We start from the raw sequence: 72,089 nt of genomic DNA, 5'->3' as shown, positions 1-72,089 counted from the left end.
TCTACATCTTTTGTATATTATAGGTTTTATAGTAGCTTCTCTCACACTTAAAGTACCACATTGGACTTTAAGTGGGAGGTTGTTGGGGTATAAAGCCCAATGTGGTCGCCCAGGTAAGTGGACGGGCCGCCAGGTATGTACACATATTCTTTTGTAAAAACCTAATAAGAACTCACTATGCACTACACATTACAGTAGAGTGAGTTCACCATATCGTCGTGCTCTTCTTCTCGCACTCTCTCTCGCGTCGCACTTCCGCTCGTACTCCTTCACCCTTTTACCACAAGCCTAGACTTGTATCTTTTCTTCCCACATTCTTCTTCCTTCAGCTTGTACACCCATTTGTTTTGAAGTGCCCGCTTACCTTTAGGCAACTCAACCAACTCCCATGTTTGGTTGCGATGTAGTGAGTCCATCTCACTTGCATGCTCTTCATCCATTCTTCTTTGGATTCATGATGCAATAGCTTCTTTGTATGATTTTGGCTCTCCAGATCTGAGATCAAGAGATGTTTGAAGGATGGAGTGAACCTTTCTGGAGGTCTACTTGCTCTTGTAGATCTTTGGGGAATAGGTTGAGGCTCCTCTTTTGGTTGACGTTGTTGCACATTGTCACCGTTTGCTGTCCTTGAGTCTTCACCGTCCTCAAGCTTGCTGTCCTTGAGTCTTCATCGTCCTCAAGCTCCATGTACTCATCACCTGTTTTTTTTGTTTGTTTTCTTTCCAAGTAGTACCAGTTGTTAGGAAATATGACGTAGCTAAGTAGATATTTTAGTAGATTACTTAATGGAGAGAATAATTTTCACACACAAGAGATTATAGAGTAGAGAGAAAGAGAGAGAGAGAGTACACACGATATACTTGGTTCACCCAATGTGGGCTACGTCCACGAGAAAGCAGCCACTCAATGGCTTTAGTACTTTAAAACAAGAAGTAGGTTACAAAGGGATTATACCCTTTTGGAGCTCTCGCCTTGCTTCACTCTCACCACCTCACACCCACCTTGTTGTATCAACTTCACACTGTGTAATGTGTGTAGAAATGGTCTCCTTTTATAGGCCAAAAGTGTTGCTCTCTCTCATGAGAGGCAGCCATGTGTAGCTGCCCTTGTGTAGATAAGTCCAAATCGGACCCTCCAATCTGTCCATGTGTGGCCGCCCTTGAGAAGACAAGTCCGCTTTTGAATTTGGCCACCGACCGCCAGGCATTGACTTTCAACCACCGGCCACTGGCCGTTGACTACTGGCCAACCGACCGGTCGTTTTCCGACCACTTTTCAGCTGTCGTCCGATCATAATATTCCGGTGAAAAAGAAATATTCCGGGGGAAATTTTGGTTTCCGGCGAGTGATTTTATTTTCTAGTGAGTTATTTTTCTTCACGCACAATGGCTTCTCCTCATAATGGGGCCTTACAAATGTACCTTTTTAACACAAAAAATTACAAGGAGTAAATCAGGCTCCATACTTAACATATAAGAAATTCTTCTCTCTCCACTCCCTATTATTCTACCACTCCTAGATTATTCTAACTCATTCGATGTGCGCATATTTATTATACTCTGGAGGGTGAGTCTTGATTGATTATGAACCATACAAACTTATATACACAACTCATTTCAATCGCTAGGTAAAATATATACATCTTTGTAAGTACAAAATTACAATTTCAAAGAACAATTTGGGGTTTGTTTGGAAGACAAAGATTAGCTGGTATAAATGCATCAATAAATCCTTTCATCCTACGCTTGATTATATATGATCAAAGATTGGATGTTTTCATCTTTGTTTTATTTTAAGAATTCTATACATACATGAGAGGGTGAGAGAGTCTTCTATGGTTACACTTTAAGTATTCACCACCAAAGACCACACTTCATGGAGTGAATCCTTTCCTACTTCCTCAAAAGCTCTCAAAGCCAAATGTCTGGTACCTTCTTGGCAAGCACGCCAACTTCTTGATAACGTATAAAAGCCTTTTGCTCTAGCTACATGATCATGCTCATTCCATTGTCTTGATGTTAGACCGTGTGTTTTTCATGTCGAAGCTTGAATGGATAAGATCCAGACTGGATATTAAGTTGTGCATTTTGTGATACATGGATAGATCCATTCCAAAATTTGTGAATCTAAACATGGGATGCTTTTGAGCTTTTTGGCAAGAGATGGCATTTGCTTCATTCGCCATTGCATGCTACATATGTCACAGGATTGGTCATTATGTTAGGAATTGCTCTATGGGTGAGGTTATAAGTCAATCAGTGGTCAAAACCACGTGGAAGCTGGTTGATAGAGATCTCGAGCTATCTTTAGTTAAACGTACAAGTACACCAATGGAGAAAGTGAGTGACAAGTATGTGGTTGAGGATACAATCCGTGAGGGTGCTAGTCCAAGTTAAGCGGAAAAAGAAAAGGAAAATAGCAATGTCTATCAGTCCTCTCATGAGACCTTATCAGCCAATCCAACCCAAGAGCCATTAGAAACAAGCAATGATCCACTTGGGCAAAGGATTTTGACCTTCTTGGCCACCTAGAGGAAAATAGCAATTGCATGGGGCCACGCTGGCCTATACAACCCAAGTGCTTACTAATATAGTTGATGATTCTCTTGGCAACAACTTAATCTCGTAGGCCACTTGGTGAGTATCTCGGGCTCATCTAGAAACACCAACATGATAAAAAATAAGAAGAAAAGGAAAAAGTGAGGGTTCCAATGAAGGTTTATGTATCATCTCTTGTGTCGAGGTGGATCACTTTTTGTCCCTCATGGCGAGTCTAGCATGAGGTTACGATGTAATTTTTCAACTTTAGTAATATAATACTCTCACATAATGCGAGAGTTGCAAAAAAAACGTTGTATATTCTACTTCCTTTCATTTCATTTTGATTTAGAATGACAATGTGAGCCTTTCACCTTGTTCTTTAAGTGGAGCCCTTTGTAACATATAAGGAATTTGTGATTATGTGTATATAATGGAAAATATAATTTTACATTAAAACACAACAAAAAATGACATGTAATTTTAAGCGCTTATTCTAACCTACTCCCCATAACTCTCATCCCCTCTTAACTAAGGAGGCCTTAGTGACTACTCACCTTGTTTTCCCCGAAAGAAAGCTTGGAGAGGACTATACACACACACACACACACACACACACACATATATATATATATATATATATATATATATATATATATATATATATTACGAAACCAAAAAAAGTTACATTGTTAGCCATGCTCCTTTTGAGCCATGGCATCAATCGACAACTAAGAGACAAGGAAAATGTTAATTGACTGAGCCGCCCTGAAACCAAACAACACCAAGAGGACTTAGGTTGGCTAAGGGTTGACACCAAGGAGAGAGCACTATCACAACACACCCTTTGACTGCCAAGCCAAAACTTGTTGCTGCAGATATCACTTTTTTCTAGCCATTCTTTTTAGCAGACTCACAATGGTGGTCAAAGGACCTGTAACCTTCACCAAATGGCTAATGAGGTCCAGTTTTTGTTTCTGCCATCCCACATACTTATAATGGCCAGCTTTGTCTTGTCCTGCACCTCCACATAAGGGCACTCTGTCTCTTTGATATTCCCTCCAAGGTTATCAGTCTCTATGCTTATCGACTCTGGCTTATCTTGGACCTCTATGCATTCTGTCTCTTTGCTTATCTCACCTTGGTGCATCTCATTGTCCCCATCCTCCTTTGTAGGTAGGTTAGAGTCTACTGAAGGTGGCCCTATTTCCTTGGACACCCATCTCCAGGTCATTTTGATCCCCCGGTTGCGAACAACTTCTACCTCGAGGCAATTTCTAGCATAATATCCAATTCTTTGACACTTGTAATAGGCGTTGGAATACAAGGCAAAGTCTAGCTCTTGCCCTAGCCCTTTGTAGAGCTATACATTCTTACATTTGTCCAAGAAATGAGTATACATGTAGAGTTAACACTATAGAAAATTAATTTCCTTCTTGAATTGATAGATACAAAAGCATCCCAAGTACATGCTAGTGCCAAGGCAACGCTATTCTAGGACGATCAACCTACCTCCTTCTCACAAGCAAAGAATCATAGGAGAGGCGGTGGGAACATATGATGCCATGCAATGCTTGTGGGAATGTGGTGGGTTGTGGGTGTCATTGACGTGTGTGTGCAAAGGCGACCTCGAGTGGGAGCGCTTGGTTGCCCCAACAGAGTTTTTCCTTGCTCCCCTTCACTTGGCCTACCAATTTAGGCTTGTGGAGGAGGCCATTCCTCCTTTCTCTTCTTAAAGAGGAGAAATTGTGGTCGATAGTCTCTAAACTGGTGGCTCGATAAACTGATATGCTCATGGTAGGGACTGCTCAACCTGTGGCAATGCAGTTTGGGATTAGTCTTGCCTCCCATGATAGCCTTCTACTCCTTTTGTTTGTGGTCCCATGTGCGACGCTCATCTAATCGACTTGTTGTTGAATCTATTCATTTCTCCTGGTTAGTGGTCCCTTCTCCCTAGCTTCGATTTTTTTGCTTTTGTTTGTCGGTATGGTATATTTGGACTTCTTTTGTATGGACACAAGCCTAACTATCAAAGGGGGTGACTCGATGGTGGCACCCTTGCTTTAGTGTAATTATGTTTTGATTATGGCTTTTTGTGCTTAAAGCTAGACTCTTGTCTATTTCTTATGTATCCATTAGTATGGCCAGCGGCCTTCGACCGCCTCTCTCTCTCTCTCTCTCTCTCTCTCTCTCTCTCTCTCTCTCTCTCTCTCTCTCTGGTGCTCAGTCCCCTATGTCACCGGAGCTTGTAAGCTACACTGCAGCTTCAAGGAGTTGCCACCACGTGTTGGGCGGGGGGGGGGTCCGGGATCCCTCCATGTTTCATAATAGTATAGATAGATGCACTCATGGCACTCTAAGTTCGTATGTGCATGGGGAAGATGTAATCCTTTTTTTATTAATGTAAGTAACTCAAAATGCGCGAGTATTGCCCAAAAACAAAAAAAGGACTTCACATTGTTCATGAAGGTTTGAGCATGCCTACACGCTCTTTCAAGATTTTAATTTCTTGTTACATAAAAGATTGAAGCTACATACATTGTCCAAGGTTGATAGAGCATTCAATGGTGTGACCTGAGTCATGGGTTCGAATGCGACCAAGCGAAGTAGTGCTCATCACAAACGTGTTTGTAGGCATGGGAATGTGTGATCTCCTACTACGTTGAGTTATCAATAATGTCGTGCAAACTATGAAAATAAAGGTACGTGTTGTGCTAGGGGAGTTTCCCATGCACTTTTGGTGTTCTTTGATGTTTTATGTGTCGTTTGAATAACCTTGGAAACCGGTTAGGATCCAAAAGGCCTTGAGTAAAGGCTCTCTTTCCTTTTCCTTTTCCTAAGTTTCAAGAAGGGTTGAAAGCGAAGGTCTTGTTCCCTTTTTCAAACTTCAAGAACTCAATGATCCTATGCATATCCCTTTACCTTAACTTTTGGTATGCCCGTCAGATTTATAAGGGGGGTAACCTCTAAAAGTAGGATTGATTGGTCCCAGGCATATCCCTTTACCTTAACTTTTGGTATGCCCCTCAGATTTATAATATAACAACTTATAAGGGGGGTAACATCTCAAATAAGTAGGTTTGATTGATCACTTGCCCCCATACTCAGGGGGTTTGCTTGATTCCAAGGCTTTTAGCCTTTTCTTGTATTTTAGCTTCTTTCTTTAGTACAACTTTTTGCACTTTCATGGAAAAAAATAAATCTGGTCTACAGTGTGTGGAAATAGAGAAACTCTCTCTTCGAAATGCATTCTCTTTCCATCCACAAATTTGTGCTAGTTATTATTTATAAATACATAGATATATGATTTGTATGCAATCTATGTCTTCTTCTTTTTTTTTTCCAGAATTCACAATTGTGAGTAAATTATATTAGTATAACCAGAAAATAACATGTTCAAGTCATGCTAGAGCCGAGAGCCATGACGTCTCCTTAGTAACCATAGGTACATTGGCTGACAAGGAAGCCACCTCGTGACACATAGCATAAGACATCTACTTTAGCAATGACCAACCATTGTGGCATCAATAGAAAAACATCTCACCCAGGACAAGGTCGTTCTTGAAGAAACCAATCTTCTAGGTCTTTTTCACCCATTTGCAAACCTTTCCTGCCATGCCACTAATCGTCGAGCACTCCTTGAATAAGTGGGGAGGGTCCTCTCTGACCGTTCTGCATTGTGAGCATCTATTAGGACCAATACCTCTGGCTTGAATCTTCACACCCATTGGTAAGGCCCCCCAAAGCATTTTCCATAGAAACACCTTCATCTTAGGTGGCAGAAGAGGTACTAGATGTTCTTAGTGATTGACACCCATCTTGATTCCTACCATTGCTTGCCCCATTGCTTATTCAAGGGAGAAAGTCAATCCGTCAATATCATAAGGGTATTGTCACAAGCTTAGTTTGCAATTTATAGAAATGTCTGTCCTTGGGCAATCCCCATGCCTTCCACTCGAAACTATATTCACAAGAGGGCGGTCCACCTCTGTCTAGCCATTCCAAAGCTCTACTGGCAAGCAAACTTTCGGTCCAATATAGGTGGAATTGGGAGTCTAGTTGATCCGTTCCTATCCAACTTTTGTTTTTGCTATACCAAAATTGGCCCTGTCATTGAAGTCCTTTGTTATTGACCTTTCTGGAGATTTTCCTCTAGAATGGATTCAAAATCATGCTTCTTGTCTAAGATAGACAAGGGACTTGTGAGTAATAGAGTTGTGAAAGTACCTGGTTAATCCCCCCATTCCAAGGGCTCTGTTACTCTATTGCATTTACAAACTAGTTCACCCGCTGTGACACCAAGTTTAAGCGTAGCCCACTGAGGGGCAAAGTATGCATCCTATGTCTTAAGCTATAAAACATTTTGCATCTTCAATATTGGACTTTGAATTAGGGCTTGCCAAAATATGTTTCCTAACCTAAGAAAAGGGCACACGCAAAACTGTTTTTGTTTATAGGCGAGCATTTGAAGCATTTGTCAGTATTTACACTAAATTTTGATGGTATTTTTTGAGGAAAGCTCAAAATTTACACAAGATATTGCAATTTTAAATTGTTAAATATACACTCAACATTTAAATTTTGATGGTATTTTTTGAGGAAAGCTCAAAATTTACACAGGATATTGCAATTTTAAATTGTTAAATATACACTCAACCTTTTGTTTTTGCAAGCACTGCTCTAAACAATCTCAAAAACAGACTTTTGCCAAAAGAAAGCTCACTCCTAGTTAGAATCTATACTATATATAATGGAGCTTAAAGATTTCAAGAAAGATGAAGCCCTTCAAGTGTCATTTGAAGAGTGAAGTTACTTCTCCTGGGAAGGCCGTCGAGTTTTTGCATTCAAATGTTGTTAAAGTTTCCCTTTCTTATAAAAGAGATCCCAAAGATGTACCGGATGTCTTGAACTTAAAATTTTGTGTGTATGTGTGTGTGCATGCATGCACAAGAGAAGGAGGGAGGGAGGGAGGGAGGGAGGAAAAAGAAGAGAATTTTTATTGTCATAAGCACAATCGAAACAGAAATCAAAGATCTAATAAAAGAAAGAGAGAGAGAATTGCCATCTCTTGGAGTGATTACAGGGACTAAACTACATCCTCTTCGCTTATGCACACACACACACACACCCCTACAAATATGTATATGTGTGCGACCTAATGGCCATGCTTTTTTTGATCGCAGTAACACACGGGTCCCTCTTAAGAATATTGTCGAATCAACAAAGATTATTGGTATGCAAAGTTGACTAACCTTGTTACTCACGTCAATTCTTTTGGTAGCAACTCACGCTCGTTTTTGGTATAGAATTTTTTTCCCTTGCTTCTTTAGGGAGCTTTTTGGCTTTCTAAAATAAGCCTTAAAGGAGCACGAGTTAAGTGAACATTTGCAATTTTATTCTTGTATGAACATTGGGTTGGTTTCAAGGTCATTCCATTGAACTTTGGAACCTTCTTTTCCTAGTGATAAAGTCGAGCCTAGAATGGGATAAATCTAAAATGAAGACTCCATAGGAAGGTACAAAGAAGGCATAGGAAGATAGGCATCCTAACTCCGATCACGTAACCAAAGAGAATATGGAGAAACCCACCAAATCCCATCCTAGCAACAGTAAGGTCACCCCCCATTATCTTTTTACATCCACTGCCCAGAAAAAACGGTCAACCCCCCTAGTTCAAAAGATTGTTTTGTCTCCCACGTTTAGAAAAAAATAAGAATGATGGCACCAAGTATCCAACATTTCATGCAATCGTTTCAAATCCCAAGCGCGAGTAGTGAGGGTAGCTAAAAGAAGCCCCACCATATATTCCCAAAGACCCCTTGCTTTATGATAATATCTTTGAGGTTCTTTGAGATGCTAGCCCTAAAAGTCTCAAGGTCATTGAGGGGTATGGGATTGAACTAATGGAAGAGAATAGCAGGAAAGAGGTCACGGAAGGAGAATTCCTTGAAGTGGAAGATTTTGTAGCCCTCTCTCAATAATGGAAGAGCTGGTTTGGCAATCTTGGAACGTGAAGGGGATCAAAACCCAGAATAAGAGCTGACTCTTTTGGAGGAAGTCAAAAAAGGCAAGGAAATCAACTTTTGGGCTATCCAAGAGCAAGCAAAGAAAGCAAACAGATGGTAAGAAAATGCCTTTTATGGAGAGGGAGTTGATAGATTCAGTGGTGTCCTCTCTATTGTGGATAGGGATCTTGAGCCAAAGGTGCTCTTGGGATAAAGTTCAACACCTAAAAGATATCCACATTGAAGGAGAATGGCTCTTGGTGGGTGATTTTAATATGGTGGAGATAAGAAGGGACAAATCCAGCACATCAGACATGTTAGCTGGATCTGAAAGATCCAGATGGCTAACCCTTTTCTATAAATGGGCATTAGTGGAGGAGCAACATGCCAAGGTTCACGTACACCAGCCTGCAGTATGCCAGTATGGCATCAGGCATCTCGACTAGATCGTTGCTACTACTCTCATCAAGTCAATTGGTTGTCGTCATGGCTGGGAATGAAGGTGATAACTACACAGTGTCTATCAGATCATATATCGTTAAGCATAAAATTTTAAAAAAACAAAGGAGAAGATCATTGCCCTCAAGGGCCTAATAAGTTACTCTCCATAGGGGCCACCTATATTCAAAGACCCGCTCTTCAAAAGCCTGGCCCTCAAAGCTTTGAGAAAGCTTCAGAAAGATGTGGACTTGGGAAGCCCTAGGACCTCGGATATTTTTGCCAAGAACATATAAAAAGCAATTAAAATTGCAATCCCCGAAAGAAAGAAAAACCAAGAGGAATGGCTTAACCAACTCGTTTGACGAAGTTGAGATTTTAAATCACCAAAAAACAAGAAGGGTTTGCTTCAGAGGCAGAGCACAAAAGGTGGCTAGAAGCTAAAGCGGAATTAATTGCTCACCATTTAGAGGAGGTGAGGAGGCCATAATCCTAGCCTTTCTCCAACCAGAGGAGGCCAACTGTACACGCTTCTTTAGGACCCTCAAAGTCAAAAGAAGTCGGGGCCTGGTCCACTCACTCATAGATGTGGATGGAAACGATATTGAAAATCTTGATGAAATGGCTCATTTAGTGCTCGGCCACCTGCCACAAATCATAGGGCAGCTTGAGGCCCGCTCCCCTACGATAGACGATGCTAGATCTAGTCTCCTTGGGAGCGTCAAAAGAATGATATCCCTCTTTGAAGCAAACCTCTTCGAGAAAGCATTCATCGAGGATGAATGTTGCCTTGCGCTGCATGCTTTGGGCAAAGAGAGGTCCCCTGGTTAGGATGGGTTGACTATTGAGTTCTTCAAGGAATTTTGCAATGCTCCCTCGCACTGCATGCTTTTGGGCAAAGAGACGTCCCCTGGTTGGGATGGGTTGACTATTGAGCGTTTTGGGATTATATTAAGTCTCCAATCACGAGAATGGCTAACCAAGCCCTGATTGATGGAGTCATGGACTTAAGCATTAAAAGAGGCCTCATTAAGCCTATCCCCAAACAAGTTTGCTGATCTCAACTCCATAACAATGATGTCTGTAGCCTATAAAATTATTGCCAAAATTGTAGCCCTCAGGCTCTTATTGATGGCTCCGTTGGATTTTATAGAGGGATAAAATACCATGACACCTGGTCAATACGCTTTCAAAGTGCTCGTCTTCCAAATAAAGAGTCAAGAATTGAGTATGTTGCACGCGAAGACACGATTCTGGGATTCTCTTTTTCTCTTGATGCATGCATCCAAAAATCGAAGTGGTTGATTTATCTCATGGAGCATGAATTACAATAAGATAGATATATGAAAGATAAGAAAGCATGAACTATGCAATCAAGAGAGTGTATTAAAGAGAGAAAGAGGGCAAAAGTGTATCTTCTGAAGCTTTGTATGGATGGAAACTCTGATCGCTCCGTTGGATTCAAAAGAGGGATAAAATACCACATCACCTCTTTTTCATGAAGAGTCAAGAAGCTAGTTCGTGCTGAAAAAGTATGGTGCGTGCGAAGCTGTGATTTCGGGATTCTCATTCTCTCTTGATGTATGCACACAAAGATAGAAGTGGTTGCTTTTCACTTAAACTCTAATAATATCAGGTAAATGAGAGCTCTATTACATTGCTTTGTTTGAATGGATTTTGAGAATAAAACATAACCAAAATTGATAAGATATCTAAAAATAGTATCAGTGAGAACAATGGGATACATCAACACGCTCCTCTGGGGCACCCATGCTATTCATGCTCTCCTTTATATTTATAACACACCCAATCCTAGCATCATCAAGCCCTTCCCCACCAACTGGCCCATCAAGGTCAATCCAACACCTCTGCCTTGTTGACTTCATCTGCCTGCTCTTCAAGCACATGCTCTTCCACTTCATTCTCAATCAAAGAAGAGGGAAACTCACCCCGTACCGCACTATCCATCTGCTCCATAGTCGAGACTGATATATCTTTCATGGAAAAACTCCGTACCTGTTGCATCACTATAGCACATTCTGCTGCAACTTTCACCAACATGGACATCAACATGGCACCACATAGCATCTTCATCTGCATGTCTTCTCCTATAGGCCCTAACTCCTCTACTTCGATTTTATCCAACACATCAACTTACATTCCTTCCTGCTCCTCACATACATCTTTCACAACTTTATCCACATGCAAGAGATCGAATTCCTCATACCTTGAGCAGGATGAATCGGTTTCCCAGGTTGTATCTGCATCCATAGAACTGCTATCATCTGCTTCATCAGAAAACTATCTGATAGCGGGAAAAAGAGCAGTGCAATCGGGTGGCCTCTGTACTCGTGCACACTCCACAAACCACGCCTCATGCAAACAAGCAAAGAACAAAACAAAGGGGGCACCACCCTAAATTAAGAGGTTTAGGGACCTCACACATAGTGCACATAGGCAAGTGAGACTTCTGGCATTATGATGGCATCAAAACATATGGCAAAACACATAGAAACGAAGCTTAGGGACCTTATGTAGCATATATATACACAAGACATCAGCTTAACAATACAACGGCATCTAATCATACATAACAAGGATATAGAGAAGCAAGCCAAGGATGGAATAATCCCTTGTCAAAAACAATCAACCCAGCAAGTAGGTATGATCCTACTAGCAACACATCAATACCTTAGAGAATGATGGCGAGGATGGTGGCCATGGAGCATGAGAGAAGACTCCTTATTTAGGTTTTATGGCTAGTAATGTAGCATACTAGAGGGAGAGAGAGAGAGGGAGAGAGAGTAGAGATCCATCCATAGCTCCTCGTTGTGAGCAATGTCGTCATAGCTTCATTGCTTGGTGAAGTGGGTGAAGTGTTGTGTTTTGAGTGAGAGAAGGCCTCCTTATATAGGTTTCTGAGAGGGTTTAGGATTAGGGATAAACATGCTTAAATCCGCTGATTGGGGTTACTTTTTGCTTAGGGTGGTCAACAGATTGAGGTCACCTGATATGTCACCATCAAGATATTCTCTAGAGTGATGTGAGAGGGGAGGGTAAATGCTGATTTTTCTGATTATGACACATGGGGATAAGGCCTTGACCAGCATTTAAGAGCAGGTAGGTGGCTGTTGAAACTGGAGGTTCTGCACATGTCAGGGGGGGACCTGCTGGGTCCTCCTGAATATCAAATTCTCAAAAAATCCTCAACCATGGCTTCTTTTGACATGTGTTCTTTGAAAAAATCAGCATGTCTCTTTTCAACTCAAAAGTCTTTATCCCTGTTGACTCACCTTTACCATAAGATTTTCCCCTTTTCTCCTCCTGTAACTGCATTGTTGATGCCCAATCACTGCTTCTAGTAACAGTGAACTGTTACCTACCAAATACTTATGGGGCAGTAAAAAATATTTACCATGGGTAAAAAAAAGTTAATGTAGGTAAAAAGTGATTTGTATTTACCATGTAGGTGAAAAATATTTACTGTCGGTAAAAAAGTGAAAACGGAGTATGCTGTGCTGTGAGTCCACACGAACATCCTCATGTAAATTTCACTAGAAATTCACACCTAGAATGGGCTATTCTGTAAGATATAGGTTGTAAGCATGCATAAGAGCTCGTTCCCACGTATCTTCTGTCCATGGCACTTTTTACTCTTTGGTGCTTGTGAAGTAGATTTTTCTTCTCTTTTGAGATCCCTTGGACTAGAGTATCCTCATCTCCCCAACAACTGACTGTGCCTTTATTGCATCTTTAGAAGGGGTCCTAAAAACCATGCATCATATAGCCCTCCCCCTTAAGCTAGAGGTATTTGATGCCTCTAGCTGTAGGTTGTGCTACAATAGGGTTCTCTTGAATACTTACCCACCTGGTACCAATTGAATTTGCCATGTTACTGCTTTCTTGGGTGATGCACCCTGTTTAGTCCTTTCTGATGAATAATTGTATCCATCCATGACTAACAACTGGTCTCCTAGACCCTTGAAAGCCATACCCCATCCATTGTCAATATCCGCTTTCACTGGTAGCATTCTCTTTTTTTCTTTTTTTCTTCTCTTTTTTTCCTTTTTTTTTTTTCGCCCAACCCCTCGTTGAGCATTCATGCTCAACCATAGTATTATTTAGGTAAAAGATGACTGTATAGAGAGAATTATATAACATAGAGCTATAGACTGCATAAGAAAAATGATAGTATAGTGGCTATATAGATAGGATAGAGATAGAGAAAAAGCATCTGCTACTGCATCACCCTCCAGGGTCAAATGGAAAGCTCAAAGCTCTCCCACGCATGGTGTAGAATCCACCTGGATCAAAAGTAAAGCATTGCTCATTGCCATCAACCTGTAAAACATGTATATCCAAGCCTTCCTTTGCACTTGTAGGCCAATAGACAAGCCACCCTTCCAGCTCTTTATAGCACGGAGCTTCGTCACCCTGCATCCATAATCCTTCGTGTCCACTATAAGCATACTTGCCATCACTTGAGAAACCTGAATCATAAGCAGCTATCCTACCATCTGCTACAGAACCCTCCATGGTATAGCCCACTTCAAAAAAACCTCGCCATTGACACAAAAATATATGTAAAGCAACCTCCAATAACACATGTATCCATAGCATCACATAACATAGCAAGACCCTGCCATTTGCCTCCACTTGCTGCATAGCCAAGCAAACCTGATCACTTTTCAAACCTGTATCCAAACCCTCTGTAAACGTCTCCACAACCATCTCTTTATACTCAGAAACATGACCTACTAGAGCTTCAACCTGTGCAAATACCTCATCACCAACAAGGTTGACGGCACCTTCCTTTAATTGGATATGGTGTTGGGTTACCGTCACTCCTTTAATGTGCTCGTAATCAGTTATAAAGAGGCCAACATGCTTCTTTAGTACCTGCAAATAGGGTTCTCTCTCTTCTTCTAGTAGGTCCTTAGCTAGCATCTCCTCTAAGCCTGTGGCTTCTTCCTTGTTTAGAGAGTCTTGACCACCTTCTCCTTCTAGGTTTCGCAGTATTATACCCATGACTTCCAAAGAGCTAGCATCCTCCTCAGATGACTCATCCTCAGATGAAGAGCAGCTGCTTGTGCTCCATTCATCCATAGAAGTCTCCATCTCTAGGTCTTGTTGTCTACCCTGCTTCATGTCATACACAATTTTTTGTTGCTTGCCACCTACCTTATGATCTGGTCGCAACTCAAGGGAACCTGTCTCCCAATCTTGCCTAGCTTTCATAGCCATAAGCCAAGGTCTTCCAAGGATTAGCGGATAGCCCTCCCCCTTAGTTGGGATCACATAAGCATCAATTGAGATTGCCACACCAAAAGCTGAAACCTTCACTCCATTAACCTTTCCCACACAAGCCACCCTTACATTATTTGCCATCTTAGCTTGTAAGGAAGTTTGCTCGTTTACTTCCAAACCCAACCTGTGCATTAATTTCTCTGTCATAACACAAATCTCGGCTCCACCATCTACGTACACGTTGGAGACTCGCTGACTCTTAATCTCTGCATCAATGACTGGCACGATATCCTTCATGCCTCTTACACTAATAGACCCAACTGACTTTGCCTTAGCCCTCCTGGTGCTGACCATCTTAGACCAGGTTCTACGCATCTTTGGGGAAAGGTGGAGGAGTTGCTGCCATGAAATCTTTGGTCCTTGCTTACTCACATCTGCTACCAGGTCGTAAGGTATGGATCCTACCCCAAGTGGAAAGTCTTCTACTCCTATGTGCCTCCTTGACCTACTCTTCCTTTTCTTGTCTCCTATCACTTGGGAGGAACCCTCATTCCCTTTATCCGGCTCTGAAGCTTCCATTTCATCAGTTCTTTGTCTCCTAACTCTCTTTATTGGCATGGCAACAGCTTCCTCCATTTTTTCCTTCCCTTTATCCTTACCATTGTCAAGACTTATGACAGAGACAGCCATGTCCTCCCCTCCCGATGGTAGTGGAGGGATCTCTGCTGGTGCTTGTGGTGGTGGAGGAGGGGGTCTCAATATTTGGATTGGTGGAGCCACGTGTGCATTTTGTCCATTTAGTAGCCTAGCTCGAGGAGGAGTGACTTGCTGACGAGGAGGCCGTCTTTGATTACCATTTCCTTGATAGCGTCGTGGATGGGGGCAATAATACATGCCGTGACCTACCTCTCCACAGTTGTAGCAAATGTACTCACGTGCTTGCCTTTGTCCTTCTTGTCTATTTCGTTCATTTCCTGGCTGGGGAGCCCTTACACCTGGAACCAGATTGATGGACAGGCTCTCTAGTTGATTGGTGATTTGTTGAAGCAATTTCTGTTGAGAGGACTCTTGGTCTGTTGCTCCTGTCCCTGCTACTACCCTTGCCGTAGGTTGAGCTAGCGGTGGAGGCTCCATTCCCCCTTGTAGTTGAGCTTGGAATTTTAACTTCCTATCCTTCTCCCTTGCATAAGTCATAGCTTTATCAAAGGTATCTGGAAACAGACCTTCTTTAGGCATTCTGGCGCCCTTTCTCCTTCACCTAGTGATGCACACCATTTCTCCCATAGGTTGGAAAACTTTCCTTCATAGCTTCTATAGTCATTGGGTGATGTTTGGCGTAGCTCTAAGAGCTGTCTCCATATCTCCTCTGGAGGCTCATGGCGGCGAAATTCTTCGATGAAGGCCATCTTTAAGGACTCCCAGTCTCTTCTTTCTTCAGGTGCCAAAGTTTGATACCATAATTTTGCACCTTCCCTCAAGACCAAAGGAAAGGCCCTTAACTTAGTAGCTTCATCATCCCTTCCCAATACCAGAAAGGCCATTTCCAAATTATCCAAAAAGTCTGGAGCAACCTCTTCAGGCTTACCATAAAAATTAGGGAAGGCCATAAGTGAGAGAGTAAACAATTACACAAACAGCTCCAATTTATTTTAAAATAGAGTATGGTAATTACAATTTGGAGCTTTAGCACAACTTAGCTCAAAATAGGATGAAGATCGACACATCAAAGGAATGGTAATAGTCTAGTAAGGGTAGAATGACAGGATGAGGAGAGCGCAAGATTTCCCCAAGTCTCTCGGCTCCAAACAACAGGGCTATTCTTTGCTGATAAAAGATTTTTCTATCAATACAAATATTCACACGGATATGACGCACAAAATGGAAAGGAAACATGCGGGGATCATCATTCTCATTATTGGCATCCATACTTACACACAAGAGCCTAGCTTAGTTGCACCACCTTGGGACCAATGAGCATGATCAGCCACAGAAGGTCAGCACCTCGGATCACTTCGACTCTTCCTGATGCATCATAATCAGCATGACGAATGAAAGTGACACCATTAATGTGCAACACATCATCAACTAAGATAGTTTCCTTAGATTGAGATAACTTCTTGAAAATTAGCAGCAAAGGTAGGGCAGGGAGGCTTTTCACCCGGTCTCCAAAGCACTTTGGACAATATCCAAAGTGATCTTCACGTGGACAGGAGGTTGGCTTGGGATTGGTGGTGTCTGGATTCACAAAGTGCACTGGGAGCACTCGCAGACGGGCGGCAATCTTGTAGGCAAAGCCTTCGCCTCTTTGCTTCAGGAGGATTTAGGGGTGAGAGTCGTGGTTGCAAGTTGGAGGTTGAAGTTGGTTGCTCACTAGCCTTTTTCTTGCCTGTAGTGGTCATGTAATCCCTTATTAATGAGATTAAGCCAAATGTTACCTTACGCTTGAGCACGCGCTGCGGCCTTGGGCCACTTAGGTGTAGAGGTGATCTTCCTCCTGTTAGTCGGCTCCTCAGGAAAGAGAGGTCTGGTGATGCTTTCTCTTCCCTTAATGTGTGTCACAGTACCTTCGTGTATGTTGATGTAGAATATTTCAAGCTCGTGTGCGTTGGAGGTTTCTGGAGCACTCATAGGTTGAGAGGAGAGGTACATCAAGCTCTTCTTCTCACTCTCCTTCGTTGGCGACGATCACGAACAAGGCATGTAGAAGAACTTACTTCTTGAATTTCAATGACACTGCAACCTGGTAACAAGACCTCGATAAAAGCTTGTAAGGCCTCTAAAGCCTCCTCCTCTTCTGTTCTCCAATTTGCAAACTCCTCACGCCATTCATCCATGTTGTAGATTGCACATCTTCATTGCTTGTGGACTGAAGGTCTGTGTAGCCCTCCTCAGTGGGGGCACCAAAATGATAGCGGGAAAAAGAGCAGTGCAATCGGGTGGCCTCTGTACTCGTGCACACTCCACAAACCACGCCTCATGCAAACAAGCAAAGAACAAAACAAAGGGGGCACCACCCTAAATTAAGAGGTTTAGGGACCTAACACATAGTGCACATAGGCAAGTGAGACTTCTAGCATTATGATGGCATCAAAACATATGGCAAAACACATAGAAACGAAGCTTAGGGACCTTATGTAGCATATATATACACAAGACATCAGCTTAACAATACAACGGCATCTGATCATACATAACAAGGATATAGAGAAGCAAGCCAAGGATGGCATAATCCCTTGTCAAAAACAATCAACCCAGCAAGTAGGTATGATCCTACTAGCAACACATCAATACCTTAGAGAATGATGGCGAGGATGGTGGCCATGGAGCATGAGAGAAGACTCCTTATTTAGGTTTTATGGCTAGTAATGTAGCATACTAGAGGGAGAGAGAGAGAGGGAGAGAGAGTAGAGCTCCATCCATAGCTCCTCGTTGTGAGCAATGTCGTCATAGCTTCATTGCTTGGTGAAGTGGGTGAAGTGTTGTGTTTTGAGTGAGAGAAGGCCTCCTTATATAGGTTTCTGAGAAGGTTTAGGATTAGGGATAAACATGCTTAAATCCGCTGATTGGGGTTACTTTTTGCTTAGGGTGGTCAACAGATTGAGGTCACCTGATATGTCACCATCAAGATATTCTCTAGAGTGATGTGAGAGGGGAGGGTAAATGCTGATTTTTCTGATTGTGACACATGGGGATAAGGCCTTGACCAGCATTTAAGAGTAGGTAGGTGGCTGTTGAAACTGAAGGTTCTGCACATGTCAGGGGGGGACCTGCTGGGTCCTCCTGAATATCAAATTCTCAAAAAATCCTCAACCATGGCTTCTTTTGACATGTGTTCTTTGAAAAAATCAGCATGTCTCTTTTCAACTCAAAAGTCTTTATCCCTGTTGACTCACCTTTACCATATGATTTTCCCCTTTTCTCCTCCTGTAACTGCATTGTTGATGCCCAATCACTGCTTCTAGTAACAGTGAACTGTTACCTACCAAATACTTATGGGGCAGTAAAAAATATTTACCATGGGTAAAAAAGTTATTGTAGGTAAAAAGTGATTTGTATTTACTATGTAGGTGAAAAATATTTACCGTAGGTAAAAAATATTTACTGTGGTAAAAAATATTTACTGTCGGTAAAAAAGTGAAAACGGAGTATGCTGTGCTGTGAGTCCACACGAACATCCTCGTGTAAATTTCACTAGAAATTCACAGCTAGAATGGGCTATTCTGTAAGATATAGGTTGTAGGCATGCATAAGAGCTCGTTCCCACGTATCTTCTGTCCATGGCACTTTTTACTCTTTGGTGCTTGTGAAGTAAATTTTTCTTCTCTTTTGAGATCCCTTGGACTAGAGTATCCTCATCTCCCCAACAACTGACTGTGCCTTTATTGCATCTTCAGAAGGGGTCCTAAAAACCATGCATCACTATCATGTCTCATGGAACATGAAGGCTGGCTATGGTCTAAAACTCTCTTGTGATCTTCAAAAGCCGTTCACCATCTAGTGTTGTGATGGTAGCAGGTCGGTAGAAATATAAAGTATGTCCAGCGTAGCTGCCTTGTAGCAATCTCCATACTTCTTATTGCTCCAAGTATAGCTAGCATCCTCAAAAATTTCCAGTAAATTAACATTTTCAATCAATTGATTCCATTTCTTTTTCTGTTCATGTAATTACTTGCCCTATTTTAGACCACTTGTCATCTATTTTTTCAACCATGTTGAAGTCAACTGCTATCAATATAGGATTAGACAGTTCAGCAAGTTCTTGCCAGCAAACGATTCGCTCAGATCTTACATTGGGAGCATACGAACTGACTAGAGTAAAGTTGAAGGAAGTAGACATGGTAATAGCTACCCAATACCCTTTTGGAGATTTCTACACCGTGGTTACCAAATGGCTATACTTTTGAGATATTTTAATAGTAATATCCTCCTTTACCTGCACAATGGTCAGTGGAGACCATATGTACTTTGAACTTATCCTTTTGAGGTTGAAGGCAAGGGAGTCTCCAACTAATTTTAGTTCTTGCAAACAAATGAGATCAAGTTGTAGGCTCAGATCATATAACCATTTTTTGATGTTGAGGGCTCTATAAGGATTAGTTAATCCCTTACAGTTAAAGGAAATTCCTTGGAGATTAAGACAACTCATTTTTGGCTACATCGCTCACTGATCTCACCGTAGATCCCACATTCCCATGCCTGTGTCATTTAGACAACGGCGACATGAGAATCGACACCTCTAGGTTGGAAGCCCAATGAGCTAACCACTCACGTGCGTGTGGCTTGTTGACACCCAAGTGAATTCACATTATTATAAAACCGGTCTCTATTTTCCCCGTCATGTCCTTGTTTACTTTTTCGCATCGGACATCTGAGTGTGCCTGGGAGTTTGTGCCCGGACTTCCTGACCGTCGATCCCATTGCTTCTGCTTCATTTAAATATCGCGTGTTATTAGATAGTGCTTTTGGGGGGGGGGGGGGGGACAGTGCCTCGTTACTAAATGACACCTCCTTTTGGGAGGTGGGATCAATGGCTCATGATCACCGTTCGATTGTGACCGTTGGATTGCCTATGAAATGCAAAAGACTCTCACTTTCTTGGATCCGGGACTTGAACCCGCTACCCTCTCCCCTGAGGAATTGACTCTAACCACTAGGCTAACTCGCGCTCATTGAAAGATGTGTGTGTGGTAAGTTTATAGATCACGACGTCGCGAACAAATTTACACCTAGTTCACACCGAGTTCGTATTGAGTTCACACCACATTTGGTGTGGTGTGCAGACCCTCCCGAGTTCACACCGTGTTCACGTGAGTTCACACCAAATTTGGTGTGGTGCACATACCTCCGACTTCACTATTAGTTCACACCTAGTTCAAATGATGATCGAATGGCCCGGATTGCACCCGCCTCGCAATGCCTACTGTGGGCCATTGATCCCACCTCCCTAAGGGGGGCAGTGCCTCAAATTCAACTCCAAAAGTAAATTTCTGGGTGAGAGAGAGAGAGAGAGAGAGAGAGAGAGGCGCGCCGCTCGCAGGTGAGACAAAAAGCGTTCCTGCAGTCGAGCCGTTTTGCTGTCCTTCGTCAAGACTCAAGAGTTACACGAGGTCACGTGGACGTTGGTTGCTGATTGCCCTTGCAAATGTAGCTTTGCACCGCCCAGCCGCCCGCGATGCATGGCGCAGGCTTGCAGCATTACCTCTTCATGTGTGCCTGCCGTTGAGGGTGGGGTGGGGGGAGTGAGTTTCTTCTGAGGGGGAGAGAGAGAAGAGAAAGAGAAAGAGAAAGAGAAGAGAGTCTAGAGAGAGATTGAGAGTTATTGCTCGACCTCCTGCAACAGTGCCACCACCTTCTTCTTCTCTCTCTTTCTCTCTCTCTCTCTCTCTCTCACACACACACACACACACGTAAAGTGGGCTTACTGGGCTTCTCTCTCTCTCTCTCTCTCTCTCTCTCTCTCTTTCTTTAAGCGCAAAAACCCACTCTGGCAAACACTCGTTTCGAGCTTCCTGCCATTATCTCGACTACCTCTAGCTGGGAGAGATGAGTCCTGTGTTTCTTGTCTCTTTGCTTCTTCTGGCTCGCCTGGGCTTTTCTTCATGGAGCGCAGTTGAAGCAGGGGCCAGCTACAATGTGAGCTACGACCACCGCGCCCTCACCATCAATGGCCAACACCGCATTCTTAACTCTGGCTCCATCCACTATCCTCGCAGCACCCCAGAGGTGTGTGTGTCCCCCCTCTTGTGTGCGTGGAGAGCATAAGTTTGTAGTTTTACTTAATTTTCCGCCATTCCTGCACAAATGAGGCTATGTGCATTTGAATGCCACTTTCTGCTGTTGAGTAGATGTGGCCGGATCTCATCAGTAAAGCTAAAGAGGGCGGCTTGGACGTTATCGAGACATACGTGTTTTGGGACCAGCATGAGCCTGCCAAAGGAAAGGTACTGCCAAGATTATTGTTTGCTTCGTTCCAACACTCAGAGCTTCCTCTTGATATTCATGGTGTCTTAACATTAGGGAAAATCGCTTCACATGTCGTCTCGCACACCTATGTTCTGCATTGTCTCTCAAAATGTTTGTAGTCAGTCACCATGCCGATTTTATAGACACTTAATCGAATTACAAATGCAGTATGATTTCCATGGACGGCGAAATCTCGTTCAATTTGTGAAGGTGGTTCAGAAGGCAGGCTTGTTTATGAATCTCCGGATTGGACCTTACATTTCTGCAGAATGGAATTTTGGGTTTGTTTTCTGAAGAATTACTTTGTGCAAGAGCTCTTTCCTTTGTGAGGCCTAGCCCCATTTCTGATTCAGGCAGCTGGTTGCCATAACAGGGGTTTGCCAGTGTGGTTGCATCTTGAGCCTCATGTTGTCTTCAGAACAGACAATGTACCTTTCAAGGTTGGATGTTCTCTCTTTGGAGTACTACTATATTAAGGGTCATCCTTTGATGAATTGGCACTTCATGTACATATGCAACAAGAAACTGCTTTGTATTGTCTGTGGGGGTTGTTTACGTGCACACACGTGCATGTGTGCGCACACATACACACACATACGTAAGCATATGCATATGCATATGCATATACGCGTGTGTACATATATGTATGTATATGCACTCTTGCTCCGCACACTTTTGCTTGAAATATTAGAGTGAGGCATAACTCTTAAAAGATGTCATCCACCAAAGCCTGATTTTGTGGCACGTCTCATACTGTCATGTTGTAATTTTTGGTTGCTTTCATGATGCACATCGTGTGCACATACGGAGAAGAAGAAGAAGATTGTTTTTTTATGTTGTAGGATACTATCCCAAGAGACCTTAAAGATTTAGCCGGAGAGAGAGAGAGAGACAGAGAGAGAGAGAGAGTTCCATCTTGGGAAATTTGTTAGTAATAATAAGGGAATGTCACCTGTTTTCATGAAATGCCCCTATATATGGGACCATTCTTTGTATAATGCACCTTTCCTCCTTTGCAAAACCCCCCTCCCATACACTCACGGGATACCGTTTATTAACCTTAAATGAATGAATCCTCCGGGAATTGCATAGCCATGTGGGAGGAGTCACTACTAAAGCATAAGCTTGCTAATTTACCTCAGCCTCATCTGAGCACACTTGATGCAGGCTCATATGGAGAGATTTGTGAGAAAGATCGTGAACATGATGAAGGAAGAGGAACTCTTTGCATGGCAAGGAGGCCCCATCATATTGGCACAGGTGAGTGTATGTAGTAGGAGATTTTACAACATGTTTTGAATTTAATGTGAGCATTTGTTTGCGCACGGCGATGAGATTTCTATTTAGGAGTCAAATTTTCTTTGCTGTTTGCCTTGCAGATAGAGAATGAGTTTGGGACATGGCCTTTAGGTACTTCAGAGCATGCATACTCAATGTGGGCGGCGAAAATGGCTGACTCCACAAAGACTGGTGTACCTTGGATTATGTGTCTGCAATTTGATGCACCTGACCCTATCGTAAAATTCGTGCTTCATTTTGGTCTTGGCTTGCAATTCCATAATTTTAATTAACCTGATTCATCCTCATGCACTTTTCTGGCTGCTGAACAACAGATAAATACTTTCAACTCATATTATGCTGATAGCTTCACTCCTAATGGCGACAACAAGCCAAAAATGTGGACAGAGAATTGGACTGGATGGTTTGTTTCTCTAACATGAGAGAGAGAGAGAGACCCCATCACCACTTTCTCATAGATGACCCATTGTAGTTGTATATAGGACTTGAGGCAGGTGTCACATTCGCCCTTGGGGATCAACTGATTTTTGGATATTGTGTTATTTGGAGTGACATTGTTGGTTGAGGATAGATGTTAAGTGCCCAGTACCCATTGAAGATAGTCCTTCAGGGTGAAGGAAGAGGTTGTCAAGCAGATCAAGGGGCTGGCTGTCCAAGGGGACAGCCAACGATAGACCGGTAACGGACTGATGAGTATGGCAGCTGGTCAGTGGGCAAGGTGGATGACCCTGGCAGCTGAATTTGCTGCCCCCCATTGACGCCAAAAAACACTGCTCGACTGCCCTATGAGCCCTTTGGATGGCAATGGGGATGGAGGGAGAATGAGGCTGCTAGGGGGATTAAACTATCCCAAGAGACCTTAAAGATCTAGCCGACCAGGAGAGTCGAACTCAAGACCTGTTACGCAGGAGGGAAATGGCATAACAACACTTTATAGAGAGAGAGAGAGAGAGAGAGAGAGAGAGAGAGAGAGAGAGAGAGGCATCGCTTCCCAATTCGCTGTCACGTCAGCTGTTGCTATCCCCGTCCCATAAACTCGCAGAGGCAATTCAACTGATCTGACTACAACGTGAGAGAGAGAGAGAGAGAGAGAGAGAGAGAGAGGTTTCCAGCACCCTTCCCTCCCTTTCGTCTCCCTGCAGAGCTTGAGCGAGAAGATTGACCATATATATGAGAGGGCGAGGTCGGCAGGGCGCCGCCCACCGCCTCCGCAGTCGGAGTCCGCACAACTTGAGAGAGAGAGAGAGAGTGTGAGATGCTCGAACTTTGCTTCGCCGCCACCGGCTACCCACCGTTAATCCCCTTTCGATTGCACAGAGCATCGGCTTTACATTCGTAAATCGATCAGACATATTTAAAAGGAAAGCCACTTACTTTTCAAATGCTCCGTGACTATTCCTCTACCTCCCAACACAAAAAAAAAGTCGGGAGTAATACCTACTCGCGTCTCCATCCCACCTCCGATGCCCGTCACTTCCACACCCTCGTCCCCTTGGTGTCGTCAGCAGCATACCCCTTTCGCCTGCAGCCCACACACACAACATGGAGCAAGCTTCCCTTCCTCAGGCTCAACCCGCCGCAAGAAGAAGCACAACAACAGAGGTACGCATGCTCACGTCCTCTTGCGCATCCTTATATGTGAGGAGGTCTCTGTGATAGAGAGAGGAGAGTGTCACAAGCCGGGCACCACATGCCAATAGAGAAGAACAGACTGAACAAACTTTTAGCACTTCAATAACAACTGAATTGAAAGAGAGAAATGACAGGCAACACGGAGTGGCGTAATTCCATCTCGGAGAGTATTGGCTCCAAACCTTGGCGCCCCTTTCGGTATTTCTTTATATTGCATCATCAAAGTACAAGTCGGTACTTCACGCTCTGCACTTTCTCTCAAAAGTATGCCAGAGAATGAGCCTTAGTCTCATATTTAAAGCCCCTAGGCCCCAAAAGCAGTCTACATGAAAAGCCTTCAAACTCAGAAGTATCTAGTCCAAAAGCAATGCCCAATAGTTGTCAGCGTGATTTACAGAAATCCGTACAACTGCCACGTCAGCAGCGAAATCGTAAAAATCCGTGCAGGCTGCCATGTCAACATGTCAACGTAAAATGTGGGATTCCGTACGGCTCTGCCATGTCAGTAGGCCAGCGTAAGATCCCTAACGAAGATCCTTCTATTGCTTCTGCGTCTTAGAGGGTTTAGACCCCTCAGCGGTAGCTCCGTTCTTCAGTGACTTGACACGTTAGCAGTTTGTGATAGAGAGAGACCTTACACCTCCTGCTTCTCCCTCCTCTCGCCTTTAGGCTCTCCTTTCTCTGCCGTCTTTCCTCATACCTTCCTCCTCCTCTCTCGTGCATGCTCTCCTTTCCTCTTGCTCCTCCCTCCTCACGCCTTTTGGTTGAGAGAGAGAGAGAGAGAGAGAGAGAGAGAGAGAGAGAGAGAGAGAGAGAGAGAGAGAGAGAGAGAGAGAGAGAGAGCAAACCGCCCACCGGCTTTCTGCAAGTCGACAAGCTTCGACACCCGTCACCCCACCTTCATCTGCATCGACAACTTTTTTTCTCTTAGAGAGAGACCCAGAATGACCCCTTTTTTTCGCCTCTTTTTGTCTCTCGTTGGAGGATCTTTGCTTATTGTCGTTGGCGAGACATGTATATTTGGTCGTGCAAAATAATTTCTTACCTCGTAAGATTCCCTTCTTTCTCCGTCTCATGACATGATAAGAGAGAGAGAGAGAGAGAGAGAGAGAGAGAGAGAGAGAGAGAGAGAGAGAGAGAGAGAGAGAGTGAAATGAAATGTTATATTAAACGTCTTCAAAAGGCCAAAATGACCTATGAGACCAAACTGATACAATCCTTGTGGATCTAATCCAATCTCTCGATACAAAAATAAAAATGAAGGAGGAGAGAGAGAGAGAGAGAGAGAGAAATGAAATGCTATATTAACGTCTTCAAAAGGCCAAAATGACCTATGAGACCAATGTGTTACAAAATAGTGAATCTGATACCATGTTTGGGTACAAAAGAACTAGAACAAAGATACTACTGCTACAAGCTGGAACTGTGTGGATGTGACAGTTGGTACAATAGGTACCCAGTAAATAGGATGTAGTAATGTGTGAAACAATGACAGAATGGGGGGAGAAATGGTGAGGATCTATCCTCATTTGCACTCTGTATGTCGAGAGAATATAGCTCGAATCCTCTGCTGTAGTCTTCGTCAATGCTGTGTAGCTCCTCTCCTCTCCTCTATCGTGGTCGTATGGATCTCCATAGCTCCAGTGCTCAGTCAATAATAGTGCCAGTAGTGGTCGAGTGTGTGGACCGAGCTCTGCGGCGGTGGCTTCTCCTCTGGCTGTCCCATATCTAGTGAAAGAAATATGTAATCTGTCTCTTGGACTGTCTGTCTCTAGCTCTCCCCAGTAAAGTGTCTCTTTGTCTGTACAACTCAAGTAGATATAGTCCAAGACATCTCTGGTCTCATAACTCATGACCCTAGATAAAGGACCGAAACCCTCTTTGAATAGGCAGTGGAAACGGCCCCCGTATCTTATAGTACATTGTGCAGTGACATGTAATGTAACTCTGTCTCTGGCCCTATCTAGCATAAGTGGCACAACCTGTTGTCTGCTGGTATCTGTTTGAATCTACCAGTCTCAATCTCGAGCTGATGTCAGGATATGCGTATTTGACCAATGGCACAACGCAAACCATGAGACATATGTGTGTCCATGTAGTTGGGTCGAATCACAAACCCATCGCCTGTGAGGTGGAGAAGATGCTCTCTATAGAAAGCCATCTTCATGCCCAACTCCTGAGGCAGATCTATCCATGTACTGCTGGTATCCAGTTGGATAAGGTCCTGAAGAATGAGTCTAGTAATCTCCACCCATGTAAGAGACAACAAGGGTACTGGAAAGGAGGCAGCCTACCCATGGTGAAGCCATGCGTCTGAAACCTTGATGTCATCTTTGCATACCAGCATGAAGTGTCCCCCTGTAGAGCTAACTGTCTGGAAGACACAAGGACTAGTCTAGCATATCTGTCTCTAGGCTGTGCACAAAGGAGATTGATCTGGTAAGCGCCTCAATCTCCATGGGGGGCAGCTAGCTCTACTCGAAGGATAGCGAGGTACGGAGGCCTTGGCTCTAATCAATCGAGCGATCATAGATACCAAGGGCCTCTCCATACGTCTCCAACCATCCTGGCCTACTGAAGGTCCCCATACCTGCACCCCATACAACATAGCTGAGGCTACTAAAGTATCAAAGAGCCATAACTTTGTCTGAGGTTCCTGGAACTGAACCTGCGGACACATCCTCTCCAAGCCTCCCAAGGCCGCATAAGCTCTCGTCGATCTAGTCTTTGCTGCTCTCACCAAAGAAAACCTCAGTCCAATGAAGGCAAGTGTAAACAGGGAAACAATGCAGACTAGGGAGCGCATGGGGGGCCACAAAAATGAAGGAGAAGAGAGATGGAGACACGTGCATTCTGGGGGGGGGGGAGAGAGAGAGAGAGAGAGAGAGAGAGAGAGAGAGAGAGAAGAGAAGAAGAAGAAGAAGAAGAAGAGAGTTTTAACGTCGTAGGAAACCATCCCAATAGACCTTAAAGATCTAGTTGATGAGGAGTTGAACTCAAGACCTGTTATTCAAGAGGGAAATGGCATAACCAATCTACCACACTTGGGTGATAGAAAGGTTATACCATTTTCCTCTTTTTATTGGCGCACCTTGCCACCCACACACCCACACACACACACACACACCCGAGAAGAGAGTTTTAACGTCGTAGGAAACTATCCCAAGAGACCTTAAAGATCTAGCCGACGAGGAGTTGAACTCAAGACCTGTTATTCAAGAGGGAAATGGCATAACCAATCTACCACACTTGGGTGATAGAAAGGTTATACCATTTTCCTCTTTTTATTGGCGCGCACACACACCCACACACACACACACATCGGAGAAGAAGAGAGTTTTAACGTCGTAGGAAACTATCCCAAGAGACCTTAAAGATCTAGCTGACGAGGAGTTGAACTCAAGACCTGTTATTCAAGAGGGAAATGGCATAACCAATCTACCACATTTGGGTGATAGAAAGGTTATACCATTTTCCTCTTTTTATTGGCGCGCGCGCGCGCGCACACACACACACACACTGTCACAAACGGGAGCACATAACAATATAAAATACATTCTGATAAATAGGATTTATCACTTATTACTGAAGCCAGAGGATATAGAGAGAAATAAATAGAGAGAGAGATGGAGAGCGAGAAGATCGACACAATACTGGGACCAGAAGATGGGCTGGTCCCCCCCCTGTAATAGTATCTTTATTACTGAGGAGAAGTCTATACAAGCACTTGAACCGAACGTATTACCACGTTCGTTCTAGAATAAGACTTGATGGTTCCCGGAAGCCTCAGCTTCCGATTCCTAGGGCAAAACCCTATTCCAAGGAACTTCCGTTCCTTATTCCAATTCCTCGAGAATCAAGGTTCTCGCCTCTGGATCTCACCTTCCGGACTCAGGGCATGACATCCGTGCAACTCTCTTTTAGAACTCTATTTCCAGGGTCCTCTTCCCGCAGAACAACTCTGCTTTCCCGGACACAAAGTCCTTACTTGGGAATCCCAACTTCCGGATCGCAACTTGAGAGACTACCTCTCTCCAATCCGTGGATCTACTTCCCAAACTCGGGTACGAAACCCCTGGGCTGATCTGGCTCTAGTTCCTCAAAGCGCTTTTCTCCTGCAGAGGCTCATACCTTCCTCTGCTCCTACTCCCTCACTAAGAGGAAGTACACCTGCAAACAAATACTCAGAGTTCATAACATGAAAATCGTTACCTTCAAAGTCTCGACGCTCGAAACGCAACTCCATTCTCGAAAAGCAATTCCCCGGAAGAGATCTCTCCATAGAAAATCCTCTCTTCCAATCCTACACACAAAAGAGGTGTGTTCTCCGGTTCCTTCTCATAAATCAGCCCTGTCTACGACGTTTAGGGGCTGAAAACAGAGAAAAACAGCAGCTTGTTGCGATGGAAACACGCTCAGTAGGCACTTCTTCGCGAGGGAACTTGCGCATTGGGTCTTGGCGACATCTGGTACACTTGGGGCAGCCATGGGCATCACCTGCAACGTCTTCTTTACGGCTGAAATTTGCAACAACATCTCCTCCTTGCAAAGATTGGTCCTCCTCCCTGAGTAAGGGCATGTGATGCTTTTATAGCTCCTAGCCACGGGCACGAAAAGCTGCTCGCGTAGAGATCGCGGCCTTTTTTTTTTTTTCAAAAATTTATTTTATTTTATTTTTTCCAATGTTTTGCCAAAAAAAGAGAGAGAGAAAACGCTGGCTGATCTGTTGCCTTATTTATCAGATGGCTGCCCACTTATTAAGTGGGCAGTCGGTCACCTTTAAAAATGGTCTGAATCTGTCCAAAAACTCAATAAAACCTTATAAGCTAAAAACAATGCTTTCACAGCACTTCCCAGGCGTCCCTGGATGCAATCACATACATAGTTGCAATGCAGACATAGACTTCCTTGCGAGAAAGCATCTGCTTTCCCGAAAGGCAATCCCGCTTTCTCAAAAAGCATCTGTTTTTCCTCAAAGTTTTCTTTGAACCCATCTTCATTCAAGTGCTTGCTTTTTCCTTGTGCACAATTCTAACACAGTTCGGAATTTCCTCTCGACTATGGATATTCCCTTTCCGATGCACCCGTCACCCACCTTGTGACGCATCAGGAATACCCATCACCTAGTCCTTTCCTACCGAACTTATAGTACAATCTCCTTCACGATGCTCTATGTCACCCATCCTATGACGCATCAAAGATGTCCGTTCCCGGATGGTCAGATACTTATTTTCGATGCTCCCTGTCACCCATCCGATGTGACACATCAAAAGTACCCGTTCCTGGTGGCCTTACATATATTCCCGTTCTCAGTGTTCCCGTCATTACTTTAAATGACGCACTAGGAATACTCTGTACTCGGATGTCTCTAGTGAGAAAAGCCCTCTCACTTAAAATTCCAATAATTCATTTAGAATTATTTTTCCTTGGTGTTCCAAGTGAGAAAACCCTCTCACTTATAAATCCAATAATTCATTTAGAATTATTTTTCTGTAAGATAAAGCCAATTTAGCAACACACACACCCTAGAAGAAGAGAGTTTTAACGTCGTAGGAAACTATCCCAAGAGACCTTAAAGATCTAGCCGACGAGGAGTTGAACTCAAGACCTGTTATTCAAGAGGGAAATGGCATGACCAATCTACCACACTTGGGTGATAGAAAGGTTATACCATTTTCCTCTTTTTATTTGCGCACACCCACACCCACACACACACACACACACCCGAGAAGAAGAGAGTTTTAATGTCGTAGGAAACTATCCCAAGAGACCTTAAAGATCTAGTCGACGAAGAAAGAGAGAGAGAGAGAGAGAGAGAGAGAGAGAGAGAGAGAGAGAGTTTTGCAGTTGTGGCCGACAGCCCTCGCAATAAAAAAGGCTAACTAAAGAATCTTCTATGCTAATAAAAGAATTTCTCATGTTTAAACAGTTGCTACCCCTACCATACAAGAATTTCTCACGTTTAAACACTTGGTACCCCTATCATACTACACATACTAGCTGGTATGTAATGGTAGGGAGAGAGAGAGAGAGAGGAGATAATTGCATTTGTGGTCGGCAACCCTGGCAATAAAAAAGGCTAACTAAAGAATCGTGTAAGCTAATTAAAAGAATTTCTCATGTTTAAACAGTTGGTACCCCTACCATACTCACAGTGACATACTGGCAACTTCTTCAACTTATTCAATAGTTAGGAATATTCCATTTGTATTTACCTCTTGCAAAGTCCTCTTGTAAAAGGACAGAGCGTGACTGCAGGTTTCGAATGCACGCCCCGTCAACGATGATCACTACATATGTTACCTGTATGGTCGAGTGCTCGTTCGTGCTTGAGACGTTGGATAGCTCTTTTTACCATCGCCAGGCCAGGTAAAGAAGCAGTGGTGGACTAAGGCTTCAATTGGCTATGGTGTAGGTGGTTCCCATTGGACATGCTATATGCGCATAACACAAATCAGCCCTAAAAGTAAGGCGCCCTTCTTTTTATGAGCCAAGGGATTGGACAATTGAAAAGCAAAGGTCGGACAAATGAAAAGCCAAAGGTCAAACCGTTGAAAAGCCAAAGGTCGGAGAGATGAAAAGCCAAAGGTTGAACAATTGAAAAGCTAAAGGTCAAGGACACCCAAAAGGCTAGGTGACTACCTATATAAAGACCTCTTGGAGGCATTTGTAATTATCATCAGTTTTTGGGCGATCTCTCTTTGGAGCATTGTGAAGACGATCAAGGCTTTGAGCTTTCTTCAAGACGACGAGAGCTTGAGCACTTGTGTAAAGATCAAGAAGGCCCTGAGCACTTATGACAACAACTTGTATTGGCCATCTTTTGCAATATAAAAGAAAGACCCTTTGGGGGCGCTCGGTTGGAGGGCCAACGCTTCTAAGAAAGGAACTCCACCTTCTTCTCTCTCTCTCTCTCTCTCTCTCTCTCTTCCTTCAAGTTGAAGTGTCTACTATTGTGATTCACCATGTGTTCTTAATGTACAGAAAGGTTACAGTAATATGAGAGCTCAATTGATTGTTCTTCTATGAACAATGGGATTTGTTCTTTAGTAGTAGAGCACGATGGTTTCAGAGTCTTGCCTCTCACGAAAGTGAACAGGACAACAACAATAATGTAGAGCTCGGGAACGACACCATAGAGAGGATCCTGTAGAGGATGTTTTTTTGAGGCGGATGATGAAGAAGTAGCTAAAACAGAAACCATTCAACTCATGCAATAATTTCTTATTGCTACTAAAGATCCAGAGCTTTCAAAGTTCATTTCGGCATAGGATCTTGATACGACGGTAAAGTAGTGGAAGGCAAACAATCCATTACTTTTGGCAAGGGCGACTCAAGAAAGATTGGTTGCAGTAAAACAAGAAACATAGAAGGTTCGATTCAACATGGATTCAGATAGATTTATGAGGAGACACTCGGTTTTTTGGAGCAACTGATGATTTGTGTTCGGTTCAACAAAAGGCGAGGTTTCTATGATGATGCTCATTATGGAAGTCCTGAAGACAAAGCAAGTGATCCTTTTGTTAGATATGAGGAATTCAAGCGACTTGTGTGGGGAAAGGCAACGGCTTCCCTAATCGGCAGAGATGCCCAACATAGGAGCAAGAGATAAGATGAGCATGCACACAAAATGAGAGAGAGAGAGAGAGAGAGAGAGAGAGAGAGAGAGAGAGAGAGAGAGAGAGAGAGAGAGAGAGAGAGATCACTTAGGGTTATTGAGCCTTATAAAGACCATTACAATGTGTTCCCACACATGGTGGTCGCCCAAGTTGAGCTGACCCCAACAATTCTATTGTCATCATTCGCCCCCTTGAACTAAACTCCCCACACTCATGACATGGAGAGTTTTAGGTGTACTCAAAACTGTGAGTTTGAGGTTTTCTCACAACCAAGGGTTTCAGGTATACCCATAACTTGGTGCTACCACAAAGAACCTCCTCTGAACACATAGGGTATAAGTCAAGGTAGCTACCATCAGACTTAGGGTTTTTGGTTTATTCCCAAACCTTGGGTTTAGGATTACCCAATAACCTCACGAGGTGGGGCTTCACATTGGGAAGGTCTTACCTTGAGTTGCTTTTGGCTGGAGCAGTGTCTAATCCCATACATTTTGGAATAGAGGTTTCTTTTCTTTATTCTTCTGAGTATCAGTGATTTTGCACTGCACCTTATGCCCATCAAGAGTTATGGACGGCTCCTGCTTCTGTAAACATTTTCTCACCGAATCGTATGGCTTGTTGTAGATTTGAGTTGTTGGCAAGCGACGATTGTGCAGATGATTAAAATAGCAACAAATTGTAGCATCTTGAAATGTTGTTGTATTGCAAGCATCAAATCGGAAGAACTAGGCGGTGAAGGCATTTTGAGACCGTAGATAGTGACATTTTGAGACGCTTTTTGTGGACATACCTGTGAGATGCAACAGAGAGTGAGCATCAACTATGAGTGTTTTGAGATGCAACTGCAGGCGTGTACACTCGAAGTGTAGGCAAACACAACACAAACAATAGGCATTTTGAGACGCCTAGGGCAAGTGGGGATAGAGCAGCGCGTGGCGTTTTGAGATGCTAGGGTGAATGGAGGCAGATGAGCGCACTGCGACATCGTTCCAAGACGTAGCGTGCATCTTGCTTTTGCTTGCAGCAAATGGAACATCGGAAGATACTTGTGCACCATCACCAAAAAAGAGACAACGTCTCAAGATGCTAGGGGTTGAGATGCCAACTTGGTGGAGTTTGAGAGTGACGACTGAACTCTTGCTAAATCGAAGCACGGCGAACGTGGCTGAGAAGCAGGGGATGAATCCCATGAGGAGAACTGGGGGAAAGGCCAGCAGGGCAGGAGCAGTGGGAGGCAACAGGCAACTGCTGCGGGGGCAGTTGTCACAAACGGGAGCGCACAACAATATAAAATATACTCGGATAAATAGAATTTATCACTTAATACTGAAGCCAAAGGATACATAGAGAGAAATAAATAGAGAGATAGAGAGCGAGAAGATCGACACAATACTGGGGACCAGATGATGGGCTGGTCCCCCCCCTTAAAGAGAATTCTTTATTAGGGAGAATCTTTTTACAAGCACAAGAACCGGAGAAAACCCCTCCGTTCTAAATCTCTGACTCGATGGTGGTTCCTTCCCGTAAGGGAAATCCAAGAGACAAGCTCTCAAGCCTATACTCTGAGTTGAGACTCCGCAGACAATTTCCGAATTCCGTTTCCAGAATTCCCAAGCGTAGGCCGAAGCCTTCTCGCTTCTCCTTCGCGATGAAGTACCTACAAACACACACGCAAACACACGACAACAATTCGTATGGCGAATCCATAATAGATACCTGTCGCTCTTGCGCGGGATCTCGCGTCTTCTGGCAGCAAGAGAAGAGAAAAAAAATTTGTCCAAAAATTCAGCCTTGAATTGAATCCAAGTCTTGTTGTAAGTTCCATGCAGAGCTTTGGTATACCACCAAGTACTTGCAATCCCCTTGAGGTGTTAATCACATGCCTCATCTTCGACGCTTTTTCAGAAATTGCCGTTTGCAAAGGCAACTTCAAACTTGTTGAATCAAAGCGGTAGCTTTCGGGGCATCTTCCCTTCCGTCAAAAGTATCAAACTTGATTGGAAGTGTTCCTAGGTCTAGAGACCTTCTTCATATCCTTCCTGGAATGACGGGATTTCATGGCTATAGTTCTGGATTGACGTTCATGGATATTTTCTGGATTCTGAAGAATCTCGAGCATTCCGCTCCTTGGATTGTCATGGCTTCTTCCCGTATCTTCCCAGAGCCGTCCTCCTTTACAGACAAAATATCCTTCCTGGAATGACGGGATTTCATGGCTATAGTTCTGGATTGACGTTCATGGATATTTTCTGGATTCTGAAGAATCTCGAGCATTCCGCTCCTTGGATTGTCATGGCTTCTTCCCGTATCTTCCCAGAGCCGTCCTCCTTTACAGACAAAGAGAGGAGACCATGCTCTGATACCACTGTCACAAACGGGAGCGCATAACAATATAAAATATACTCGGATAAATAGAATTTATCACTTAATATTGAAGCCAAAGGATATATAGAGAGAAATAAATAGAGAGATAGAGAGTGAGAAGATCGACACAGTATTGGGGACCAGAAGATGGGCTGGTCCCCCCCCCCCCCCCCCTAAAGAGAATTCTTTATTAGGGAGAATCTTTTTACAAGCACAAGAACCGGAGAAAACCCCTCCGTTCTAAATCTCTGACTCGATGGTCGTTCCTTCCCGTAAGGGAAATCCAAGAGACAAGCTCTCAATCCTGTACTCGGAGTTGAGACTCCGCAGACAATTTCCGAATTCCGTTTCCGAAATTCCCAAGCGTAGGCCGAAGCCTTCTCGCTTCTCCTTCGCGATGAAGTACCTACAAACACACGCAAACACACGACAACAATTCGTATGGCGAATCCATAATAGATACCTGTCGCTCTTGCGCGGGAAAAGCGACTTCCGTGCTTCGTAGTCTCGCGATCTCTCGCGTCTTCTGGCGGCAGAGTCTTCTCTTGCTGGCGCTGGCAACCTCCCTTCAGTGAGGGCATGTGGTGCTTTTATAGCTCCTTCACCACGGCACGAATAGCTGCTCGCGGAGAGATCGTGGCCATTTTTATTTTTTTTTGTTCTACCCGAAATAGGGAGAGAGAATTCTCTGGTTGGTTTTGTTGCTTTATTTTCTAAGTGGCTGCCCACTTATTAAGTGGACAGCCGGCATATTTTTAAAATTGGTCTGAACTTGCCCAAAAACTCAATAAAACCTTATAAGTTAAAATCAATGCTTTCACAGCACTTCCCAGGCGTCCCTGGATGCAACCACATGCACGAATGCAATTCAAACATAGATTCCTCGCGGGAAAGCGTCTGCTCTTCCCGAAAAGCTCGTTAAAATATTCCGCTTTTTAAGAAAAGCTTCTCAGAACCCATCTTTATTCTTGTGCTTGCGTCATTACGCGTATTCCTCTTTCCAGTTCGGATTTCCTCTCGACTATGGATATCCCCTTTCTGATGCACCCGTCACCCACCTTGTGACGCATCAGGAATACCCATCACCTAGTCCTTTCCTACCGAACTTATGGTACAATCCCCTTCACGATGCTCTCTGTCACACCCTCTCACTTATAAATCCAATAATTCATCTAGAATTATTTTTCTGTCAGATAAAGCCAATTTAGCAACAACAGCAGGCAACAAGTAGCCTGGTGGAAGCGAGGAGAGGCTTTACGGCAACGGCGCAAGGAGGTGGCGGAGGGTAGGGCAGCGAGCTCAAGAGGGGGGGGGGGGGGGGGGGGAGGGGGGCAATGGCAAGAGATTGGGCGCGGTAGAAGCAGCGAGCATCTCCCCCACTGCGGTGTGGTGTGTTAAACACCATAACCTTGGTTTTACAAACAATCAACCATCCTCCACAAAGCTATGGAGAGAGAGAGAGAGAGAGAGATGCTGAGTTTGTAATGTAACTTTCAGGTTTCAGTCTTATGGAAAGCCTACCCCCTACAGGCCTGTAGAGGACTTGGCGTTTGCTGTCCTAAAATTTTTCCAGAGAAATGGAAGCTTTCAAAATTACTACATGGTACTATTTAGCTGAAATATGCCTTGTGTGATTGACACATGATAGTGCTAGAATTAATATGCTAAGTGCTTACTCTTGTCTCTAGGTACGATTTTCTAAACGCAAGTCCATAAAAACACGTTACTACACTCTCTTTGTCACTAATTTAAAAGCTTCACCAAGAAGGTCTACTCACATTGCCAACAAACTTTTGAAAAAGTGAGATAAATTGTGCTATTGAAAACTGCAAAAGGCCAAAATGACCCAGGAGAAAAAGCTTACGACAAAAAATTAAACCCTTTTATTGGAATAAACACATTCTCTTTAGGTAGACATACTCTGTGGGATTCTCTCCTTATGTGAACAAAGATGTAGATCTCCTCACTTGGTCTAGAGTGTCTTCTATCATGACCATTGAATATGGTCAGGCCATGTGCAACTCGTGAATCCACGTTGTTTTGTGATGTCCTTACAATGTTCAGCTCAAAAGAGGCTTTTTCAAGATCTCCTCAAAGCTACCATGAAAGAGACTTGATATAAGTAAGATGTCTTCAGATGTGTTGAGTATCACAAAGTAGAGAGCCTTGTCTTTTTTTTCAATTGAACCCACACATGTTGCACCTTATCATCAATTCATGCCTCTTGGATGATAGGTGTAATCTGTATCTATATAGCAACTCCACGAGATGCCGAAGGAGGTCCATGTCTCCTTTCTTCTCCTTCTTGTTATAACAATCTACATCTATAAATTCCACATTGCTGGTGTGAAGGGATGTGTGACCTCATTTAGTATCTCTCTCTAGTATGATGACTTCCCCACTCCTATAAAATGCAAGCTTGCTTTCCTGTGAGGCTACATTAATCTTTGGCTTTCACTGCCTTATATATGCTACTTGATTTGAGGGTATCATCTTACAGAAATATGCCTGGTCCTCTGAGACACGAACTCTTATTTCACTTCCGTCGTGGGGAATTGTAGGAAAAGAGCTCACTCTTGGAGCTCTCTCCTAGTTTTGTTGGCCATTCTTTGGAGTTTAGTCCCTTACGTAGTCCCAATGGTCCGATGTTTGAGGACTTTCTTGAGACCATACAATGTGTAGGGGGTGGGGGTGAGGGAGAGAACTGAAATGAAATGTTTGTTTGCATCTGCAAAGCTGAAAAGACCTATGAGACCAAAAAAATACAGCATAGAAAACACAAAAGACTAAGGTAACAAAAGCTAAAATGTGAACAGATAAGTGAACTAGTAGAGCCAACCGGTGGCCTATCTGGCAATGCCCGGTCTCCTTAGTGGGCTGCCCCTGTGTAAGTACTCTCACATGAACTCTCTCATGGGCTGCTGCATCATGGTGTCAATCTCCTACTCTGTAAAGAACCTTGTAGGAGTTGCTCTATGCCTCTCTATTAGGGCTGGATGCAGTGGTGGTAAATATGTCGGTGACGTGATTTGTGAGAGAGGAGTATGTCGAGATCTACTAATCTCTATAGCTGTATCTAGGAGTGTCCCATGAGCTGAAAACCGACGTGTCCTGGATCTTGCCGAGAGCTCTTGCTCTCCAAGAAATCTATCACCTGTCTTTGCACGGGTTCCTTTGGGTGCATACAACTTTATAATAAATCATGTCTCTGACTGTGTATCTCGAGCAAGTATAGCGAAAGGCATTTCTCATTAGCGTAATCCATCAAGGCATCTTCGTCAGCGTAATCTATTACCCTGGATAGATGTCTGAATCCCTTTCTGGAATGTGAATAGGGAAGAACAGGGAACGAAAATGTCCTTGAATCTCATGCATAATATACTGGGATTACCTACATATGTAATGCTTTTATGTCTCTGGCTCCAAGTCGCATCGCTGACATATTTGCTGCTCTGGGGGAACCAAAGTGTGTACCTGTTTCTATCTGCAGCTGATGGGAGGAGGTCAGAATTTGTCATTTCTGCAGTCAAATAAATCTATTCTCATGAATGTAAAGAAAATGCCTTCTGTAAAAAGCCAGTTCTTTCCCAACTCTCGGGGAGAAGTCATCCATGTCGTCTCTATATCAATGCATGAGATTCCGTCTGATGATCCTGTTAATCCCATAGAGAAATGAAATGAGATGTTACATTAACGTCTTTAAAAGGCCAAAATGATCCATGAGACCAAAAGGTTACATCCGTGTGTGACTCTAGTACAATGTATGGGGAGCGTAAAAATATAAATAAATGAGGGTACATAGAGTGGGTAGGTATGAAAACCTACCCTACATCCTCCTCCTCCTCATCATCACATGTATCATCTCAAAACATATGGGGAGGGGTATAATCACATAAGGGCTAATGAGGTGTACAATGGAAAAAGTATACTATGGTGTACATATGGGGAGGGGTATAATCACATAACAGCTAATGAGGTAGTACAATGGAGAAAGTATATTGTAGTGGATCATCCCATGAACTCTCTCATGGGTCTCTCAATGTCCTCCATAGTCAGCTCTCGGGGGGTGGAGGGGGGGGGGGGGGGGGGGGGGGGGGGGGGGGGGGGGGGTTTGCTCAATGTCGGTCAACGATGCTCCGTAGTCTTCGATGCAGACCTTGTCTACGATGTGAAGATCCTCGCATCCTAAGGCATCGTGAGCGGCCGAGTTGGATGGCTCTATCAAGAAGGATGCCCCAATGAGGGCATGACTAGGTAACCCATGGTGGGCCATCTTGAACGGTCCATTGTAAAAAGTAGTGATGCGTCTATGTATTTGAGTAGGTCCTTCATAAGGCTACTATTCCCTTGTCTATCATCAGAATCCAAGTGCTGAGGATTGTCTTGTTCCAAATCAGGTCTTTGGGCAAGCTGCCTATGCTGAGATGCTCTCTGTCACAAACCAGTGACATGGCAGCCATTTGGGTAGGAGAAACCACACACACCCCGGCTGACGTGGCAGCAGTCCCGGATTCCACGCTGCAAATGCTGACGTGGCAATCTCGTAAAATCCGGCGAAAAAAAAGCGCTGAGTGTAGGGAAAAAGCAAAAGCTGTACGGATTCCCAATTTTGCGCTGGGAAAAAACAGGAAAAAGGCTACGCAATATTTTGGGGCAGCTTTTGGGTTTTGCTTTAATTTTAAGCCTTTGCATTATTTATGGCAGCTTTTGGGGCTCTGCTTTTAGCAACCCTTGTAACCTTTATAAAGAACCCAAGGGGGCTCCCTCTGTAGAGCATCTGGACGCAGAGTTTGAGAGCGAGCACCCGCGGGAGTTGTACTTTGCTCGAAGATTAATGTAAAAAGAAATACCGAAAGGGGCGCCAGTCTTTGGGGCCAATGCCTCTTGGCACGGAACTCCGTCGGGCCGTGTCGAATCAATTGTGAACTGTTTTGAAGTGAATTTGTTGTGTCGCGGTAGATTCTTGACTTGGAGTGTCCAAGTTTGTTACAGTGGTATCAGAGTGCAGAAAGATTCTTCTTCTACGGAGGATCCAATCCTTTTACAGCGCGCACAACTTTTGGGAAAGAACCTTCGTGCCCCGACCGCGGACTTGTTAACCACTTCTACCCTTCATACATCACGTATCGAGCGCGCTCCCGTCTTCATCACTCTGTCTTATAGGGCATAAAGCCATAAAACATCCCAGATTACACATGGGTTCTGGTGAAGAATTTGACAGAGATAGCTCCTCTCAGTGGGAAGGCAAAGAAAAGTTGAAGATCCGGCGTGGGAACTGAAGAAAAGAATGAAGATTTGGGCAAATTTTTTTTCGGACAAGTTTGCTAGAAAAGGAGTACAAACGTCGACTGCAAATTGGCATATGTGTGAACAGATTGATTAAGTACTCCAAGAACCTAAGATTGGTAATACACCTAAAGAATTACCCGATTGATACGATTTACTCGAGATGGCGTGTGGCCATTGCTTTTACTCTCATGAAGGGAGTAAAGCCGAAAAGACGGACGAGTGTAGAATAGCAGAACTGTACTCGCAGAAAGACATGGACAAGTGAAGCACAAAGCAAAGCTTCGGAAACGGCAAGAAAAAGGCAAAGAGGTCTAGATTTCACCCAGTTTCTGACAGTTCTACCGAGGACTCATCCTCAGATATTTCGGACTCCGACGATCACATGTTTTATGCAAAGAAGAAACATTTTTTTTGAAAAAGCCAACCAATATCACTTCCTTGAAGATAAAAGCAAGAAGGTCAAAGAATTTAAAGAAGGTGGACAATCGATTTTCCTTTTCTGGGTTCCGTGATGCTCGAACATGGCGATACACTCTTCTACTCAGAAAGGAAGCTCCGGTTAAATGGTTGAAAGGCTTTTTATTTCTTCTTGGCTGACTTGGGAGTACAAAGGAGATATACAAACTGCTTGGAATCATCTTCGGATGACCAAGGGAGATTCTTTGGACGCTTATTGCGAGATTTTGGAACTCTTTTCTACCAGCCTCTTCATTTATGAAGGTCTTGTTTAAGGAACAGATTGAGCGGTTTTGCTGTGGACTTTCTACAGAGATCCGAGACTATTGCTTGGAACAGAAGTTAAATTCTTTTGAAGAATTGACGGGTCATGTGAAACCGGGTTTTTGCTATACATTCGGTAAATTTGACTTACCCCACTGAAGAGATCTTGACTCAGAGAACCCAACAGACCTCTCACAATGAAAGTAGAAAGAGAAAGAGTTCCCAGAACAACGAAAAGAATGATACACGTCCCCGACAGACTCTTAGAGAAAGAGTTATCTATCTCAAAGAGGGCAAGTGTTTTGGATGCAGGGAACATGGGCACATTTCCGCAAAGTGCCCCAAAAAGGCACAACAAGAATAGATTGCAGACAAGCAAGAGAGTTCTAGAGCAGCAGAGGAATGTGGCAAATGAAAACAGAACTGGTATCACATTGCGTGGGGCCCGAACCGAATCAGATGAACGAAAGTACAAACTTTGTTGCACATAGGGCAAAGTGAAAGAATAGGAAGCCCTCATTTTCTGTGATAGAGGAGTCAAGGCCAACTTCTTTTCACTTGAATTGGCGGCTCGATTTGGGATTACGCTCGACAGGCTGAGGCCACAGGCGGGAATAGTTCTAGCGGCACCCGGACGGGATGATGCCATTACATCGATCATTGGCAAACTTCGTTTGCAATGTCAAGGGTGTTTAGGGTACGAGGAGTTCTACGTAATGTCCTTGGGAGGTTGTGACGTCCTTTTTCGAAATCCCTTGGTACCATACGAACAATGCTGTGGTTGACTCTCGGGCTGAGAAAGCGACTTTGACAAATAAAGGGCACAGAGATTGTACTTGATGAAATTCAACTTCTTTCCTCGATTTTTAGGAGAGAACTTAATGATGATTGAAGGTTGAATATGTTTTGACCTAGGAAAAGAACGCCAAGATTTTCTCCACACTCATGCCGATTGCTTTTCTGAGGGCCTGCCAGGCGAGTTGCCACCAACTCGTTCTGAGGATCATACCATTGATATGATACTTGGAAGCACATCACCGAACCGGCCACCTTACCGTGTGAGCCGACCCCAGAATGAAGAAATTATGAACCAAGTGAAAGACCTCTTGGAAAAGAGTCTTGTCTAGCCGTGTACTTCACCGTGCTGCTCTCCAATGTTGTTGGTTTGGAAGAAAGACGGATCTTGGAGAATGTGCATCGATTATAGAGCTCTCAATAAAATCACCATCAAGAACAGATTTCTGATTCCTAGAATCGATGATATTCTTGACTGACTACAGGGATCCTCATGTTTCAGCAGGATCGATTTGAAGAGCGGATATCATCATATCCGAATCGCGCCGGGGGATGTCTACAAGACAGCTTTTCGGACGACTTTTGGTTTATTTGAGTTTTGGTGATGCCTTTTAGCCTAACCAATGCTCCAGCGACATTTAACCGAATGATGGACAGGATTTAACGAGAGTACAGACTATTTGTTGGCACTTTCTTTGATGACATCATTGTCTTCTCGAAGGATGAGGCAGACATAGAGCACATCTGCTATACAGGTCTTTCAAGCATTACGAGATCACAAGTTGGTGATTAATTCAAAGAAAAATGAATTTTTCCTACCAGAGATACACTTTTTGGGACACATTGTCTTAGCAACAAGAGTGTAGATGAGAGACTATCCGTGATTGGCCCGACTTGAAGAATGTCCATGAAGTTAGAAGTTTCTTGGGCTTATGTTCTTACTACCGGCGGTTCATTAGAAAGTTTGCAGAGGTTGCTTCCCCTTTGCATATGTTGGCACAGAAAGGAGTCCCTTCATCGTGGGGATCCACAGAGGTGACTGCCTTTCAGACATTCAAAGAGATATTGACTACAGGACCAGTTTTGACTTTGCCGGACTTGTAGAAGTCATTTGAAGTATATTGTGATGCTTGTGGTTGTAGTCTGGGTGCGGTCTTAATGCAAGAAGGCCATGTCATTGCCTATGAGAGCCGATTGTTTTCAAGGCCGGAATTGACAACACAGATTTATGAGAAAGAGCTTTTGGCGGTTACCCATGCTCTTACTCAATGGTGACATTACCTACTCGGAGTGGATTTTACGGTCTTCACAGATCATCAGAGTTTACGCTACTTCTTGTTACAAAAGCAACTATCGGAAAAGCAGATGCGGTGGGCAAACATCTTGTCACAGTTTCACTTCCAGATTGTCCATGTGCAGGGACAAAACAATTTGGTGGCAGATACTTCTTCCCGGAAGCCGTTGGTTCTAGCTATTTCCGCGATACATCATAGGAGCTTGGAGGATGAGGTCGATTGGTATGCCATAGATATAGATTTTGCAGATATTTTCACTCGGATACGGAATGGGATATTCCATTCGGGATGGCTACTTGATGAAGAAAACGATGTTGTGCGTTACGCACCCGTTGAGGGAAAAGGTTCTAACCGAATGCCACTGTCCACCATTTACGGGTCACCGCGGCATTGCTACCACCTTGAAAGGTGTGGAGAGATACTTCTTTTGGCCGAGACTCAAGAAGGAGGTGGATGATTTTGTACGCAGTTTCTTGGTATGCCAGAAGGTCAAGTTTGACAGGTGTAAAGCAGAGGAATTGTTACAGCCTTTACCCATACCCAACAGTCCCTGGGAAAGTATTGCAATGGATTTCATTTTTGATCTCTCGAGAACACAGAGTGGGCACGATGGTATCTGGACTGTTATTGACAGATTTAGTAAGCAAGCTCATTTCATTCCAGTGAAGAAAACAGTCAAGCCGGATCACTTAGAGACTGTTTGTGGCCCAGATCTTCAAATTACGTGGCATGCCTGAGACAATTGTCTCCGACAGAGATCCCCGATTTACGAGTTTGTTTTGGAAGGCTATTTGGGAGAACTTTGGCACGCGGTTGCAGTTCTTGTCATCTTTACACCTGCAGACAGATGAGCAATTAGTTGTACTGGATTTGTTGAAGTCTTCTTCTTTGGATCAGAAGACTACGTGGGAAAAAGTTTTTACCTTTGGTGGAATATGCCTACAATAACACGATTAACTCTTTGATGGGGAAGGTGTCATTTGAGATTATTGAATTTGCTACGAAGGTTCCATCCTTCCTTAGCACTAAAGATACGATTTTCTCTTGAAGCCGACCAGTTCACGAGGGACTTGGACTTGGTCCGAAAGGCTTTGGAGAAATCTCAGAAAAAGGTAGCAGGCTCGACATCGTCGCGATTTGAAATTGAAGGAGAATGATTGGGTGCTCTTATGTTTTGAGAAGGCACGCCTGAAAAAGGAAAAGGAAAAGGAGCGGCTTTTTCGAAAGCTTAGCATGAGATACTATGGACCTTTCCAGATTTTCCGAAAAGATAAATGATGTCTCCTTTGGACTAAAGTTGCCCGATACTTTGAGAATTCACAATGTTTTTCATGTAAGTCTCTTGAAGACTTTTGAAGGCGATGTGCCCGATGATGGGGAGCTAGATGATCAACCCGAAGTGGAGGAAAACGAGCAGATACTCGTTCCAGAACAAATATTGGCACAGAAAGATCAAAGGTCCCTTGATGCGAAGTGAATGGAGGAGGAGGATCTGACAGATACTCCTCAGATTGTGAATCTTTACCTTGAAGCATTTGGTTTAGCATAGTCTGTTCTGAATGGAACCCCGAACTCAGCTTGGGCGGAATTTGGTGTAGCGGGTATGCACAAGAGGGGAGTCGCTCCGCTCCTTTGTCAACAAATTGCCTTGATTTTTTATACTAAAGTCACTGATGTCTCTTTTGAGTTTCAGGGATCTGTGAGTTGACAGTATTCTGTTGTAATGACTTTATGAATTGGAATTCTCGAAAACAATGATACTGATTTATTCTTGACTTGTTTAAGTGCAGGAATCGATACACGAAATGACTGCAGCATTTCGGTCTGAACGATCTCGATAGACGTGATTGCAATAAGGATTAGTTAATCAGGCATCTATGAGGTCCCGATGGATCTAGATGTGATTGCTAAATACGTTGCCGATTAATCATGGTCTGAGATCTGAATGAAATCTTGAATGTGATTTGTCATGTGATGTCCTGTGATGTCAAGTGATGCGACTGTCGATTGGTACATGTGCTAGATGTGTGTTCCTAGTGCGTCGGTACTAACAGTCAGTGTTTGTTAAGACAGTTTATGGCTTCTGTCTGTTTTGCAGGCGTAATCGAGGGCAATTACAATGCTTTCAAGAGGGGGGTATGTCACAAACCGGTGACGTGGCAACCATTTGGGCAGGAGAAACCACACACACACGTCGGCTAACGTGGCAACAGTTCCGGATTTTCACTACAAATGTTGACGTGGAAGTCTCGTAAAATCCGGCGGAAAAAAAGCGCCGAGCGTACGGAAAAAGCAAAAGTTGTACGGATTCCCAATTTTCCACTGGAAAAAGGCTACGCAATATTTTGGGGCAGCTTTTGGGTTTTGCTTTAATTTTAAGCCTTTGCTTTATTTATGGCAGCTTTTGGGGCTCTGCTTTTAGCAACCCTTGTAACCTTTATAAAGAACCCAAGGGGGCTCCCTCTGTAGAGCATCTAGACGTAGAGTTTGAGAGCGAGCACCCGCGGGAGTTGTGCTTTGCTCGAAGATTAATATAAAAAGAAATACCGAAAGGGGCGCCAGTTTTTGGGGCCAATACCTCTTGGCACGGAACTCCGCCAGGCCGTGTCAAATCAATTGTGAACTGTTTTGAAGTGAATTTGTGTTGTGTCGCAGTAGATTCTGGACTTGGAGTGTCCAAGTTTGTTACACTCTCTTTGTAACATAATGTAATTAACTTTGTGTGTGTGAGAGAGAGAGAGAGAGAGAGAGAGAGAGAGAGAGAGAGAGAGAGAGAGAGAGAGATCATTGTACATCTTTTAGGTTTTTCCCATATTTCTTGTATATGGGCCTTTTGTCTATTTTTATGGAATGCAAAGGGGTGACAACTTCTCACAAGCCCACTTTTTGCTGAGAGAGAGAGAGAGAGAGAGAGAGAGAGAGAGAGAGATTTGATTGAGGGATGAGTACGTGCTGTCTAGTACCATGGAGGCACAAACTTTGGTCGCACTGCAGGTGGTCCTTTCATAACGACTACCTATGACTATGATGCTCCAATCGATGAGTACGGTAAGATTATCGTGACATAAAATCCCTGCTCTGTTGTAGGTATATCGTTTTGAATCCACGTGTATTGGCTGATGCATTTAAAGTGTACATAATTTGTCTTCTCTACCCCATAGTGTATTTTCCACTTTTACAGCTCTCCTTTTTTCCTAAGGAAGACCTCCACAGTTGCTCAAATTGTTACAAGGGGAAGAAACATGAGTTTGCTTTGACAATGTGGGTCGCCTGTTGGTGTTCAGCTTGTTACAAAAGTGGAAGGCTATCATTCATGCCCAATGGATGCTTGCAGATGGGACTATGATTATTTCGTGGCTGCCTTGCATTGGCTTGTAGTGTCAAATTTCTTTGTAATCTTGGGCACATGCAGTAAATCAGCCAAATACTTCACTTTGCTATCTGTCAATGACAATGGCACATTCCGTGTATACGCAACCGGATGCTCCCCAGCCTCAACATAACCAGGACTGTCCAAAGTAGCCTGAGAAGAGATTTTCTAAATCAGATAGTTTATTCTGAGTGATTCATATTACGGAGATTGTAATAGAGGGCACCCTGTAGCATAAGTGGCCTTGTATAAAAGTGATTGAGAATTTCTAGCCTCTCTATGCTGTAACTTGATTAGAGAGTGCCAAAACTGAGAGCTTCTTCTCGCATTGCACAGGACTGATCAGGCAGCCAAAATGGGGCCATTTGAAGGATATGCACCAAGCGCTCAAGTTGTGTGAACCGGCTATGGCTAAAGGCGATACGACTCTGAACTCCTGGCTTGGACCAGATGTGGAGGTTTGTTTTTTCTTTCTTTCAAAAGTACACAAGAATGAAATGCAAACCTCATAGGCCACAATTCATGTTATTGAGTCGCTTTGATGAAGAAGCCTGCAGGTTTATGCTTATTCGAACGAAACAGAACGATGCGCAGCATTCATATCCAACAGCAACACATCAGATGCAACCGTAAATTTCAATGGCCGTTCATACAACCTGCCAGGATGGTCAATAAGCGTTCTGCCGGATTGTGTAAATGTTGCTTTTAATTCCGCCAAGATTACTGCCCAAACATCTTTGATGGCAATGAAGCCCGTCGAGCATTTGGACATCGTCAAATGGGAGTGGTATAGAGAAAAGGTTGGCCTGTGGAGCGGCAATGTTCTTGCAGATAACAGGTGTTTAGAGCAGATTAGTACAGCCAAAGATACTACTGATTACTTATGGTATACAACAAGGTAACCAAGATTTTGTTACCGGCAATGCTTGCTTACCTCGGTTGAGGTTTACACTCTTATGTTATTGAATCTCAGTTTGCAGGTTTCTGAGACTGAACCTTTCCTTGAAAATGGAACAGACCCTGTTCTCATTATCGACTCAATGCGAGATGCAGTTCATGTTTTCATTAATGATGAGCTTATAGGTATCCAGTCATTTGGTTCTTAGTGTCTCAGACTTCAGTTTGCTGTAATAACGTAGCATGAATTTTTGTGCGGAGTGCTGGCATGGTTGTGTCCCTTCAGCACACATTGATGATTTAACATATCTGCCCTGCAGTTAGTGCTCAAGGGGTATGGGGCAGTCCATCTGTGCAAGTTATTCAACCAATCAAGCTTCATGCAGGCACAAATAAAATTGCATTATTGAGTATGACTGTAGGCTTGCAGGTAAGCAGATAATCTCCTTCATTTCCACTTTGTTGCGTGCCCGCACGTGTATGGGCGTACGTGCATTTGCTAGTCTCCTAGCTGTTTGAATCGCCAAAAAGACCTTCACTGCTACATCTCATCATTTCCATAAAGCTGCTAGTGTTTGATGACACATTATGAAATTTATCTGAGAACAATTGGCAGACTGGTGCTACAGGTTATGATTTGACTGGAACTGGCATACAAGGATCCATTTATGTGGAAGGTTTTGAGAACGGCACACTCGACCTATCCACTCAACAATGGTTACATCAGGTATTTATCAAAACTGCTTGCAGCTTACTTATCATTCGATTAATGTAGCAATGAGCTTGAAGAACCTATGAATCTGCTAGGCATTTGTACGACTTCATTGATTCATTCTCATCATATAGCAGATGCAGAGCTCTCCATGTGCAATATCTCTTTTTCTTTCAGTTCTGCTCTTCCAATTTCTGTCATGAGAGTCGTGCACAACACATACCTGCACGTGTCATTGAGCAATCCACAACCCCACATGTTGGTCCTCCGGGCTCAACACACTGGGCATGTACCTAATTGTAAGAACAAGACCTGTTTCTGCTAATTTAGCATTATAGAGAACATCCAATGTCATGTGCACATCTAACCCTATGTGCATGTGGACAAGCTACTTCAGGTCTAGGGTTCAGGTCAGCTTAGGAAGTGTTCTGGCACCTTTGTGAGCCTGTGCGCAAGCCGTGCATGTCCAGGCACTTAGATTAGTTGCATATCCTCTGGTTGCGCACAGCATGATCATCAACATGACAGTCAGTACCCATCATGAGCATTTTACAGTGCACAAAACCCATTTTCCCTATTTATCCATTTTTCACTTATTATTTAATAAGTGACTTTGTTGGAAAACTGAGTAGGGCAAAGTTGCTAAGCTACTTACTATAAATAAAACCTAGCGCTAGAACTTTCTGGTAGAAGAGGCAGCAGAATCAGCAAGACCGGCAAGAGACCTAGCGTTTTCAGCCAATAGAAGCAGGACAGCCTAGTGTTTTCATCAACAAATAAAGCCTAGTGTTTTGCTACAGTTTCAGCCTGGCATTTTCCAAATTGCAGATCAGCCTTGGCGTTTTTGCTACAGATCAAGATCAACGTTTTTGCTACAGAGCATTTGGCATTTTTAAGTTGCAGACTTTTGCCTAGCGTTTGTAGATCCCGGCGTCAGATCAGCCCTAGTGCATCAGCATTTTCAGCACTTAAGACACAGCAGATCAGCCCCTAGCCTCAGGGATCTCACCTACCTGTAGCAGATCCTCCCGTACTGTTAGATCAGCCAGCGTTTTCAGATTCAGCCCGCTGTCCGAAGATTTCAGCGTCTTCGTTTTCAGCGCATCGTCGTCGCGTCGTTGCCATTGCCGTCCTCGTCGACACAGTGTCAGTATTCAGCAGAAAGTTAGTATTTGCAGATTTCAGCCCATCCTCGTCGTCGTCATCATTGTCGTCGACATCGTCGGCAAGTCCATTACATCTAGACCATTGTACCAGATTTGTGTAATCAATAGCATAGACGTCTCACCATAGAGAGGGGGGGCCGTGGAGGAGGGTTTGAGAACCGTTTGGTGTCGTATTCTTTTCTCTCTCTCAGTCTCAGCACCTTCATTCACAGTGTCATTCACTTTGTTTGTGATCATTGCACTCTCTCACTAAAGGAACAGAAGGCTCTCCTTCCCTAAGTAAAAGGAACCCTTGAGCACAGTTCGGAGCACTCATCTTGAGCAAAGTTCAACATTCACTTCCGCTGCACCTTACATTGGTATCAGAGCTTTGGCAGTGTTTTGTACACTCAAGGAAAGAACCATAAGAAATTTTTTGCTTGTTGTGGTCGCACGTAACCCAAGTCTACTTGGGTGTGTGAATTCCTAATCGTGTTTTTGAAGAGTGACAGGTAACCTAAGAAAGAAGGGCTTGTTCGGCCTCCCCTTGTTCCTCTTTTCACTCATTGAGAGGGAACCGTGCACTTAGCGGCCGGCCAATCGACATTAGGTGGGAAAAAGCAACTTTGGTGTGAGTGCAAGGTCGCCAAGGGGTGGGCCCGCAGGGAAGAGTCGAGCTTGGGTAAGAGAAAAGCCTTCTCTAACACTGATTGCAAGCTAAAGAACTCAAGAACCTCAAGATGCCCTATCTACAGAAGCTTTCGTGTAGACGGATGTAACCCAAGTTCCTCGCGAACTTTAAGTACCCAAGATCTCAGTGTATGGTCATCACTCGAAGCGGAATGGAACTTTGTAAGAAGGTGATGAGCATGGAGGTGGTGAAGAAGAATTTTCCCCACCAGGAGGTTTTTCCAACCCTTCCCCATCCATGCCACGGGTTGTACCAAATCCTATGAAGGCTTTGGTCAAGACGATGATGCTACAACAAGAGGCGCAACGTGCCACTTTGGGTCGCGAGCGTGATCAAGCGTGCATGGCGATCGAAGAAAGAAAGGTTGTCTTGGATCGCGAGCGCGAAGCAAGAAGGGCAGCTATGGAGCTTGAGCGTGAGCAAGCACGCGAAGCTCAACGCATAGCGGCCGAAGAAAGGAGAGCGGCCTTGGAGTTAGAGCGTGAGGCGCAGAGAGACTAACATATGCAAGAGTTGGTCCTACATGTACTCACCTCGAAGTCCAAGCCGGTCAAAGATTATGGGCAGTTCATCACGTATGTAAGGAGCAGCGGAAGTGAATGTTGAACTTTGCTCAAGATAAGTGCTCCGAAGTGTGCTCAAGGTTCCTTTTACTTAGGGAAGGGAGAGCCTTCCGTTCTTAAATGAGAGAGTGCAAGTGATCACAAACAAAGTGGATAAACACTGTGAATGAAGGTGCTGAGAATGAGAGATAGAGAGAGAAGAATACGACACCAGGAAGTTGTCAAACCCTCCTCCAAGGACACCTCTCTCGATGGCGAGAGAGGTGTATGCTATTGATTGCACAATCTGATGCAAGGGGCTGATGCAATGAGTCTAAATGCTGCTATGCCGAGGTCGACAGTGCGGACGACAATGACGAAGCTAAGGCTCAAACATGAATGCTTTGAGTTGGTTCTTGTTGCACCAAATTGGGGCTGATCTGTACGCTTAGTGCCTTGTTGAAAACGCTGCCTTAGGCTGAGGAAAAAATGCTGAAGTATGTTGCTAAATCTGCTATAAGCCTGGCTGAAGAACGCTGCTCTAATGCTGTCCAAAACGCTGATCTTCACTGGCTGGAAAACGCTGCTTCTGCTGCCTCTAAAAACGCTGGATTGGCTGGTTCTGCAAGCGCTGATGTGAGGGCTAAAAACGCTGAAGTTTAAGGCTTGAAAACGCTGAACTTAGGGCTTGAAAAACGCTGCTACAGGGGGACTGCAAGAGCGCTGTCCAAGGCTGTTGAAAACGCTGAAATGCAGTGCTGAAAACGCTGGTTGACCTTGAGGGGAAAATGCCAGGGTTCTTTAGGGATCTTGCTTAAGAGAGAGATGGAGAAGCCTGTTGCAAGTGGTGCCTGGGTTCTCCTTGCTCTTTTGCCAGAAATGCTAGCGCTAGGGTTTGCTTATATATTGTCTTATGCAAATTGCCCTGCGCAGTTTCCCACCAAAAGTCACTTAAAATAATAAGTGAAAAATGTCAAAAATAGGAAAAATAGGTTCTTTGCATTGGAAAATGCTCTTGATGGTTTCTAATGGTAATGCTGATGATCATGCGGTGTGCAACCAGAGGATATGCATCTACTCTAAGTGCCTGGGCAGTTCTTCTACTCTCTCAGTCAGAAGAAGAAGACGGACAAGAAAGAATAGAGGACGGGCTTTCGCCCCGTTCCTGTGCTTGTAAAGATTCTTCCTGTGCTTGTAAAGATTCTCCCTTAGTAATAAAGATATTCTCTTTATGGGGGGGGGGACCAACCCATCTTCTGGTCCCCAATGAAGTGTCAAGCTTTTTCTCTCTCTCTCTAATTCTCTTGAGTATGTGAAGTGCAATTAAACGTCAGTTTACGCTTCCGTATTTTTGTGACATAACCACTTTATCCCATGCTTCAACTAGCGACTTGTGATCATGAGAGGCAGATTCAGAAGTCCCACCACTTCTCCTATTTGAAGCAGGCACATAATTTCTTGCGATAAGGGAAACACGAGGTTTAGCAGTCTTCTTTGGAGTCTGCTAACCATCAGTAGAATCTCCCATTTTGGCTTTACCTTTGGTATCAACCTTTGCACTAAGATGTACGTAGCCTTTGCACTAAGATGTACATTAGCCAATGTCACAAAATGGTGACGTGGCATGATCGCCCACAGGCAGAAACTTTACGGCAGATGTGCTGACGTGGGAGTACAGACAGGCGTTGACGTGGCAGAAATCGTACAGAGGTGTTGATGTGGCAAAAACTGTACGAACATCAGTACGGATCTCTGTATATCGCACTGACATGCTAAAGTGGCAGAAACTGTACAAATAGCAGTACGGATCTCCACATATCGCATTGACATGTTGACGTGGTTGTTGTATGGATTTTCACAAATTGCGTTGATGCTTTTTGGGGCAGCTTTTTGACCAGTTTCTTTTGGGACTCTTTGCTTTTGAGTTTATAAGCTTTTGGGGCTCTGCTTTTGGCATCCCTTGTAAGAATAAAAGGACCCTTAGGGGCCTCACTTCTCAGAGCATTTGGATGCAGAGTCTGAGAGTAGAGGACCCCGACGGGAGTTGTACTTTGCTCAAGATTTAATAAAATAAAGAAATACTGAAAGGGGTGCCAGGTTTTGGAGCCAATACCTTGAGGCACGGAACTACGTCGGGCCGTGTTGTCTCGAGTTGAAATCTTATTTAAAGTTGTGAATTATTTTCAGTGAATCTCTCTCTCGTGTCGCGACAGATTCTAGACTTGGGGTGCCTAAGTCTGTTATAGTGATATGAGAGCATCGGACGTGTACTTTTCTCAAAGCACACCAATCCTATCAAAGAGCAAACATGGCACATGGGCACTTTGGAAATTGTTATTGAAGAAGCTTCGTGTGCGGACCCTTGACTTATTAGCCACTCCCACCCTTACTTCATCGTGCATCGGACTCGCACCCGTCTGCATCGCTCTGTCTTACAGGGCATAAAGCCATAAAGAATCCTAGATTACATATGGATTCCGAAAAGAATCAGGCGACTCTATCTATCATCTCCGAAGCGGGAGGCGGTACGGAAAATTCAAGTGGATTAGCAGGGAACGAGTACGGGCCACCTCTGCCTTCAAAGTATGAACTCATGGAGATGCAACGTCAACAGCAGGTTGACGAGTGCGCAAAGCAGATGCTTCAGTTTGCCAAGGATCCACAATATACCAAATTTTTGACCCGGCACTCGATGGATGAAATGCATACTCATTGGCAGAAAGCCATTAAGTTGCCAATAAAACCGGCAATCAAGAAACCTCCTGTCCCACGAATGTTTATTGAAGATGAACTCAAGGACATTGTTGAAAATCAAGTCAACCAACTTTTCGGGTGAAAGGAGAAGCAATTGAAGAAACATAACAAGGGAGTTGACTTCCCTGGTTACTTGGGCCGAAAATCCTCTTTTGAGAAAGCAAGAAAACAAAAGAAGCGTGTAGGCTTTGAATCATTGTCCAATTCGTCCTCATCTTTTGGTGACAGCTCGGATAGCTCATCCTAGTTTGACTCGAGTGATGAGGACAAATAGGGCAAGAAACGACGAACAGACTATACGTTTTATTAAAAAAGGAAGCACTTTTACAGAGCTGATCAATATGATTTTCTCGACGACAAGGGCAAGAAGGCCAAAGAATTCAAAGGTGGACAAGCGGTAAAGTTTCAAACCTTTTCAGGGTTTCGAGATGGTTCTAAGGCTTTAGCCTTTATCCAACAGTTTGATATAGCATTTTCTGGAGGTTGCTATACAGAGCACTCCAAGATTAGACGGGCAACATCCTTTCTGAAAGGCAATGCACGGACATGGTGGTCCGCTCTTTTGTTAAGAAAAGAAGCACCGACAAAGCGAGGAATATCCATGAAAAATAAGAGATACAAAAAGCGGAGCACTATGAGACTCTAGAGGCTAGAACAGTTAAAGTAAATCCTGTAGGCATCAAGAGTTATCTCCCTAACATCATGAGCAAAATGGAGCGCTTGAGCAAGCGACAATTTGAAATAGGGAAATGGGTCAACATCAGCGCCTTGAAACATCAATGAGTTCCTATGGTGCCAGATGGCCCACAAAACTCAAAATCTGACCCAAGTAAAGAACGCCGTAAACTGAGATTGTGGAGGCTGGAGGACCCCAAAAAGCCAAAACCGTTTGTGAAAAATGCCGGAAGGAAAACGCATCCGAAGAGCAACCAACACTTGTCGGATCAAGGCTCTCGAGCAACGACAACCCTACAATAGGTGTGGCTCAGTCTCCTTAGCTTCAAGGCATCTGAGGCAGCAAGAAGGCACAATATGTTGTGCATGTAATACACTGCCAACAGGTAGGGCTCCCACTAAGCAGCGCCACAGGAAAATATGTTCCTTCAAAGGTAGATGACTCTTCCAAATGCTGGACAATGTTCGTTGCCACCACAAGGATGACTCGGAGAGTGATCACAGTTGATTACCATGATACACAATCCACACATCAGATTGCAAGAGGGCATAGACATTGCCAGCTGAAATGCAGTCCAATCTGGCAGTAGCAAGGTTCCAATCAGAGAAGCGGGAGTCCACTTCCAAAGATGGAATGGGTGAGTGATCAGCAAGCATTTTTTTAATTTCTTGCCAGAAAGGAGAATAGTGGAGATCTAACAAAAACCGAGATATCGCATCAGTAAATGAAAGAGCATGACCCTTGTCATCCACCACCTGATGCACCTGGCAGATTGCCCAGAGTGGAAGAGAAGTCCCTGCTCCAATGCAAACTCTCCAAACGAAGGGAGCTACCCACAGAGGATTGTCTACCATGCCATGCCAAATGTGAAGTGACAGCCTTCCAATCAACAATGAGAGAAAAAGTAAAAGGACATCTAGGAATGCGTCCTTCAAGATTCCCAAAAATATGTCGGCTGCCAATGACCACAAGATGGCGTGACAATATGCGTACACAAATGCGAGACCATGAGAGCCCAGGGTTGTTGCTGCTCCTCCAAGACTGGCAATAGAATAGCTTTCCGAGCCAGAACATGACGTTGCACGTCCAAAATACTCAGCCCTCCAAGCCATTTGAGAGAACATAGCTTGTCCATAGAGAAAAGCCGAAGACCCTTCGTGGCAGACCAAGTCTGCCAGAAATGCTCTAAATACTAGACATAAGGGACTGCAGGCTCAACTGAGACCATGCACATAAGCCACGAGAATGCACTGGACAATCCGGAGACGCACATGTAGTGGCCACTCGGACAGTTTCTAATAATTCAACTTGGAACGCAAACGTTGGAGCACCCAATCTAGTTTCTACGCAGTTGATACATTCCAAGCCAGCGGATAACCCAAATGGCGAATCATAACGTGCGGAGAAACAATCTGCCCAGGCCACAATATCTTATGCCAATCACGCTCTTTTAGAGGTAACAACTTGGATTTACAAAAATTAACACTCAAGGCTTGCCGCCAATCCAAAAAAGTGAAGAGTATGCATACTTTATTGTACATCATCATAGTGATTGCGAGGCATAAATAAAGAATCTTTCACATAGGCCTGACCGATAAAGTGTTGTCTAGAAGGTAAAGTTAGGCCATGCAATCTACCAGTGGAGGTCAAAGAATCCAAATATATAAGCAAGGGCTGTGTAGCAATTGCGTAAAGCAAAGCACTAAGAGGGCATCCCTGCCTTATAGAGCGTCCCAAAGGCCAAGATTCTGTGAGAGATCCATCCAATAAATTAGCAAACCTTCTTTCCAAGAGGAGGGCAATTCCTACTGCTCCCAAGCCGTATTCATTATGATCAGCAGTGGCAGCTTTAAATAATCCCAAAAAGACAAGAAAAATTCCATAGAAAGACCATCCCAACCAGGAGCTTTCCAACGGCCCTATTCAAGCAAGCTGGCATACGATTCCAACTCAGTGAAAACAACTTGCAAGTCTCAAGCCTGATCATCGAAATAATGGGAGCAACATGCGATAGAAACAAGTGACGCGCTTGGCGAGCTTCTTGTGTAGGAGAAAAAGGAGCCTTAAAGATCTTGCAGTAATGAGAGTGCAAGACTTGTGCCAGCTCCCGTAAGGAGGTCCACTCTCCTGACGATAATTTAACTCTCCGTATGGCTTGAGACTGCCTAGAGTGATGTAGATGCCGAAAGAATTGTTTAGAAGCACATGCTGTCTGCAAAAGCCTGTCGATGCCCGAGTCTGCCTGCCATTTGGCCAATTTCCTCTCATCGCTATGCTACGACATAATTTATGCTGCATGTCTGAGATTGTATATCTATGGTGGCTTGGTCATGCATGCTGGGAGATCAACTGGGCCTTACATTACAGGTAGGTGTTAAAGGTGAAAAGCTGCGTTTATATGAAGCTGATGGCATGAAGTATGTGGCTTGGTCATCAGCTGTTGCCCCCACAAATAAGTCCCTAACTTGGTATAAGGTAAGGCCTAATATTTTCTTCTCATATTTTCAGCTCAAAACTGTACATTTGTGAAGATGTAACATTCCTTTCTTTGCTAGCAGACATACTTTGATGCTCCAGGTGGAGATGATCCAGTGGCCCTTGATTTACATGGCATGGGGAAGGGCCAAGCTTGGATTAATGGACAAAGCATTGGCAGATTTTGGCCCGCCTACAATGTGTCTTCCGACAGTTGCACCAATGGCTGTGATTATAGAGGTGTTTTCAACTCAACCAAATGTGTATCAAACTGTGGACAACCTTCTCAAAGATGGTGAGTTTAGTCATCTTCTCACTACCTTTAAAACTAGTGGGTAGGTCATATATTTTGGTTGTATTACTATGTTTATTGCACGGACCTTGCTTATTTTACTAAAATAAAAGCCTCTCTCTTTAAGAACCTTAAAAATAGCGACACAAGCAAGCTACCAGGCATTTCTTACAGATGTCTCAAAAAATATTATGTGCTAGAACTCAAATCTAGTGAGTTAGTTATCTTAGTAAAAACTTCGATAAAGTCCCATTTTGATGTCTAAGTAATGGTTATAAAGTATTTGCTTTGGCAAATATATGGCCTATTACATTGGACATAACATATATAGTCTTTTTCCATCACATCCCTGCATACTTGTGGGTACAATTGTAGATGGTATTCACCAGTTGATTAGGAAAAGTGTACCCCTTTCTCTCTGCATACATATGGGTGCCATGCAAGGACAGTACGGATTAGTTGAATAGGAAGAATGTCCCTCATTTGTCACATTTTCGTAAGTGAGGGTTTTCCAGAATAGACCTTAATGCACGTGATTTCAAGGGGTTTTGCATCTCTAGTAAACTCTCTGACAGCATGATAAAGCAAGAAGGCTCATGTTTTGCGAGTTTTTCACAGGTACCATGTGCCACGCTCGTGGCTAGAACCAAAGGACAACCTTCTGGTTCTGTTCGAGGAAATTGGTGGTGATCCAAGCTCAAGTTCAGTTGTGGTAAGAGCTGTTGACAAAGTATGTGGATATGTAGCTGAAGACTATCCTCCACCGCTGAGCAAATGGTCTTTCGGATTGGCAAATGTGAGCTTTCCACAACTTAACCTTGAATGTGGGAAGGGGCAAACCATAACCTCCATAGATTTTGCAAGCTTTGGGAGTCCGACAGGAAAATGTGGAAACTTCCAACGAGGGCTGTGTCATTCCCCAAAGTCGTTGCGAGTTTTAGAAAGGGTAACCTCTCTCTCTCTCTCTCTCACACACACACACACACACACACACACACACACACACACACACACTTATGCGTCCACTCACAAACACATCAATTCGAGGCTTGTGATAGGCTGTGTAGTGTAATTGTTACAAGACCATGCATTTGCCATTGTGTGTTTGTAGAGAGAGATTTTGAAATTTGAAATTTCTTGACAGAGATGTATTGGGCACACTAAGTGCAGCATTGTTGTATCTTCGGCGATGTTTGGAGGAGATCCATGCCCCGATCAAGTGAAGAAATTAGCAGTTGCAGCCAACTGCTCTTAGCACAAGCACTCTTTGCCTTCCACTTTTTTTCTTGTCAGAGTTTCCAAATTGGAGCTCACATTCTCTTGCACCAATTGCAAGTTTCTCTCATAATGTGAGTATGAGCCTGGAGTCCTTTCCTCCTGAGAGAGAGAGAGAGAGAGAGAGAGAGAGAGAGAGAGAGAGAGAGAGCACCTCATCATTTGCAAAGGTACTAGATATGCATTGCTGTGCAACCTTTTTTTGGCAAAGAGGCTGGTTTCTTTTACTCGAAAATCCCCTAAGAACGGCCAAATGGTGCCGATTCTGAGGGCAAGATCATGATGATTACAAAGCAGTGCCAAAGGCGACAATCTCTCTCTCTCTCTCTCTCTCTCTCTCTCTCTCTCTCTCTCTCTATATATATATATATATATATATATATATATATATATATAGATATAAAAACCTTTTATCACCCAAGTGTGGTAGATTGGTTATGCCATTTCCCTCTTGAATAACAGATCTTGAGTTCAACTCTCCTCGACGGATAGATCTCTAAGGTCTCTTGGGATAGTTTCCTACGACGTTAAAACTCTTCTTCTTCTTCCTCTTTCTCTGGTGGTAATGGAGGTGTTTCAGCCCTCTGCATTATTAGACAGCTGTGTGCCCAGGCATAATTTCATGAGAAATAACTAAAATCAGAAGACAATAATTGAACTCAATGTTAGAAGTTGCAATTAAACTTCAGGCAAAGTGTTAACCTAAAATGATTTAGTTAGGTTTAGACAAGAGTTCAATAGAGAACATTTAATGCTTGGTTGTTGATAAATTGAAAGTTTTCAACTTCACTTAATTGCCAAGATTCTCATATTCCTGAGATGAGATATATGGGTGTAATCTAGAGACAACAGGTGGAGATTAACTATTACACACACACAGCTCCAAAATGTCTAATAGGGGTTCTTTAAATTGCAGAGAAGGCATCGTCTCTCTCTCTCTCTCTCTCTCTCTCTCTCTCTCTCTCTCTCTCTCTATATATATATATATATATATATATATATAGTTTCCTACGTTGTTAAAATTCTCTTCTTCTCGGGTGTTTGTGCGCTTGCACTAATAAAATAGGAAAATGGTGTAACCTTTCTATCACCCAAGTCTGGTAGATTGGTTATGCCATTTCCTCTTAAATAATGTCTTGAGTTCAACTCTCCACAGATCTTTACAATCTCTTGGGATAGTTTCCTATGACATTGAAATTCTCTTCTTCTTCTTCTCTCTCCAATTGAGAGGTAGTCCTATCGTCTACCTGCCTTGAGTGTAATCCCATATGCAAATTTTGAAAATCATCTCTAAATTTTATACCTAAAAGGTAAAAACCTACAAAATTTGGTAACATTTTGTGAAATATAAATTTTTAAATTGCCTCAATTTTTGCAAATGTACATTTGTTCATTTCATAAAAAGTTTTATTTCAAGCATTGACTTGTCAGTGTGCACTTCGTTATATTGTCCTTATCAAACTTGGTAGCATGAATGGTACTGAGAGGGAAAAGCCATGAAGTGCACAAAGGAAGAGGTTTCACTCATGTTTTCGGGCCTTTTAAAGGCATTACAAGGTGTTCACACATGGCCTTGTTCCTTTTGATGTATTAACAGGTGAATGATTCTCAATACTATTCCTATCATAATTACCTTTTGTGCTCTACATAGATTCAATCATCACTGGGTAAAAATTGATATAAATATTAAGGGAATGTCTTGTGAGATAACTCCCAAGTATTGAGACAAAGGGATGATATAGATATGGGATGAGGTTTTAAGAACCCTCTCTTAACTTGGTATCTTGTTTGAAGGTGTCGATTCTTTTTAAGCTTCATGTTTACCTTTGTGGATCATTTGATAGTTTGTTTTGTAGAGTCCTAGTTTATGCATGTCTAGTATCATCACTAATCCCATCTTGGGACTTCATATTTGTACTTTATTAAGTGGTGATTCCATTTATGGACTAGCATAATTCTCATCCCTTCATCGAGGGGTGACACAAAAAAGCAGGAAAGCTCAAATTGGCTTAAAAGGGTGGTTGTTGGGGTAAGCCAGCTTGTGAATTATAAGTGATGGCTAGCTATAAGGCTTGCATAGATTGGTTAGAGAGATGTCCTTAATACCTTAAAGACTTTGGAGTCTTAATTAGATGATTTTGTGGAAACCTTACAATTAAGAGTGTTTGTGTGTGTAGGGACATTATTGGTGGATGAGTGATCTTTTAGGAAGTTACCTCCCCATGCCAATTTCATATAGTGTAGTAGCTTTCTTTGGTTTCAATTTTTGTAAAAGGACTTTGTTATTACTTTAGGTTTCTTCCTTGGAAGTGGATTGAGATGTGGCATCATCTTCTTGCACATGGTAGAATCTTTTTTTCTTTCCTTGTAGTTCAACTTCGTGCTCCCAATCTCTTACCTCATAAATTCTCCTATCGAGGAATTTGCAAGTATTGTTGCATGTTGTTTTGAATGATAGTGGCAAATGTTAGGCAAGTCAATGTCATTGAAATTAGACACATATGTAGTTGATAATGGTTTAAAAAATAGTCATATGCTTAAAAAATCAATAGAGGGATAATGTGTAATATTAGTATACACTCATTGTCTACCTCTCAGCATGTATCTCACTTTGGTGTATGTTGCACATTTCTGAGGCCCTCATTAGAGGAGATGAAGATGTCTACCACATTGTCGTAATTAGGACCTTATGTTAGATGAGTGTCTCCTCTCTCAATCTGGCCACACACATCTATGTACAACCTCAATATGCTTTAGGAATTACCACACGTCAATGTAAATAAGTATTATATTGTAGTAGGGGTGTGCATACAAATGCAATCCATAATTGTAGTGACCTTCAACTTCACATGTACAAGTGTTTATAGTGGATTGTTTCTTTTCGAGGAAAAAAGTATAAAATAAATGGAACAAGCTAAATCTTCACTTGTTGTGGTGTTACATATCACATTTATTGGTCAAATTTAAATGTCTAAAATCCATCAAATGAAGGCATATTGCTCCCAGTAGGAAGAACAAAGTTTGGTCAAGAACATTTTACTATAGTTGGAAATTCTTTTGGCTTTTTTAGCTAGCTAGAAAAGACATCTTGTGAGTAAAATCTTCAAAGCAAATGGATGACATTTTACCTTGGTAATGTTCTTGAGAGGAGCAGTTCTCAATTGTAGCGAAAAAAAAGAAAGAAACTTCAATCAAAGAATAAGGGAATGTATTGTGGTCATTCTTACATCCTTTCAGTAGCCAACATACATGATATTGATCTTGTGTAAGGATCCCTACTAAATAATTCGTCCTTGCTACCAAGCACCTTCTAGACAAATCGCATTATGATAGTGAGAAAAATGATAAATCTAGTAAATAAGGCAAAGAGCTAGAGTCTTGAGATAAAAGATATCTCTTGTTTTTAGGTGTTTATATTTTTTAAATACTATACTTAAAATAATACAAAGAATGTTTTGCATGTTCAAAGGAAATGATATATTTAGTACAAAAAGATACGCTGCAAATTTTGAATATATATAAACAATTACAATGTGCATGTTACAAAGATAAACTTTCATTCAAATGTGATCTAAGTTAACAACGAACGATCTTACAAACAAGAGAAGGGAAGTCTAGGTTCTTGTAACCATTCAAGCAAAAAGAACATTTCCCTAGACTTAGATGGGTTTTACAAGTTTCAACAAACCCACCCACTTGTTACAGATGTCACTCAAGTTTTGATCAAGATAGCAACTACTAATAAAAAAAAATCAAGTTAGTTGAATCATAGTAATTCAAATCATTTGAAAAATTATTTATTTTACCTTATTAATGCATTGCATTTATTTGAAATGTTAGCTTTTGATTGAGTCAAGAAGATCATACTTGCCTTATTATAACATCAAACCTTTTTATGGAATGACAGTATGGTCAAGGCAAATCAACACCATTATGTTGGTGGGGGTGACATACTTCGCACCTTCTATGGAACCTCTCCCTAGCCACTTATGCATGCCTAGTTTTTTCAAATAATGCACACACATTATTCTATGTCCCATGGGTGTTTTCTACACATGTTCTAATTGTATATGAAGTCAAGAGATGAGTCAAAACATCCCAAAAGGAAGCATATGGGTTCTCCACTTGCTTCTCTCTTTTTGGGCTAATCATTAAGATTTCTCATCCCTCATCCATGAAGTAATCATAAAGCTCTAGCTCAACCCTCTATAACATGCAGCTTTGTAGTCATTTTCATCATATCAATAATTTTGGCTCTATTATGCAATTTTCTCTCTATGAACGGCTCACTTTTATTTCCGCCATAATTCCAATTTCCCAACATGTGGTATCAGAGCACTTCAAAGGGAAGCTAAGATGATTTGTGAACCTTATGAAGATTTAGTCTCACACAATTCCCATTCGTAGTTGAAATGTATCAGATATCCAATCGTGAGATTGAAAAACCCCTGTTGGTGCAAACACTATGTACTTGCATTTTCACAAAATCTCTATAATTTGTATTCACCTTTGCATTGGGCACAAAGCATAATCACCATCGGCTTCACAAAAGCACCATTTGTACAAGGGTCAGACACTACCCGACATTTGGTAAGACCATCCTTAAAAATTTGATTATATTCTTCAAGAAGAGCTTTAAAGAAAAGAAACCTATACTAAGATTTAAAAGTGCTATAAATTCACTACAAGAGGAAGGGAAGTAGCACAACAAAAACACTGAAAGAACCTCTAATGGAGTATTTGCAGTCACAAGTAGCAAAAAGAAGCAGTGTCAACACTATAAAAGAATTAACCATGTATCAAAGGATTGCTACAAAATCAACCCATGCAACATATGTGGAAAGAACACACACTTATCGAAATTTTGTTTTCACAAAGACAAAGATGATGACACAAGCAGCAGAAGAAACTTTAAAGACAAAGATCAAGGTAAAAATCCTAACAACAAAGGCAAAGTCAATATGGCATCTGAAGATTCTCACGACAAAGATGGCAAGGCTAACACTCGCTACATCAATGACATACTCTGAAGCACCAACATTTGATAGCCAAAACCTTGATGGAATACACTCGTCAAGGGGAGACTTTTGCATCTATTTCTATTGTGAAATTCTCTAGGATAGATTTTGATTTCCTACACCCTATTGTTCAAATTCTTTAGAGGAGGAGATGTATTTGTTGAGTGTTCCATATGACACACACGGGGAGGATTGTTGGAGTTGCGTGACATACTTCACACCTTTTATGGAACTTCTCCCTTACCACTTATGCATGTCTCGTTTTTCCAAATAATGCACACACATTATTATATGGACCATGGGTATTTTCTACACATGTTCTAATTGTATATGACTCCAAGAGATGAGTCAAAATAGCCCCAAAAGGAAGCATACAGGTTCTCCACTTTCTTTTCTCTTTTTGGGCTAATCGTTGAGCTCTCTCATACCCCATCCATGAAGTAAGCATCAAGCTCTAGCTCGAGCCTATACAACAGACAACTTTGTAGTCATTTTCATCATATCAATAATCTAGCTCTACTATGCTATTTTCTCCTCACTTGTATGTCGCCATAATCTCAATTTCCAAACACGTTGCTTTACTTTGAGCAAATATCTACATCATAGATTAAGGTAGTCATGCATTCTCAAAAATTCAAACCCATATGATACCTACTTGGAAGCCAAAAAAATATTACCTATCTTCAAATTCTAGCAAATCTAAACCATAGGAATTCAAATTTAGACATCACATTTACTAAACAACGACCACATCAAGACTAGTCGTGATAAAAGGTTTTTCATCTAGATTTTCATCAAAACACCCTAACCTGAATCAAGCTAGATTTATCATATGTCACTGTCATAAGAGGGACCAAATCAAGGCCAATCACATGATCAAAGATTTTTTATTTAGATCCTCATCAAAAGCCCGATCTTGAATCGAGTTAGAATATCATATGCCAATGTCATAAAATCCAATCAAGAGAGTAGAGTTCTAATACCACGTTACAATCTTTCAATAAAGAACCATATAATTTAAGAAGAGCATACTTAGCTAACTCCGTAGATTTTCCATTATGGTACTCTACTCAAGCAAAAACTAAGTGGAGTATATCCTTAACAAGGATTACACTGATCTCTAAGTATAATGCCTAGTCGTCTCACCAAAAGTTTTCACAAAGAACATTGAATCATGGTATATCAAGCTCTTATATACAATCTGATTTTATTAGGTACTTTGATGAGAAAAGACCCAATCAAGTTTAAGTGGAGCAAAGTGAAAATTATTTTTCTAGCAAAAATCACTATCAACATCCTAGGCAATCAAGTAGACAAAAATTGCGATCGACATCCTACGCATTCAAGTCAAGTAGACAAAGAGCCCCAAACATATCCGTCTCATCTTAAAGTGGCAAGAGAAGTCCCAATTGTTATGAATGAGATGGTCTTAGCACAACACCACTCCAAACCAAAAATATAGGAAGCTAGACCACAGTAAGCTGAAAACAAGCTAGTCCTAGAAACAAAGCTCGGATTAGGCATCAAACCTAGCCAATTTCAGAAAAGATAATTGTCTTTATCCTAAGTAAAAATCTCCTTGATCAAGGAGAAAATAGATCTAGGCTTGATATGTGCAAGCCCATGGTCATAGCTACAACCATATTCACTAGCTGCCTTTATGCTAGTCAAATGAATATAAAAGGTGAAATGTCTACAAGATAAATACCATAAAAACGATTCAAATAATTAGAAATAAGAAATGTAATCACTTATTATGTGTGAAGATTTTAATCAAAGACTAACTTCAACTAGGCCAAGTAAAAATGATCTCAATAACAATCAAATATTATGCATTTCCAAGGCCATGCCATAGAGCATGCCACAATATATTCCAAGCCTCAATAAGTGGTTCAAGCCCCAAATCTTTTCATAGAAATTGAACCAGAACTATCATAGAAAAAAAAATTCTACCAGATCCAAAGGAATCCATTACTTTTTTTGGACTAAAAAGCATCATGTTATATGGTATATCTTTTCTTTATACAATATATGGGTCAAGTGAATAAACTAGCCATCGTTAATTAGATTTAATGTGTGTGTGTGTGTGTGTGTGTGTGTGTGTGTGTGTGTGTTGGGGGAGGGGGGGGAGATTAGATGAATAGGAACACATCAAATCTCATCATATTATTTGGAAATAGTAACACCATATTTTCCTACTAGCTACCATAGCCACAACATCAAGATAACACTAGCCTTGTCTTGGCTAGAATGGTTATCCCTTCTAAAGCTATATCTGTAAGTTTCTCCCCATACATAAAGTCCCAAAAATATGAATAAATCATTACTGATACTTTCTTCAAAAAGAGAAAAAGTGTAGCAGGTTAAAGATCATGCCATCTAGAAGGGAGTCATAGCCTTTTGAGAGCCAAACCATTTATGCTACTCTTATTAAGAATCCACAAAAAAAAATCTACATTGAGACAAGCTTCCAAGTAAAAAAACTCATCCAAAATAGATTTCAATAGTTTTTTCATAGTTTCCCTTTATATCAACTTGTTGCCAAATTCACCATATTTGCAACATACTATATCAGAAAATGATAAACTCATCAAAAATATTATATGTAACAGGTTATGTTCATCATGCTACCTATATGGCCATAGGCAATACTAATGTAGTTTTCTAGCTATGGTAGCTCTCACAAAAATGATTTCATCCTATAAGATAATAAAACTTAGGATTTTGTGTTTAGGGATCTCAAAGAATGAGGTTTCCAAATAGGTAGAAATGTAAATCATTAATCATCAAATAGTTAGACTAGAAAAAGTGCATTACAATTATAAACCGATACCAATACCAAAACAACACATTAGAGATTTTTCATCCTTTGATTTAATTGTAAAACCAATACATAAAGTACCAAACATACATAGGACTTGTAAAAAAAGAACTTTGTAAGGGTTCATGCAAACTTGGTCGGACACCCATCAGTAACTAACTACTAACCTTATTCTTTCACTTAATAGAATAAGGAGAAGAGGATTGTTATATTCACTTGCACACCACTACATACTATGCATGTCTTCTCCTTCCTGCATTTATTGCGAAGATGCTTCGTATGCACTCATACAGGTATCAGAGCTATGGTGAAGGTGGTCCTTCCCCTCCCGCGTCCGTGTGAGCTCCCTCTACCTGACATTGGGTGGATCAAGGTTATGTGCGGAGAGAATTAGAGAGGTGTGTGTGTGTGTGTGTGTGTGTGTGTGTGTGTGTGTGAGAGAGAGAGAGAGAGAGAGAGAGAGAGAGAGAGAGAGAGAGAGAGAGAGAGAGAGAGAGAGAGAGAATTCTTGTTCACATTGCGTGCGTGATTTTAGCTCAGATTATGGTTTCATTTTACAGCTTCCTCATTGTGCCGTGAGTATTTCCATCATGCATCTTGGTAGGCCTCCTAGGGTTTTACTCCCCTTTTAAAGTTGTTTCTGCCCTCATAATCTCCACATGAGCGGCACAACAAAAGGCAACTTTCAATCGAATTTGACTCTCAACACACTTATGATATCGATTCGATTTTTGAAAATCAACCTCTTTACATCTCATTGACATCGGCATCCTTCAAAATTTCTTGTGTCCTTACCATCATCTATCTACCTTTGAAAATAAGCATGCGGCATCGACATCACACTTGTAGGTATTTTTGTATATCAACGCTCTATTTCGGCATACAAACACGCTCTTCGACATCAATGAGAAAGTTCCAAGGTGTGTTTGAGGGCTACCACTCATGTACTTTTACAGTGGGAGTGTACTTTGTGCTCCCATAGAGTCTCTTGAGAGACTATTTTTCCAAGCACATTACTCGGAGGTGGATTTTTCTGCATCAACATTGCACATGGTGTTAGCAGTGGAGTTTCGATCAAGAAGTCCATTCCAATCAAGGCGTAGATTTTACTGACAACTGTACAATTGGAGTTTACCAAGGACAACTACTTTTGCATACATTGGTGTATTGTGCTCTTGATACATGTTGAGATAATTTTATATTTTCATATATGTTTGTTGGCACTCAAGTTCACACATGCATGGTTCATTTGTGAGATTCTTTGATCAACAATTTATAGCTCATCTATAGACACATGATTTATGGGCAGGTCTTACACCAGTTTTTGGTTTCAGTGAAAGTTTATGCATTGATTTATGCATGCTTATATGCTTTCAGCTATTTGAGAGCATTATCCCCATTGGGGTCCATATACTACTTGTGCATCTATTGGCGCTTGTTTATGCATGCATACTACACTTTTGCAAAGAACTTTTGATTCATGTACATTGTGTTGTGAATATTTCCTACATACGACGTTGTGGAGCGTATCTTGGCTTGAACTTTGGCAATTTCCCAACCATTCTTGCGACTTGGATCGAAAGAGCCCTTTTGAGACTGTGGCTAGTGTATTGTGTCTGCAATTTTTGGAAGGGTCTCTTTGAGAATATAGGTACTAAGTTGAATTTCTCCTTGGCTTATCACCTAAAAACGGATGGCCAAAGTGAGTTAGCAAATTCAACTATTATTAATCTACTTAAAGCCTATTCTACGAAATTAGATCAATGGGGAGAGTATTTACCCTTAATAGAGTATGCATACAATGACATTGTCTATACTTATGTACGAAAGGCACCCTTTGAGGTGATTGAAGAAAGAAACCAAGCTCCCATTGATAGTCAAGACACTTGGGAAGATATTTGTTACTGATGAGTATAGTAGAGACCTTAAAGAATCTTTTCAGAAGATTAAGAAAACTATATCCATCACGCAATAGAAGCAAAAGGCCGATGATGATAAGCATGGACGAGCCTTGACCTGCAAATGTAATGATTGGGTATTGCTCAAGTTTCCCAAGCGTGTCTAAGCCATACTACGGGCAAAGAAACACAAGGATGCCCAATAGGTCACCTAAAATATTATGCCAAGTTATAAAAAAGATATTATGGCCCATTTCAAATTCTGAAGCCTATCAATAAAATTGATACAAATTAAGGTTAGCTAGCACTTGACTCATTCATAATGCTTTTCATGCGAGCCTCTTGAAACCTTATAATGGCAAGCCACCCAACAAGCCAATAATTGAAGAACCTCCCGAGTTTAAAAGTCAAGAAGAGATCTTGCAGTCAAAAAGAATTTTACAACATGAGGACAAGGCTTTAAGAAGTGGTAAGACTATCTGACGATATCTTGTCAAATTTAAGAACTATCCTTTTGAAGATGCAAGGTGGATGCAAGACATCCAGCTAAAGGATAATGAGATAGAGTACTAAAGTGACACACCTCCGAGGGAAGGAGCTATAGTTGCATCATCTAGTCATGCATCTTCATCCAATAATTTCAAAAAGTGTTGTGAATGCAGATGTTGGGGGAGCGACTCACACACCCATGAAGTGCATGCAAACACTACCTAGATCAACATAATGTCAATCGAGGACACAGATGACACGATAGGCACACGGAGGAAATCTCTTTAGCTTGTCAGGCTGGGACCATCCTACACATACAACGCTCTGGAAGGCCAACTATACCACAATCAAGAACCTCACTGCCCTCAACTACACCACCTAGCCACATACACACATACGGAAGGTAACTCACCTAATCATGCCAGATTTGTACGAAACTTAAGGAACACCATCCCCTCACTAGAATACACTTGTCCCTAAGCTTCTACACTCAAAACCCTCACTCTAACCCCATCTGCGGAAAATGCATAGGATGACAGAGCAAAATTTTGAAAGTGCCCGAAACTGAAATTTATGAGTACCTATGCGTAGCTTATGTCGCCACGATTCTATAGCCTACTAGCACGCAGAAAACAGACATCGTTTGATACACTTACGGCCACAAATAGCTCGTAGATGCGTCGGCGTGTGCGCTTCGTCTCACGTGGAATGCTTGGCGTTGTCGCGTAGCTCTCCTCGAGCCTACAACAATGGTGCAGTCGGATCTCCAATGTGTTGAGCGAGCCAGGCGTAGCTAGAGGATAAAGCTCACGCTCACTCTCTTTCTCTCTCACACATAGTAGACGGCAGCGCTCAGTTTTGATTATGATTAAAGTCTCCTTTACAAAATGACCTAGGTACCTTATATACTAAGGCTACCTTACGTTTAACCAAAAATGGGGTTGAAAGGGTCAAATGGCTTTGTATTTACAATCTGAAAGTGCCATTGCACCCCGGCTTCTGAAACTAGAATAACTACTCATTACAAATGACGTTTATAGCCATAATCCGCAGCATTTCATAACTCGCAAAAGATAAGACTTTGGTACGAAACTTGAGTTATGTTGTGTTGTTGACCTAGCGGTCAACACTCCCCCCTTCCGCGTTCATCTCGTCCCCAACATGACCTGATTGTCGATGGCGATGTGGTCTTTGCTGTCGTTTTGGCTTCATCTGTTGCATTGCTTGTAACTTTGTCGAACACAACAAGAACTATGATCCATTAGAGCGGACATCTATCATCATAACCATTCATCTTTTGAGATCCTCTGATTACTTTTATGTCTGCTCTTCTTCATTGGGAACTTCTTTATTCCTGTGCAATCATGTTGTTAGTGTTGTCTGCAGCTTTGTCATTGTAGGCCATTCTTCGACTCGCCGTTGAGGAGAAGTATGCTATGATCTGAAATTGGTGCTCCAATTCATTTGTCAATTGATTTGAGTAGCATTTCCTTATTGTTGATGTAGAAGGAATATGTACAAGAGGATGGTGATAGGTGTCTTTAGATTAGGGTCTAAAACCTGGATGACCAAAGGGAAAAAAAACCCGTTGGGAAAAAAAATGCCTTTGGTATACGCTCTTATTGGAGTTGAGCAGTTGAACGTGAAGTACATGTTCATGAAAGGTGAGTGCTTGGGTGAAACACGGAAAGAGTGCTTGATGCAAGTGCCAATTATGGGACACTGTATATGCATATGAGAAATTTGTCAACAAAAGCATGCAATGTGAAAGAAGGAGATGATGGGTGTTTTGAGGAATAAATGTGGCACATGTGACATCAAAAGATGTCTCAATAGCTTCCACCTTTCCAAGCAGGGTTGTCAATGTAGAAGTTTCTCCACTTGTATCTCACTGTGCTCAGTATGTGAGTGTCTTTTGGACCTTCTCCTTCACTTCACCAGGCTTAAGTACTTAGAGTTCGACTCTTTTGCTCACCTATACCAGCATGAGCGACACAACGTAAATATGCTCAACTCTTCCAGCTTGAGCAGTACTTAGAATAGCTAAAATGCTTAGACCACAGAGAATATTACTTGAAGCTTTGGGACTAACACCTCACTCATTTTGTGGCTTAGCTACTCGACTCTGACTTTTATGACTTGTCGGTTGCCTGTTGACACAACTTTGTGACAAGTTCTTCGGGTGTTGTAGTGGCTGCTGAGACATACTTCGTGAAGTTTCATCCTTTTCCTATACCTTCTTCTCTTTGTAATGCTCAGGCCTCTCGTCAGTCTTTTCTTCATGTGGATTATGGATTTTTTTATTTTTTCTTAATAATAAACAAAGAAAAATTTTAAAAAAACTTAACAAAAGAAAAATCATTCAAATAGAAATTTAAATGCTATGTACACTATACACATGTCCCTAGGGGCTCATATATGGATTTTGTCCCCATACTCCTCTATAACCCGCTCTAGGATACATTCCTCACGTTTCAAGCTACCACATTGTGAAGCTCTACACATCCACAGATCTTTAGGCTTACCTAACCAAGTTGGAAGTTCTGATCCTGCTACTGTGGTGGAATCAAACTTCTCAACCGGTGTTCTCGTCACATCCCTATAGCTATGGTCCCTCAAGTTTATCTTTGTTATGGTTTCCATATGTCTCAGGTATATATGGTCATAACCCCAATCTTGGACCATTTTCAATTGTCGCATGAATGGTCTTCCCAGAATGATGCCATAGTTGTTCTTGTTGCCAAAGTCAACAACAGCAAAAGTGTGTTCATATTCAATGCCACAAGAAGTAACAAGTACTTTTTCTAGCAATCCTAGGGGCTTTTCCTTGTGTCCGTCTGCAAGCTGCAGGGTCATTCGTGTGGATATCAAGGCAGGTTTTCCCCATTTTTTCCAAACCTCTTTGGTTGCAATGGCCACACCAGCTCCACTATCAAGGATTGCCATGGTTTTTACATTATTGAATTCCATAGGAAGGGTGGTGTTTCCATCTTCTCCCTCGTAATACTCGCCTACCTCGTTTAATGGCATTGGCCCAGTATTCAGTTGAGGCATTTCAAGCTCTTTGATGCCTTCCTCGATTTGACTCATTGGGGTTTTTACACCAAATTTCTCTAGACATTTACCCACATTAGCCCACATGTTTGGTCTTATTCTGAGCAACTCGGCTAACATTATTGTACAGTTGATTGGGGTAGATAGAATATCTACTAGCCCCTTTGAATCGATGGCTTTGTTGGGAGACAGTCTCTGTGATGGGACTGCAACCACATCTGACTTGGTCTCGTACTCTCCCATGTAGGAAGGTAGTGTTCTTAGCGAATGGGGTTGACTATCCATAGATTGTACAGATCCTTTGTCGCCCCAATACAATCGCACGTCTAGATTTATTTGAGATCCAGTCTCAAATTCCTCTATTGGTGGTAGAAACACTCCTCGTTCATCACCAGTCTTGTCTACTCGTCTTCTTAGGTCATCAACTTCATTGGCCTCTTTGACTTGTTTCCACAATTCGTCAAGAACATCTATCTCTTTACAATCCTCAGGTATAGCTTGGTGAAATCCCTCGGAAGAGTTATCCGTGGTATTCAGTACTATCCTTGGTTCTAATGCTGGGTCTTTGAGGTTTGGTCTATGCTCATGACTACAATCTGGCTCTTTTAGTTCCTGGTTTGGTGGGATTACTTGTGTAGGCATGACACGGATCACATCCTCAGGTTTTGCAACTAGTGGTTCTAGTAAAGCTTGGGCTGTTTGAATCATTTTCTGGCACATTTCAAACCTTTGCTTTTCTAGTTCCTCATAGGGATATGTCATCCACATGTGTTCTTGGGTTTGGTTGTTTTTGAGCCTCACATCATAGGCTTTCAAGAGGACATCTAATGTCTCATTAACCTTCTCTGCCAACACAGATCCTCCTGAACTAGCACTTCTCGGTTTCTCATCCGTGGATGGTTCTTCTAGAGGTTTAACCATCTGTGTAAGAGAAGGTGCCTCCTTTTTCTCATGTGGTTTTATCTTCTTTTCAGCTTCGGTAAGCTTCTCAGTAAGGGATTTTTGCTCTCGTTCCTTGCGTGCTTTCATCATAGTCTTTCTAGCTTTCCAACTATTTCGTTTGCTCTTGGTTTTCTGACTAGGTGCGTCTGTCTTTGGTCCATCATCTATCTTTGGCCTCGTGTCACTTTCCGTGTTCTTTGTCTCTGGATTCTCATCATCTTTCTTTTGAGCTTGTGCTCTCGTAACCACTTGAACTGGTACGACATTTTCGTTTTTTGAGCTACTAGGTAGCTGAACAATCCCTAATACATTTGTCGTGATTTTCCTGATTTGGTTTGGGTTTTTCGGGCAATCGGGGATCAAGTGAGTGATGCCACACTCAAGACAATAGGCATTTACTTCAGTGATCTCTGTATGAGGACATTGTTTGACCAAGTGGTTGTCACGACTTTTGTGACAATCTGTCTCTGGTTGAGGAGATTCTTTTAGCATTTCCTCTTGGCTATAAGCAAGCTTTGACCTAGATAAGCCGCTATTTGCAATGAATCGCAATGTCCTTTCGTCCATTTCATACCTTCTTTCTTTCAAATGAAACCCAGGAGGTGGAGGTTGTACCGGCCTCACCACTCCATGTGTTTCTCTCACATTTTGTTGCTCTGAAGGGTAGTACTCACTTTGGGTTCTATACCACATTGTAGCTGGTACTGGCGTTAGTTTATTTGATGCTTCCATCATTGGCATGTATCTCATGTCTATCGGCATTCTAGCACCTGGCAGTGGAGGTTGTTGTCCTAAGACAAGCTGTGGCCTTAAAACTCCTACTGGTCTTGGCGCA

General features: G+C 42.5%; 1 protein-coding gene across 1 annotated transcript; it reads left to right on the top strand.

The window, feature by feature from the left end:
• The first annotated feature begins 20,439 nt into the window (after positions 1 to 20,439).
• LOC147461608 (beta-galactosidase 9-like) lies at positions 20,440 to 57,259 on the top strand. Its single transcript, XM_086509108.1, has 18 exons — positions 20,440 to 20,950; positions 21,073 to 21,168; positions 21,359 to 21,471; positions 21,564 to 21,630; positions 22,358 to 22,450; positions 22,570 to 22,707; positions 22,804 to 22,892; positions 35,602 to 35,707; positions 45,164 to 45,251; positions 45,910 to 46,031; positions 46,131 to 46,471; positions 46,547 to 46,656; positions 46,791 to 46,900; positions 47,087 to 47,197; positions 55,358 to 55,465; positions 55,549 to 55,760; positions 56,376 to 56,703; positions 56,902 to 57,259. The coding sequence occupies exons 1-18, from the start codon at positions 20,771 to 20,773 to the stop codon at positions 57,010 to 57,012; spliced, it is 2,523 nt and encodes an 840-aa protein (XP_086365234.1). The 5' UTR covers positions 20,440 to 20,770; the 3' UTR covers positions 57,013 to 57,259.
• The last annotated feature ends 14,830 nt before the right edge of the window (positions 57,260 to 72,089 follow it).

This window comes from Adiantum capillus-veneris, chromosome 3 (assembly GCF_014529385.1).
Source record: "Adiantum capillus-veneris isolate H3 chromosome 3, ASM1452938v2, whole genome shotgun sequence".
Taxonomy (NCBI): Eukaryota; Viridiplantae; Streptophyta; class Polypodiopsida; order Polypodiales; family Pteridaceae; genus Adiantum; species Adiantum capillus-veneris.
Note: the sequence above shows the minus strand (reverse complement) of the source record. Positions and strands in the feature narration are given on the sequence as shown.

What these genes read in the sequence shown, in the direction of transcription:
- LOC147461608 (XM_086509108.1), top strand. Translation starts at nt 20,771, where the DNA reads ATGAGTCCTGTGTTTCTTGTCTCTTTGCTTCTTCTGGCTCGCCTGGGC. An exon ending in TGCTCCAATCGATGAGTACG is followed by an intron (nt 45,252 to 45,909) that starts GTAAGATTATCG and finishes CGCATTGCACAG; the next exon opens with GACTGATCAGGCAGCCAAAA. An exon ending in TACTTATGGTATACAACAAG is followed by an intron (nt 46,472 to 46,546) that starts GTAACCAAGATT and finishes ATTGAATCTCAG; the next exon opens with TTTGCAGGTTTCTGAGACTG.